At 40.3% G+C, this 72,089-nt stretch overlaps 2 protein-coding genes and 1 long non-coding RNA gene across 3 annotated transcripts; 2 read left to right on the top strand and 1 right to left on the bottom strand.

The window, feature by feature from the left end:
- LOC109847627 (cytochrome P450 94B1-like) lies at positions 21,288–22,846 on the top strand. The gene has a single exon (XM_020416858.1). It carries the CDS (start codon positions 21,288–21,290, stop codon positions 22,788–22,790), a length of 1,503 nt encoding a protein of 500 aa, XP_020272447.1. The 3' UTR covers positions 22,791–22,846.
- Positions 25,715–27,956, top strand: LOC109850200. Its single transcript, XR_002249383.1, has 4 exons — positions 25,715–25,961; positions 26,086–26,185; positions 27,250–27,313; positions 27,460–27,956. It is a non-coding gene; the product is annotated as an uncharacterized LOC109850200 (long non-coding RNA).
- On the bottom strand, positions 31,675–47,266 carry LOC109846555. Its single transcript, XM_020415802.1, has 6 exons — positions 46,896–47,266; positions 46,576–46,765; positions 46,235–46,485; positions 45,138–45,359; positions 33,568–33,831; positions 31,675–31,902 (listed from the first exon to the last, which is right to left on the bottom strand). The coding sequence occupies exons 1-5, from the start codon at positions 46,950–46,952 to the stop codon at positions 33,601–33,603; spliced, it is 951 nt and encodes a 316-aa protein (XP_020271391.1). The 5' UTR covers positions 46,953–47,266; the 3' UTR covers positions 31,675–31,902; positions 33,568–33,600.

The following is a 72,089-nucleotide window of genomic DNA, read 5'->3' as shown; positions in this document are numbered from 1 at the left end:
TTACCTTCAAACAATAGTCCTACATTACCTAGTGTAATGAATGGGTTGGTGTTTAAATTGGTTCTCTTTTCTTTACCCCTTGAGGGTCCCCAATAGGGGGGTGTTGTGGGTGTTTGCATCGAAAATTATTGTATTCATTGCGGTATTCATTACAACTTCGGTCGTTACAATAAAAACAAAAAGATGGTCTTTTTATAAGACTCTTACACAATGAAAACAAAAAGTTACAACTCTCGTCAAAACAAACGCAGAGATCGTTTATCGGTCTTCTGCTTGCGTGGGATCTTTGCCTGTGCCGGGGTTTATCCGTGGACGACCTTAGATCTGGATACGGTTGATGGAAAATTCGACAGAGCTTCGCCTTCACTGAGGAAGTATTTGATTTGAAGCGCTGAGATCGACCAAGCGAAATCAGGGCTCTTCTCGAGATTAAGACCAAGCCTAATCTCAAGGGACGGACGGGAACGGGCATCGGATCTCTCGAACTCTCCTTCTTTATGCCGAAAAACTCGCCAAGATCTGATTTGCCTTCGCTGAAATTCGTGCTCCTTTGACTCCACAATCCGGCAGCACCTCCTCGTCTTGATAATCAATCGTCCCGCTGAAAGGAGGCCCTAGGCTTGTATTTATAGGGCTTCAGAAGCGTTTATTTGGATGAGAATAAGTGATTTGGCTCTATCTTCAGTTGACAACAGCCTAACCACGTTTGGTGATGATATCTAGGTAGTTGGGAACCTCTGGAACTGAAAAGATCTTGAGAGAACCGTTAAAACCGTCGAAATACACATCAGGAGGTCAAAACAGCGCAGCAGACTGGTCTGACCCGTGCTTGCGCGGGTCGGATGGATCCGACCCGCGCGGGCGCGGGTCGGACTTGGCCGACCGCGCCGCCGCGGGTCGGACTTGGCCGACCCACGCGGGCGCGGGTCGACGCGGTCCGACCCGCGCGGACGCGGTGTTTCGAATTTTTCTGAGCTCTGGTGTTTTCTGGTCTTTCCGGGACTTGTATTTTCTACCGTTTTGCGTAATTGATCGTCTTGTTGACTTGTACGCTTCATTGCGGAATTGACCGTCGAACGCGTGTTGATTGACACACACGTGTTGATTGACGCACGCATGTTGATTGACGCGTGCGGTCCACTTGGCGTTTTCCATTGTGGTGGTTCGTTGTCGTGTCATCAACAGTTTGCCTATTCGCTTTATGCGCTTGTCGGCGTTGGATAATCCTCTTTGATTCGGATAACGACGTTCATCACCTTCTCTTTGTCTCGAGCTGTGTGCGGACACCTATAGGCATTTTTAGACGCCTACAGATACCCCCTCCAAAGTATTTCAGACTCTTTCTTTTATAGAGGAGTCTGGAATGCTTTGGATAAGATAGGCCATCTCCTCTATTTCGTAGAGCGACCTTTAACTACCTCAATTCTTAACTTCTTCAGCCTTCAATCTATTCATTGTTCCGTCAAATAGATGAAATTCTTCTGGCGCTGCGTTTATCGTCTGACCGTTGTTGAAATCTTGAACTGAGATTGGTGTGTAAGTTTCTGAACTTAGCTCGTGCCATTGAGTTGACTTTGAACTAATCCTCTCCGTCAGAAATTCATATCTGATTGTAACTGAAATCCTTGGAGTCATCTTTTGCCTTATTTTGGCGAAATTGCTGATGCATTGACCGACATCGATCTTTACTGTAACGCGTTGACCGGCGTTAACACAGTTTATACTCGTACGTTTGCTAGAGTCTACACAGTTTAAGCTTTTAAGGCATTGGAGCGTGAAGGTCCCGAATGTTGGGCTGCAGGACCAACTATTAAAGCTGATTCATCTGCACGTGTGGATCTTATCCTGAAGTTTGTTGGATGTTCAAGTCATGAGACCAACTAATGAAGCTAATACGTCAATGACTCGTATTTATAGAATTTTTGGCAAATTCTCAGCCATCAACGGGTTTGATAAGCCTTTACCGACTACCGTTTGAATCGGGCTAGCATGCAGATTGTTTAAGTCCGTTCCACATGTGACGTTAAGCTAAAAGAGTTAACCCTTTTAGTGCTACGATATTGAATACGTAGACTTCGTCTTTCTCCTGTGAAAAGACTAAACAGCGACGTGTATCAGACGTAGACTTTAAGGTTTTTGGCAAACCCTCAGCCTTCAACGGATTTGGCGTGCCTTTACCGATTACCGTTTGAATCGGGCTTGCATGCGGATTGTTTAAGTCCGTTCCGCACGTGACGTTGTGCTAAAGGAATGAACTCCCTTAGACTTGATGCTACGATATTGAATACGTAGACTTCGCCATTGTTATGACTTATCCCTACTTAGGCTTCGGGATAAAATACCCCAGACTGGATTCTGGTGTCTTTTTTAATTGGTAAAAGACTAAACTGGCAACGCGAGTTAGACGTTGACTTATCCCTACTTAGGGTTCGGGATAAAATTCTCCGCGCGTGTGAGGCGTGGATTTTGGCGTTATTAATAACGGCCTGCCATAATGTCGAATATGTGGGCTTTTGTCCTTTTCACGGCAAAAGACTAACCGGCAACGCGTGTTAGGCATTGACTTATCCCTGCTCAGGATTCGGGATAAAATTCCCCATGCATAAAAGGCTTGGATTTTTGTTGCTACGATGCTGAATACGTAGACTCGGTCATTTTTACGGGAACGAACCACCCAGCAACGCGGGTTAAGCGTTGACTTATCCCTACTTAGGCTTCGGGATAAAATGCCCCAGACTGGATTCTGGTGTCTTTTTCAATCGGTGAAAGAGTGTTAGGTGTTGACTTATCCCTACTCAGGATTCGGGATAAAATTCCCCATGCATAAAAGGCATGGATTTTTGTTGCTACGATGCTGAATACGTAGACTCGGTCGTTTTTACGGGAACGAACCACCCAGCAACATAGGTTAAGCATTGACTTATCCCTACTTAGGCTTCGGGATAAAATACCCCGTGCTTGTGAAGCACGGATTTTAGGAGTTTGAAAAATTGGTGTCTTCTCCTGGGGCAAAGACGAACCCGATGCGGGAGAGGAAGAATTTTATATCCTATCTCCTAAAGCTGAAGAGGAAGAATTTTATATTCTATCTCCAGTTGGAAAGGAAACTCGAGGTGGGATCTCCACCCCCAGAATCCGGAAAGGTGAAACTAGGAGTGGGATATCCATTCCGAGAATCGAAAAGATTGGGATAACCCTAACTGTCGGAAGGTTTGATTACCGAACTAAAGATGAGTTTGAGGTGATCCTAACTGTAAGAAGGTTTGATCACCCGATTTGAAAGTGGACCTCTCGTTCATTGGAGGAATCAAGAGGGGATTTTGGATTTGGCCCTAACTGTAAGAAGGTTTGACCAAGTGGTATGTTTGAGACGATCCTAACTGTAGGAAGGTTTGACCGCTCGATTTGTGGATCTCTCGTTCATTGGAGGAATCGAGAGGAGATTTTGATTGTGGTCCTAACTGTAAGAAGGTTTGACCAAATGGGAGTGAGAGTACAAATTATAGTGGGGGTGTTGACTTGTAGTGTTGACTTGTACCGATTACTCAACGGGGATTCTTGGTGTCAAGTGATAAATACTTAACACGGAGGGGTTTGACAATCGTCAATGTTACGTGCACAAACGCGTCAAAAGTTTGAATGGATTAAACAGGAAAGAATTTTGATGGTCCCACCGTCAATTAGTCTGATCAGTGGGGGACTCTGTGGTGGGAGACTATGAGTCGTCAAACACCAGTGAGAGTTTTGTGAGGGAAAATTGATCCACTGAAGTGATCGAATTTCATCTCAGCAAAAGAGTGTTCGGAAATCACAATGGAGGTTTAGTGTTTATCACTTTGTTTGTAATGATCGGGTTATCCCTAAGAAAATTACATATAGTATTCTTCCGGGAACTCCCCGTTACATGAATCATCCACCCCCAGCTTCTTCGCGAAACTAGGTTTATCATTACATTCGGTTACATGATCGGGTTATCCTTAAGAATATTACATATAAAAATTCTCCTGGAACTTCCCGTCAATGGTAGGAAACAGTTTAGACTCATATACCAATTGGAGTATCAGGGAGCAGTTTAACCTCTTATACTGGTCGGAGGATTAAGAAGCCGTATACTCTTCGGAGTGTTCATTCGACTTAATTGAGCGATATAACGCCGGCTTCAACCAAGGTTTGAATGCTATTCTTGAGAGCGAAGCAATCCTTGGTGGGATGGAGGATCCTCCTGTGGTACGCACAATACTTTGGATCCAAAATGTTATCAGCTTCCTCCTGATTTGTGATGGGTGGAAGCTTAATGTTGTTGTTTTCAAGGAGAGATTCGAAGATGGCTGGAACGTCCTCGTCCTTGAAGGAATACTCTTTTTGGAGTCTCGGGTCCGAAGTCTTTTGCTGCCTTCGGGATTGCTGTTGTGACGTTTGATTAGTACCAACAGCAACTGCAGGTGCCTTGCCCTTACCACGGGAGGCAAAGTTCGAGTTCGGAGGATTGACCGTCGGTTGGCTCCTCTCGGCTTTCTTCCTTCGGAGGAAGCGTTCGGCTCGCTCTCCGCGCATCTTCAACTCTTTCCAAGTGTTGGACGGTGCAACTCCCATCACTTCTAATATCTCAATAGATAGGTTGTTATGACAAGTCTGGAGGATGAAGTCCTCCTCGATCGGATCTCGGTAGTTCATTGCTTTATTCCAAAAGCGCTTGACGAAGTCATCGACTGTCTCGTCATCTTCTTGTTTCTCATCAAAAAGTGTCCTGATGGATACCTCGTCGTCGTCATCAAAGAAGTTACCAAGGAATGAGTTTTACATATCGTCCCAGTTGTTAATACTTCCGGGCTTGAGACGGCGGTACCAATCGAAGGCCGGCCCGCGAAGGGTGCCAACGAATGACCGAACCATCAAGGCTTTATTGCCGGAGATCATACCCAAGTGGGACTTGAAGTAGATCAGATGTTGAGTGGGTGAACCCTTCCCGTCAAATTGCGTGAAGTTAATCAGGTTGAACTTCGCCGGATACGGGATCGAATCCCATTCTCTTGGATAGGGACATGGAATGCCGGTCCTTTTCACCTCTCGAGTAGACATTAGAGCGTTGATTTTGCTCTCGAGATCTTTCATTTTCTCATCCTCACTCGTGTCGGGCCTCGGACGATTTGAAGGAGGAATAACACGGCCACCCCTAGCGTTGTTGGCTTTAGTGGGGCCACCCCCAGCGTTTTGGTCAACGAGAGGGTTATCAGCATTGAGGCGTTCATCCACATCTGAATCACTACCTACTTGGTTAGCAGCGTTGCGACAGCTGGATTTGCCCATTTGATTGGAAAGAGCCCGAATCTGTCGGTCGTGCTCTTCCTTCATCCGCTGCATAGCCATTTCTATTTCGCATTTAAATGCTTGCTTCTGCTTCGCTAGAGCATCCTCAACCATTTTAGTTGCTTCTTCGGTGTTAATCATAAACATTTCGTGGGATTGCCCTGGGCTAGATACCGTATTGTTAGAAGCGACTGCAGAGTTATCATCCGATGCTTCATCGTCCGAGGATAACCCTCTCTGCATTCTTTGGTAGTCCCTACGTCTAGTGGTCCCTGATCGCAACCGGGTTAGACGATGCGATACGAGAGGGTCAGAACTAGAAGGTCGAATCGACTTTCCCTTATCAGCCATATTTATTGTGACTTCCGGGAGTTCGTCACCTTGAACAACCGATCTCTTTTTACAGAGACGCTTTGGTTTGGACTTAGTCATTCCATTGGAGATCCTCTCGGATATGGAGACCCTCTGCGGAGCGGTCTTGGGGCAACTACATGCTGATAATACTGTCCTGATTATCTTAGCGCACGGGCAGTGAGACTCCAATTCCCGGGTACTTTCTTCTGAGACTCGTTCATACCCCCAGCCCGATAGTACAACTCATCGATCAGATGACCGGAGCAACCTATCGTGTGTTGACATAACTCCCCTGGTATAACGTTGTCATCGTCAGATGAATACGTTTCTTTCAGGGGAGTTGCCGCTTTATTAGCATTCTCAAGAGTCACGTGTGTAGAACTACGCTTTTGGGAGCGCAGGATCTCAACAGGCTCTTGGTTTTGGATAAACACCCCGAGGCGGGTAGAAATTGGAGTTTTCCCTTCATGAGAAGGCTTGAAATTATTATGAGGGCGTGTGCGACCCCCAGCTCGACGAATCGCTCGGGGTTCAGTCACTGGACCCAAGCATTCTTCGATCAGAACTTTGCCTCGATCCTCGTGCAAAGGACCCAGGCGATCGACTATCCTCACCTTGAAATGGGATAAGTCCGCACTGTCCCGGTGCTCCGTCGGAGGTGCGGAACTCATAGGGATCGACGAAACAGGTGTAGAACATCTTCTGCCTTGACTCTGGCGCGGGTCAGATTTAAGTGACCGACGGGTTGGAGGGTCGGATTCAAATGACCCGTAATTTGGAAGGTCGGATCCAAGTGACCCGCGAAGTGGAGGGTCGGATCCAAGTGACCCGCAAAGTGGAGGGTCGGATCCAAGTGACCTGCGATTTGAAAGGTCGGATCCAAGTGACCTGCAAAGTGGAAGGTCGGATCCAAGTGACCTGCGATTTGGAAGGTCGGTTCCAAGTGACCTGCGAATTGGCGGGTCGGATTGAAGTGACCCGCGCGCCGGCGGGTCGGATTCAAGTGACCCGCGATTCTCGATCTTTTCGGCTGCCGTTTTGGATTTTGGCCTCTAAGTTTGATGCAGTCTTGGTTGTTTCTTAGCTATGTCCTTCTTCTGCATCTTTTGTGCTTTTTGCACAAGAATTCGCGTGCGCGCAAGCGCGCAGCGCTTTTGAATTCTCTCCTCCAGAGTTGAACGGATCTTTTTGATTTGGATCCAATCATTTGCTATTGGTTTGGAGGGGAGGACATCTGTCCGCTATTGGGGTGCTTGGCGTTACCTAATTTTCAGATCCGCCTTGTAACGGATCCCGTCAATTAACTCCAAGGCTCTAGCGAGTTGACGCGCACAGCGTTGGCGCTGTCTTTGACGAGCTCTCTTCGATAAAATGGGCGCGCCTTTTGTACTCAACTCCTTGATTGAGGAGGGGTGGCGATCTGCAGATCCGGACTCATTAGAGGCCGGAAGGGCGTTGCAAGGTTCAGCTACCGCAACAACGGGGGCGTTGATCTTCCTTCGCTTGCGAGAGGCGGAGGATCTGGAGGAGGAAGACGACAGATATTCCTCGAACTTCAGTTGGTCGAACTCGTATTCGACCACTTCTTCAACCGGGATGCAGATCCGAGGTTGCGACACGACAGCTCCGGAAGCGAAGCTGTTGCCTCCCACTGTGGTCGCCAGTTTGTTTGCGTCGAAAATTATTGTATTCATTGCGGTATTCATTACAACTTCGGTCGTTACAATAAAAACAAAAAGATGGTCTTTTTATAAGACTCTTACACAATGAAAACAAAAAGTTACAACTCTCGTCAAAACAAACGCAGAGATCGTTTATCGGTCTTCTGCTTGCGTGGGATCTTTGCCTGTGCCGGGGTTTATCCGTGGACCGCCTTAGATCTGGATCCGGTTGATGAAAAATTCGGCAGAGCTTCGTCTTCACCGAGGAAGTATTTGATTTGAAGCGCTGAGATCGACCAAGCGAAATCAGGGCTCTTCTCGAGATTAAGACCAAGCCTAATCTCAAGGGACGGACGGGAACGGGCGTCGGATCTCTCGAACTCTCCTTCTTTATGCCGAAGAACTCGCCAAGATCTGTCAACCCTCGCTGAAATTCGTGCTCCTTTGACTCCACAATCCGGCAGCACCTCCTCGTCTTGATAATCAATCGCCCCCCAGAAATCGCGGGTCGGCTTTGTCCGACCCGCGCCGCCGCGGGTCGGACTTGGCCGACCCGCGCGGGCGTGGGTCGACGCGGTCCGACCCGCGCGGACGCGGTGTTTCGAATTTTTCTGAGCTCTGGTGTTTTCTGGTCTTTCCGGGACTTGTATTTTCTACCGTTTTGCGTAATTGATCGTCTTGTTGACTTGTACGCTTCGTTGCGGAATTGACCGTCGAACGCGTGTTGATTGACACACATGTGTTGATTGACGCACGCATGTTGATTGACGCGTGCGGTCCACTTGGCGTTTTCCATTGTGGTGGTTCGTTGTCGTGTCATCAACAGTTTGTCGATTCGCTTTATGCGCTTATCGGCGTTGGATAATCCTCTTTGATTCGGATAACGACGTTCATCACCTTCTCTTTGTCTTGATCTGTGTGCAGGCACCCATAGGTATTTTTAGACGCCTACAGTGGGCATTCAATTTGTTTGGGCTTTGGATAACACACACGCGTGCGCACCTCGCCACGCCACACCACGCCACGCGTTTTGTTTTGCCTTTTGACTCGTTAATCATGCAATGGCTACATGAGTTTTAGAGAACGTGTGGGAGGATTCAGGGAGGAATTTCAACGGCTCATGGTTTCTAAAACCCTATAAATACAGCCCTAACTCAGTTCGTAAATGTTTTCGTTGAAAGTCGCCTTCATCATTGATTTTATTAAAACTTTAATCATTTACAAATGAATTCAAATAACAAAAATAAAGATTACAACTCTCTTGAAAATAAACACAAGATTCGTTTATCATCTCTTGCTTGCGTAGGTTCTTTGTCGGTGCCGGGGTTTATCCGTGGATGACCGCGGATCGGATCCGGTTGTCGGAAAATTAACGAAGCTCCTACTTCACCAAGGAAGTATTTGATTGAAGCGCTAAAATCGACCAAGCGAAATCAGTAGCTCTTCTCGAGATTAAGACTAAGCTTAAATCTGGAGGAATAGGGGACGGGTCTTAGATCTCTCAAACTCTCCTTCTTTATGCTGAAGAACTCGCCAAGATCTCTTTCTCCTCTCTGAAATTCGTGCTCCTTCAGTCTCCAATCCTGCAGGGCTTCGCCAAGGCTCGAGAATTCCAGATCTTCACCCTAGCTCCTCTAAAATTCGTGGCTCCCTTCATATCTGATTTTATGAGGGTGCTAAGGGTGTATTTATAGGCTTTAGATGCCGTGTTTGTGGATAGGAATGTCGTGTTTGTGGATAGGATCAAAGAACAACCGTTATTATCTGTTTAGGTTGGTTTTTGGTTGTGTAATAACTTTCACATGTTTAAAGATATCACCACATGTTTATGGATGACCCCAAGAAGTTCTAGAAGCTAATCTTATCAGAAAACACGTCGAGAGTTGACATGGGCGCGAGTCACTTTGACTGTCTCGCACATGTCCGAGACAGCTTGGACTATCTCGGGTATTTTAGTCTTAACTCTTTCATATGACCTCCGATTGAGGTGATTCAAGATGATTTGGAAAGCTAACAAAGATAACTAAAACTTTTATGTTTTAAGATTCTTTATATTAGAACCACATTATAGCCAAAATATCTATTTTCTCCGAGACACAGATTGTGTCTCGCTGGTGTAAAACGGCCTGAATGGTCTTTGGTATTTTGGCTCTAACTCCCTCGTCCGATCTCAAAATAAGGTGATATAAGATATGTTAGAAAGCTGACAAAGAGGTCTACAACTTTTATGTTTTGAATTTTTTAAATTCAAATTATAGCATGGTATAAATGCCTCTTCTTTTTGCAGGCCACTTTGAGGTGTTCGACACTTTCTGACTTCTCCGAACTTATATTGTACATTTCGTCATTCTGTTGACTTGTACACTCTAATGACTCACTTTGTATATTTATTGGCTTTTAAGAGGCTAGATAATCCTTTCCTGACTTGGATGATGACGCTTATCTTCTGCATTTCGCCTCGAGTGCGTACGGGAACTCATAGGCAAATTTTGACGCCTACAGATACCCCCTTCAAAGTGTTTCAGACTCATTCTTTTATAGAAAACTCTAGAATACTTTGGATAAGACAAGCCCTGTCTTTTAATCTCTTTAGTATTTCATTGAAGAGATCACATAAAAATACCTATGAATTGTTTCAATTCTTGACTTCTTCAGCCTTCAGTCTATTCAGTATTTTGTCGAACAGATGAAGTTCTTCCGACATTGCATTTATCGTCTGACCGTTGTTGAAGTCTTGAACTAAAATTGGTATGTAAGTTTCTAAACTTTTAGCTCGTGTCATTGAGTTGACTTTGAATTGATCATCTTTATTGGGAATTTATATCTAAACTTTGGAGTTGTTCAGAGATCATGCATTGACCGACGTTGACTTCCATCGCAACGCGTTGATCAGCATTGACTTTCATCGCAACGCGTCTACCAGTGTCTATACAGTTTATGCTCTTAAGACGTTGGAGCGTGGTGGTCCCAAGTGTTGGGGCTGCAGTACCAACTGTTAAAGTTGATTCATCTGCATGTATGGATTTTATCCTAAAAATGTTGGATCCTCAAGTCACGAGACCGAATAATAGAGCAGATGCGTCAATGACTCTCACACTTATAGGATTTTTTGCAAACCCTCAACCATCAATGGGTTTAATGAGCCTTTACGGACTACCGTTTGAGTCGGGCTAGCATACAGATTATCTAAGTCCGTTCCGCATGTAACGTTATGCTAAGAGAGTTAACTCTCTTAGACTTAGTGCTATGATGTTGAATACATAAACTTCGCCATTGTTACGGGAATAGACTACCCGACAACGTGTATTGGGCATAGATTTGAACGAACCTTTGATCTCAGGTTATCTTTAAGACTATCGTGTGTAATATTCTCCAGAAACTTCTCGCTATAAATAAGGGAAATAGTTTAGACTCGTATACCCATTGGAGTATCACAGAGAAGCAGTTTAACCTCTTATACTCATCGGAGGATGGGAGCAGTTTAACCTCATAGACATATCGAATGATGGGAACAGTTTAACTTCATAAACCTATCGAAGGATGGGAGCAGCTTAACCACATATACCTATCGGAGGATGGGAGCAGTTTAACCTCATATACCTATTGGAGGAAGGCATTCTCATTCGGCTTCTTTCGGTGTTATGATGCCAACATCAACCAAGGCTTGAATGTTGTTTTTCAGCGTAATACAAGTCTTGGTGGGGTGATGGACCCTCCTGTGGTATGCACAGTACTTAGGATCTGAAATCTTGTTTGCTTCCTCCTGATTTGTAATTGGTGGTAGCTTGATCTTATTGTTAGTGAGGAGGTATTTGAAGATGGTTGGAACTTCATCATCTTCAAAAGAATACTCCTCCTGGAACTTCGGATTAAGAGTCCTTTGTTGTCTCCAAGGTGTCTGTTGATGAATATCGTCAACAGTTGCAGGTACTTTAGTCATCGGTTGGCCCCTCTTGAGCTCCTTTCTTTTGAGGAAACGTTCAACCTGATCTCCACGTAGTTTTAATTCCTTCTAGGTGATTGCGGGGACAACCCCCATGACTTCAAGGACATCGATGGAGAGATTATCATGGCACGTCTGTAAGATGAACTCCTCTGTGACAGGATCCCTACAATTCATTGACTTGTTGCAGAAGCGTTTGACAAAACTATCAACTGACTCATCATCTTTTTGCTTCTCATCTAGAAGAGCTTCGATCGACACGTGGGTGTCATCATCGAAAAAGTTGTTAGGGAACGAGCTTTCCATGTCGTCCTAGCAATTTATGCTCCCCGGTTTGAGATGTCGATACCAATCGAAGGCCGCCCCACGAAGGTTACCCACGAATGACCGAATCATTAGGGGTTCATTCCCGAAGATCACTCCCAAGTGAGACCTGAAGTAAATCAAATGTTGAGTGGGTGATCCTCTCCCGTCAAATGGCGTAAAGTTAATTAGATTGTACTTCGCCGGGTATGAGATTGAATCCCACTCTCTTGGATATGGGCATGGAATGCCTGTTCTCTTTACTTCTTGAATGGACATTAAGGCATTGGCCTTATTCTCCAGCTCTTTCATCATCTCATTATCATCTGTATCTTTCTTTGGGTCATTTTGAGGAGGAACGATGAAACCACCCCTAGCGTTATCATTAGTGATGGGGCTACCTCTAGTATTTTTATTTTTAATGAGTGCATTTGGACCACCTCTAATGTTATTTAGGGATGCGATTAGACCACCCCCAGTATTTTTGAGGGGTGCTTCGCCCACGTCTGGATTACTACCAACTACGACATTCTGAGTACGATGGCTGAATTTAGCCCGCTAACTGGACTCAGGTAGTGGTTGAAGTTATTGAGTCTATAACTCTCTCATCTGCTGTATGATCAACTCCATCTCAGTGTTCATTTCAGCCATGAATTCCTCTCGTTTTTTAGTTAGTGCTTCTTGAAGCATTTGGGCCACTAGGTCAGGAGTGATCATGAACGATTCCCTTACTTCCCCTATGCTGGACATTGTGTCGTTGGAGGCAATTACGGAGCAAGTATCTGACAGTTCATCTTCTAAAGATAGTTCTTCGTGCATCCTTGGGTAACGCCTATGTCTGATGGCTCCTAGCTAGAGCCGAGACATTCGTTAAGCTATCCCTGAATTGACTTTCCTTTCGGGAGAAAAATTAGGGTTAGAACCATTTGAAGTAATGATAGACTTTCCTTTGTCAACCTTATTAATAGTGACTTCAGGGAATTCATCATCCTGAACAGTGGATTTTTTTCTCGTGGAAACGTCTTGGCTTAGGATTCAATGCCTCAGTGGCAAGCTTCTCGAATATCGAGACCCTTGTGAAATAGTCCTGGGATAGCTACATTTCGATAATACCACCTTGATAAGCCTCTCATGTGGACAGTGAGAGTTAGTTTCTCAAATATCATCCTTTTGGGATTTATTCACACCTCCAGCCTGATAGTGCGGCTCATTGGAGTAATCCATCGTTTGTTGGTGTGATACCCCACGTATAACATTGTCTTTTGACGGACACGTCTTCTTTTGGGGAGGAAGAACCTTGTTGACATTCTCAGGATGATTTGTTGTCACCTTTGAATGATCCAAAGTCACATCAGGAGTCACATGTTTATAACCACCCCCTTGTGAGTGTGAGGTATTAACGGGCTCCTGGGTTTCAACACGAACCCTCGGGCGATCGATGCCAAGAGTCGTCTTGTACACGACGCATGAACATGTACAATGAGGTACACTGGTTTGATTAGAGGTGACGGGACACCTTTGAGTGGCCTTTGGTTTAACGAAAGTGTTTGCACGACCCCCAGTCTGAGAAACTTCTCGGGTTTTATTCACCAGAGCTTTGCCTCGATCTTTGTGTAAAGGACCCAGGCGATCCTTCAATGGAATCCTGAATTAGGATAGGTCCACACTATCATAGAGCTTCACCGGTGGTATAGGAGCAAAAGGAACGGAATCGGAGGCTGACGAAGGCTTAGGAACACCCCCGAGACACGAGTCATGTCTCGCCCTAAGCGGAAGCGTTTCGGCTGTTTTCTCCTTCAGCACCCAGACTCGTTTATATTTTGGTGATTCTTTGACCACCTCTTTCTTTTGCATGCCTTGAGCTTTTCGTATAAAGGCACACCCACATGCAGCACGTGCACGTCGTTTTTGGATGCGCTCCTTCAAGGTTGAACGAGTCCTTTTGATAAGAACTCATTCTCCCGTCGATGGTTTGGTGGATGTAGCTGTAACTTGTCGTTGGGGTGGCTAGATTACCCAATGCTTCCTAGACTCTAAGTCTATGTAGTAGCGAACTCCATCGACTTGTTCTAATGCCTTGGCAATTTGACGAGCTTGGCGTTGGCATCGCCTCTGACGAGCCCTTTTTGTTAGAGTTGGCGTACCTTGATTGAACAACTCCTTGGCTGGAGAGGATTTATGGCGAGCGGAGTCATTTGAAGCCTTCATCGGTGAATATGCCTCCTTCAAAGATGGGATCTTTCCGCACTTGCAGGGAGAGGAGGATTTTGATGAAGACGAGGAGAAATATTCCTTAAACTTAGCTTCGTCGAACTCGTACTCGACCTCTGAATCAACCGGGATCTTGATCTTCGGTTGCGGCAAGACAGCCTTGGTGACGAGACTGTTGGCTCCCACTGTGGTCGCCAGCGTGTTTGGGTTAAAAGTTGATTTCTTTATTGCCTTGAATCTATTACAATATCGATTACAAGTTCACAAAATAGAAAAGTTAATCTTTTTATAAGATCTCCTTACACAATAAAAAAATAAAAGATTACAACTTTATTAAACAACACACAGATCCTATTTATTAGTCTATGTTTGTGTGAGATCTTTGCCTGTGACGGGGTTTATCCATGGACCGCCTCGGATCAGTTCCGGTTGATAAAAATTGATTAAAGCTCTTATTTCACAAAGAAAGTAATCGCTGCAGCGATGATCCCGACCAATCGAGATCACGGCTCTTCTCGAAATTTAAGAGTAAGCTTAAATCCGGAGGAAAGGGGGAACGAGCCTCAGATCCTTCGAAACGCTCCTTCTTTATGTCGGAGTTTGCCAAAATCTGTTAGCCTCTCTCAAATTCGTCAGAACCTCACCCTAGCTCCTCTAAAATTCATGGATCCCTTTAGATTTGACTTTATGAGGGTGCTAGGGGTGTAATTATAGGCTTTAAATGCCATGTTTGTGGATAGGAATGTCGTGTTTGTGGATTAGGTCGAAGAACAACCGTTATTATTCGTTTAGGTAGGTTTTTAGTTATGTAACAGCTTCCACATGTTTAAGGATAAACTCAAATGTTTATGGATGATCCCAAGGAGTTGTAGAACTTAATCTTATCAGAAAACACGTTGGGAACTGACTTCGGCGTGAGTCACTTTGACTGTCTCGCGCATGTCCAAGACAGCTTGGACTATCTCGGGTATTTTAGTCTTAACTCTCTCGTCCGATATCAGAATGAGATGATTCAAGAAGTATTGGAAAGCTAACAAAGAGACCTACAATTCTTATCTTTTGAGATTCTTCAGATTCGAAGTAAATCATGGTCAAAATCTTTATTCTTCTCTGAGACACCAACACTGTCTCGGAATTCTGAGGCAGTTTGTACTATCTTTAGTATTTTGGCTTTATCTCTCTCATGCGATCTTGGAATGAGTTAATCCAAGATACGTTAGAAAACTAACAAAGACTTCTACAAATTTCATTTTTTGAGCTTCTTCGGATTCAAAGAGAAACAGTCTCTACCAAGGCTGAGATACTTGGAGTGTCTCCGCTAAGGCCCGGGGCATTGTTTCCTGCGTCCCGTCTGTTTCCATCGTATCTTCATCGTCCGAATTAAGAATTGTGCAATTTAAAGTGTGACAGAAAGCCAACAAGAAGATCTACAAGCTCCCATAGTTGAATCATATGTGTAATAGATGGAACACGATGGGCGATTCGTCTTTCATAAGCGAAACGTATCTCCCGATCAGTTATTCTGTAGTTCCGTTGCATCACACGGTTCGTCGACTTACTTCATACATTTATTGACATTAATTAAGCTTCTGTGACTCGAATAATAACGTTCATCATCTTCTCTCTATCTCAAGCTGCGTGTAGGAATTCGTGGGCAATTTTTAACGCTTACAGTAAAAAGCAACGAAAATGAAAAGTCTCTCTCTTTTCTCTTATCTTCTTAAAACCGAAAATTCTTTCTCTCTCAAAAAGGCTCAGTTATTATTTAATTTCTTTTGGGCAACCATCTTCATCTGAGAAAAAATCTCTAAACTCTCATCCGAGTACAGAGGTCGGCTACTTTCGAGGGAGATTTTACCGCTAGGGAGAAAGGATCGACTGTGTCAGGACGATAGGTGGGTCCTCAATCTTCTAGGATAGTGTTTTGTACAACTGCTACCTGTATCAGGCCAGATTTTCTATTCCATTTGTTTTTTTGGATTTACATGCATGCTAATAAGTTCAAATTTTAACAGTATGAAGGGTAGAAACTCTTAGTATAATTTCTCCTTCATCTTCTCCTAACTAGTAATCCACCTTCTCCCAATCAATAACCTTGGGTTTACATTGCCTCACCCGGATGCATCACTCCCGCTCCCATCATACAGAAGCATGGCCCTTGGTTTGATTATGACTATTTTAAGCTTCTTTTTAGATGGTACGTTTAATACTCAAAGACACATTCCATGGTGTGCAGCTAATCTTCTGGCTAGGAACCTCCTAGAAGCTCAACAATTTCCACCTTGATATGATCCCAAGATTGATCATAGCCCCTCCAAAAGCCACAATCTCTTGAATAATCCAACTGGATATTGGAATCAGCATCACGGTCTGAGTTGGTAGCCCGCCGCATATGCTGAGTGCTCCCTAGTTCTTCTAATCATCAATCTAACTCTTGAACTCTTAGTTCCATCTCTGCAAGTCATCTAGCAAGGTGTCTTTGTATCTCTTGTTCCTGATAGAAGTCACGTTCATCCTCTGAGATTGCCCCTCCCTAGCGTCCACCATGACCCCCAAGTCCTCTTCCGTGTGCTGTCATTTGGATGCTCAGAATGAGTGTTGCATAGAATCTGTAGCTTGTTGTGCGCGGCGGCCAAACCTATGGGGGTGCCGAGAACAAATACTAATGCCAAGAGAGAAAGACAAACAGTCCAAATAATGGCAACAACACAACAAATTTTATGTGGTTCGACAAGTTGCTTACGTCCGCGAGGCAAGAAGGGAATGGGTTTTTACTAATAGAGAAGAAGAGTACAAATAGATATTACAAATCCACAAAGTAATCTCTCACACAAAGCTCTCAATCTCTCAAACAAAACCCTAACCAATAGCTCTAGAAAAGACTCTTTTCTGTGCTCAAAACAACCCTAATTCACTCTCTTAGAAACCCTAAATCATGTTTGTATTTATAGCAAACACAAAACCAAATCAGAACAGAAAACCAAATTCTGGGCCTGACCCGACTAGCGGTCGACCGCCCAACGATAGAACCCAGAAAACAATTACTATGTTTGGCGATCGATCGTGACGGTCGACCGCACCAAGTCACCGCACCAAGTCCAGATACATATCCCTTGTCTATGCACTTATTCAGTCGACCGGCCTAGCCTCACGATCGACCGAACATCACCAAAAAATATTTCCCTGCTTCCAAAACCTATTCTTCTCCAATTTCTTTGCCAATTCTACAATTTTCCACCTCGATGAAGATTTCCCAAAAATGAGCCGACACCAATACGAACCAAACATCCCTCTTGTTGCGTCCAATACGAAGTGGAACAAAACCACGACAATGGACTCAATCTACAACAAGTCAAGAATCCAAACGAGAATGCGAATAAACTCCAAATGTCGGTATCAACTAACAAAATCGGCTGCCTCATAAAATGACTGCATACGTATCCTCTTGCCTAATGAATCAAGCATTCACGTAGTTCACCAAATAGCCTCCAAAGGCCTTCAATCAACTAGAAGAGTTATTAACCCTTCTCCAACATCACGATTATCACCAATAAATCTGCAACTGATATTACTCCCAGTGGCCCCAAAATGTAATGAACCAAATACCTCCATCTATGATGAACCAGCGGTCATAAACAAATCCAAACTGTGTTCACCAGCTGCACTCGAATCAACCAACTCATCATGTGCATCTACATCAACATGATCCCCAATCTGTGTCACCTCAGCTGAAATCCCAAACGAAATAGAATGATTTGGTGTACGTGGAGTAATCTCCACCTAACGTGGACTAGCATCAATCTCAACCCGCAGTGATATCCCAATTATCTTTCCAACACTCTCTACCTATCATGAGTCAAATGTGACATACCTACTCAGGACAATATCAGAGTCTAAAATCTAATAACCAAACATGACTCTGAATCCAACATGTACACTCGGATCAAATCTCACATCCTCGATGTGATAATATGTTGGGTAACCAAATATCCGAAGTAACCCAAAATCTGAAACAGCTCTACCAGATGCAAATACTCCAATTGCGATAGTCGGTAACCTATGAATAAGATGGCTCCAATATGTCAAAACCTCAACACCAAAATTCCTGTGCAAACCAATGCTCGACATCAAACACTGATCCTCCTCCAGAAAGGAACGGCTCATCAAATCTTCCACCTCATCTCATCTCCCTAATGCTTCTTCTCCAATGAAGTATCTCAAACTACTGTGAGCTCGGCACAAATGCCGAAAAGAAACCCTACCAAAATCAGAACGACGTATTACCTTACTGCCAATACACATCTTCCACATATTGTTGACTACTAGGACTTCACACCAACGGGACATGGTTGCAACACACAAATACCTAGAACAGTCACGAACACAGAAAACCAAATACCTATTACCCCCTAATGATTTCTCCTTGGAAGGCCCCCAAATGGCTGAATGAACACCACCTGGAAGACCCTTCGCTCAGTGAATAAAAGTGTCAAACTCCACCTCGGTCTTCTTGCTCATACTAATGTGTTCACAGGACCTTAATCTGTAGGTCAAAGCACTCCTTAATAATCCATACACGACATCAACAATCAAATATCCCAGCATCCATAAACACTACAGTCTAGCCAAATTCAAAGAAGTCGTCAACTCTTCACCAATTACCGTGCTCCCAGTCAAATAGTACAAATTCTTCTTTCTGATGCCCTTCATCATAATCATGGACCTAAATGTGACCTTCAAAGATACATCCTCTAAGGTCACCCGATAGCCTGCTGCCTCCAAAACTCTAAGTGAAATGATGTTCTTCTTCAAGTGCGGAACGAACCTCACTTCATCCAACTCTCAAATCACCCCATCATACACCCTAATACGAACGATACCAATACCATCAATAGGGCATTCATGATTATTATCCATGAGCATGACATTCCCTCTTTCCATCTCCTTAAAGTTAGAGAACCAATCCCTCCTAGGACAAATATGGTAAGAAGCACCCGAATCAAACATCTACTCTATAGAGTCGGCAACACAAACTGACGGTAGTGTAGGGCACGAATAGCCTGAAGAATCTGAATCTGAATTGTCGCCACTAGTCTTAGAAACATTCACCTCTGAAGCTTGAATAGCTTTCCCCTTATTCTTTCCGGCTCGATCTGTCAACTTTGGGCATTCGGTTTTCCAATACCCATCTTCTTTACAAAAGGCACATTGATTCTTACTAACTACAGGGTGTGCTCCTGTAGACTATTATCTCCCACTATGGTTTGGACTCTTCCATCTTGCGGCCAATGCCCCCGCTATTGTATCAATTGAAGTCTCTTTATCCTTCTTTCGAAGCTGATAATTCACAAGTGTAGCGGTAACCTTACTATACGAAAAGATGTCTTTCTATTAATAAGAGTAAAAAAGAAGGTCTCATATTCCTCGTTGGGCAAAGAACTCAACAATAACAACGTCTTGTCTAAATCTTTAACCATAACATCTACATTCGCCAAATCCACAAGAAGCTTCATGTAGTGGTTCATGTGATCACTAATGAAGATCCCCTTCTTTAATTAGAAACGGTAAAGCCTCCTCTTCAAATACAAGCGATTTTCCACACTCTTCGTCAAATACTTGCTCTCTAGGATCTCCCAAATCTTCTTAGCCGAAGTCTCATTGATGACATCATATTTCAAATCTTGTGTTAAACAAGACCTAATCACACCACATGCCATTCGATTCATCTTCTTCTAAACATTCTCCTCAATGTCGTTCGATTTCCCGTCCAAATCCAAAGTGTACTCCAAATTTTGCGTATTGAGCGCATCCAAGACTTCACATCTCTAAAGACCAAAATTATTAGTGTCGTTAAATTTCTCCATATCTATCTTCATAGAGTGAATATTCAAACTTTGGACGATCTTCATGTCAGAAGTACCCTCCACCACTCCTTCTTTCTCGGCCATCTTCCTTAAAGTACTACCAAACCAATGCGGAACAAATAAAGAATGGATCCAAACTAAAAAAGAGAGATTTTTATAACTCCAAATGAAGCCCTAATAAGAGCCTCCGAAAGATCTCAACCCCACACGACGAAAACGAGATCTACAATAGTAAAAATCCCACCTTTATCACCAACTGAAACCCTAGATGAGCTTCCAAAGCGATCTACTCCTACACCTAGCCCAAGCGTAGCCAAAGCTCTGATACCATTTGTTGTGCACGACGGCCAAATCGATGGGGGTGCCGAGAACAAATACCAATACCAAGAGAGAAAGTCAAACAATCCAAATAACGGCAATAACACAAACAATGAATTTTACGTGGTTTAGCAAGTTGCTTACGTCCACGGGGCAAGAAGGGGATGGGCTTTCACTAATAGAGAAGAAGAGTACCAATAGAGATTACAAATCCACAAACTAATCTCTCATACAAAGCTCTCAATCTCTCAAACAAAATCCTAACCAATAGCTCCAGAAAAGACTTGTTTCTGTGCTCAAAACAACCCCAATTCACTCTCTTAGAAACCCTAAATTGTGTTTGTATTTATAGCAAACACAAAACCAAATATGAATAGGAAACCAAATCCTACGCCTGACCCAACTGGCGGTCGACCGCCCAAAGCTCCCGGTCGACCGCGACTAACGACAGAACATAGAAAATAATTACAGGGTTTGGCAGTCGACTGTGACGGTCGAACGTACCAAGTCAAGATTCATATCCCTTGTCTGTGCACGTATTCGGTCGACCGGCCTAGCCTCACGGTCGACCGAACATCACCAAAAAATGTTTCCCTGCTTCCAAAACCTGTTCTTCTTCAATTTCTTCGCCAATTCTACATAGCTCTCGTACCAATTGATACAGTCTTGCTAGGACTGCAACCATATCAAGCTTGCAACATCCATTGTTTACGAAAAGCATGCTGATGCAGAGAACATGCAGGAAATCTTTTCCCCTCCTCATCACCTTCCTCAATTAGTATAATAGGTGTTGGTTGCAGGTGAATGCGCGGTAGCTTTTCGCCTTAGGATTTGATTGCTTCCTTCCCATTGTGTGAAAAACATTAATTGTAGTCTGTTGATGAGAGAGGATTTACGTTTCATGTAGGCTAATAGTTTTTATTTGTTACAATTGTAATTTTGTTCTATCTTCCTTTGTCCAGTGGATCAAATTAAAAACTAATCAGCAAAGCCCAAAGTCCACTCCCATTTAATGCTACACATGTCTCGTTATCGGGGGCACATGTCATTTTATTTTATTTTATTTTATTTTTCTCGAGGAGGTTCTATAATAAGAAAAACCCAAAGTCTACCCTCCTTTCACAAACTTCCATAGCTTAATAATTCAATAGAAGCAACCAAAGCGAAATGAACTCTCGTGGAAGTGTAATGACGATTGTAGCTAGTTATTTATAACAATAAATGATCCGATGACATCGTAGAGATTCATAGAAAACTCAAAGTCTTCTCTCCTGTGGAGAAGTTCATATATAGAAAAAAATATTGCGAGGGAAGAAACACAGACAAATGGAGTACTTGTCATCTCTTATCCTCCCCTCAGCACTATTCCTGCTCTCATCCCTCTGCTTCATCCTCCTCTTCAGCATTAATCGTCGACTACCAAACACCACAACCGCTGCCACTGTCATCAGGGGCTACCGGATCATCAGAAACCTCCTTCTTTTCCTCAAGAACAGCCATCGAATTATTGAATGGTCGGCGGAAGTCCTCTCCACAGCCTCTTCATCAACCATCACCATCGCCCCCATCATATTCACCTCAGACCCCAAAGTCATCGAGTACATCGCCAAGACTCGCTTCGACAACTACGCTAGGGTTGAGGAAATCAACGCCGCGCTTGAAGATTTATTAGGCAGTGGTATAGCCAACGTCAATGGAGAACAGTGGAAACTCCAGCGAAAGATGGCAAGCCCGGAGTTCAGCCCTAATTCTCTGCGCTCTTTCTTGCATGATGTAGTCCAGTATCGGATTGATGAGAGGCTGGTACCTTTGCTGAGAGACGCCAGTAACAGTGGTCGAGTTGTTGATCTCCAGGACCTGCTCGAACGCCATGCGTTTGACGTTATTTGCAATCTCGTCCTCGGCGTTCAGCCTGATTGCCTCTGCAACAAGAGGGGCGAAGGCGAGAGGTTCTACAAGGCATTCCGTGAAGCGACAGATATATCAATCAAGAGGGGATTGATGACTTCCGTATCAACTTGGAGGCTTAAGAGATCACTGAATATTGGATCAGAGAGACGCTTGAAGGAATCGGTGGCAACTGTTCATGAATTTGTCAATAATTCCGTTAAATTACGAACACTGCAGCGGAATACTGGCGGTGATGATAGTGGTGGAGATTTCCTGTCTAGATTCGTCCACAGTGACGAGAGTCTCTCGGATGAATTTATCCGAGATGTGCTGATCAACTTCTTAGTCGCAGGGGACACCACGCCATCTGCTCTCACTTGGTTCTTCTGGAACCTCTCCGCTAATCCAGATATTGTTACGAAGATACAAAAAGAGCTTAAATCGATTCAAAATCTTCATAACCCGGAGGCTTTCACCCTCAGTAAGCTTCGGGAGATGAACTACCTCCATGCAGCAATCTCAGAGTCTATGCGGCTGTACCCGCCAATACCATTAGTTCCGAAAAAGTGCTTAGAAGACGATGTGCTTCCGGATGGGACACCAGTGCAAAAAGGCTGGATGGTGTTCTACAATTCTTATGCGATGGCGAGGAAGGAGGCGATATGGGGAGAGGATTGCTTCGAGTTCAGGCCGGAGAGATGGCTTGATGACGAAGGCGTCTTCAAGCAGAGGAATGCATTTGAGTTTCCAGTGTTTCATGCTGGGCCAAGAGCTTGCCTGGGGAAGGAGCTGGCATATTTGCAGATGAAGGCGGTGGCAACGAGCGTGCTGGAGAGGTTTGACGTGGAGGTGGTGGAGGAGAGAGCGGAGTTTGAGCTGGGGTTGACGTTGAGGATGAGAGGAGGGTTGCCAGTGAGGATCAAGGAGAGACGAGTTTGAGCGGGTAAATATTGTGTCCACATTCTCCACCATCTTGGTTGTAAAGAATGTATACAACTAGTGGATTAATGGTATTAGTTTATGCTAGTATTTTTATATTACTTAGGTAATTAATATCATGGATTAATGGTATTAGTTTATGCTAGTATTTTTATATTACTTAGGTAATTAATATCATTTATGAGGTCCAGTGAGTGAAGTGTTTTGATTAATGAGTTATAGAGAATCTCTACAATCAAAGGTTGTAGACAGAATCTTAGCCTTTGTCAAAAGAGGATCGAAGGTGTTTACTCAACAAAGAGAATCTCTACCCTAAATATTTGGTATTTGAGTGAATTTACATGTATTGCAAATTTGAGAATCTCTACCTATTCAATTTCTTCACTAAAAATAAACAAAAATATCCTTAAGAAAATTCACATTTAAGACATGCGACTTGTTTGTTCATGTTTAAGTCTTGTTAGGATATAAGCTACATAGCTTTAACATGAAAAGGCTATCCTTTTTTTTAATGAAAATTTAATTACGAGGTTGTTTTTTTTTGTCAATGAAACAATTTTATTCACTAACCAAGTGTGAAAGTTATATGTACATCAGATACTCAGTAATCCTATACTGAGATTACAAAAGAAAATCAAAAAAGAATATCCAAAAGAATCAGATACTCAAAAAACAGATAAACTCAAGACAACATCACTACTAGCAATTGAAGGGGTGTTGAGGATGGATGTGAGGACAAAAAACAGATAAACTCAAGACAACATCACTACTAGCAATTGAAGGGGTGTTGAGGATGGATGTGAGGACATCAATCTTGATATCTCTAACCAAATTCACTACTAGCAATTGAAGGGGTGTTGAGGATGGATGTGAGGACATCAATCTTGATATCTCTAACCAAATCATCAATACTTCTAGTCTTTTGCTGGAACAGCCTCAAATTTCCCTCTCTCCAAATGAAGTATATAGTGGTAGTCAAAGCCATCTTCTTGAGCTATTGCTTTAAACCCCTACCCTTTAACCTGTACACATACGAGTTCATTATCTGGAGCCAATTGTAAGATCTCCATTTAAAATTCATCCAGCTCATGATACAATTCCAGATATTTGCCAAGAAAACACACTCAAAAAACAGATGGTTTCTTGTTTCATTTGCTGTACCAGAACAAAGAATGCATGTATTTGCATTTATAACTCCTCTCCTATGAAGTCTGTCCTGTGTGAGTAATCTATCTTGAAAAGAAAGCCAACTAACAAATGAATGTTTAGGAAAATTTAATCCCCCCCAGACTGTCTTGAACCATGCCACATCAGTTGCAGCAGATTGAATTGCATAATATAATGCAGACAGTTTAACTTTTTCCTCCTTGCAGCATGAACTGATCAGGCATTTCAAATTTTCCACTCCTCCATACAACACCAAAGCTTTATCCCTTATTTTTAACAATTGTTTCCACAATCATGAGTCACCAACTCTTGCTTTGACCTGCCAAATACCCTCATGTTTTAAATAGACACCATGTATCCATTTAATCCACAGAGATTCCTTTTTGATATTAATATCCCAGATACATTTCAGAGCGGAAGCTGTATTCCAAATAGGAGCTAAAAAAATCCCCAAACCTTCTTTCTTCCTCTCCATGCAGACTCTCTCCCATGCTACCAGAGGGATTCTGAGATTTTGACCTGTTTTCCTCTTTCTTCCTCTCCATGCAGACTCTCTCCCATGCTACCAGAGGGATTCTGAGATTTTGACCTGTTTTCCCCCACAAGAATCTCCTACATAACCCATCCATTTCCTGGAAAACACTAGCTGGAAGAATATAATTTGATGTCCAGAATATTTGAACACCAAGGAATACACTCTTAATAATTTGCAATCTACCTGCATAAGACAGAAACCCGTGATTCAACCATTTTTGAAATTGTTCCGAGATCTTTGAGAGGAGGGAATTGCAGTCCATGTAAGACAATTTCCTAGTTGTGAGAGGAACTCCCAGATACTTGAATGGCATAGCACCTTCAGAGAACCCTAAGTAGTTGTTAATGGAGGATTTAACAGAATCATCAATACCACCATAGAAAACAGAGCATTTCTCAGGATTAGCCTCAAGTCCAAATACAACATTGAACTCTTTTACACATTGGAATAACTTGTGCACTGAATATACATCACCCTTGGCAAAGAGGAGGAGATCATCTGCAAAAATTAGGTGATTTATTTTGAGCTGACTGCACTTGGGGTGAAACTTAAAGAGTCTGTCATTCTTGAGCATCCCCAACTTCCTAGAAAGATACTCCATTCCTAGAATAAACAGATAAGGAGAAAGATGGTCTCCTTGTCTTAAGCCACGTTTGCCTTTGAAATAGCCATAGAGAGAACCATTAAGAGATAAAGAATAACTTGGAGAGGTAATACAAGCTAAAATCCAACCAATCATGACCTGCGGGAATCCCAAACCATGAAGTAGATCAGACAGAAAAGACCAGCTGATGGTGTCAAAGGCTTTCCTTATATCAATATTAAGCATGGCTCTAGGAGAGAGATGCTTCCTGTTGTAGCTATTCACCAGTTCATGAGCCAATTTGAAATTACGAGGTTGTTGATTGCAATACAAAGCTAATTTAAAATTGTTTATGTAAAAATTAAATGTCAAAGATGGTTTCCGTATATTACTCTATTTTTATAGTGGTTCTAGAAAAAAAAACCTTTTGTTTTTGTTATCATCGAGATATGTTATAATTGTAAAATAATAATTTTAAGGGGTTTTTATCTTTAGGTCCATTTGTTTACTCCCATTTATCTTTAAACCCAAGTTCTATTATTTGTATTTTTAAGCCCAATTCACTTTTGGTATTTGTCTTTAAACCCAATTACTTGTATTTATACAGAATGAATGTAAAAACCCAAAATACCCCTTTGATTGGCCCAATAAAACCCAGTATCTCTCTCATCTTCCTCATTTCATCTCACAGCCCTAAATTGAAAAAACGAGATCCCCTTTTCGTCGTCGCCCGTCTCCAGCCGCCGACGCCCCGTTCTAGCCGTCGCCCGTCTCCGGCGTCGATGTCCCTGTCCCTCTCTCTCCAGCTCGTGCCTTCCCATTTCCGTCATCTCCATAAATGCGTCCCTCTTCAAAATTCTGATGATCATGTCCTCTTGCTCTTCTGGTAATTTTCCCCCCTCCTGGGTCTTCTTCAAGCCATCGATTCTGCTTTGAAAACCTTTCCTCCCCACCAATTATTTTATTGCTCTGAACAATTATTTAATTAATCGGTCGTGCGCGGTGAACAGATTTGAGAGGGAGCTATTGAGGGGGGCCGGGCTTGGTGAATGGCTCTGACGCGCGCCATTTGATGGTCTGGAGCTCTTGGTCGCTTGGAGCATTGTTCAGGTTATTATTATTATTATTTATTTATTTTCCTTTTTACGGGTGTTGTTCAATTTTGACGTTCAGTTGGTGGTGCTTGCTAATTTTGTCATGTCGCATCAATTTCCTCCATTTGTGAAATTATTAGCTGCTATGTTTCGAAATAAAAAGCGCTTTTGGGCACAGGTTCTTATCACGGAGGTGGATATTTGGGATAAGTTGCCTTTTGAAAAGGTGGTTTGCTAATTTTTTGCTGTCTAGATAAAGACCCGCCGCATGCTTAATTAATTTTTCGTTTGGGGTGGGGGGGGGAAGGATTCTTGATATTTGACCCCAAAACTATATATATTCTGGTGTTACTGCTATAAAAAGAGAAAAAAATCGATGAGCACAGCAGGATGTCGGCACCTAATACATATGCTTCGAGCCTTGGTGAATAAAAATGAGGAGAGCACATTTTTCATGCTAATGTAGTGTTCACTCAGATATAGATTATCAACAAGTGAGGAGTCGTTGATTTTAGTGTGGGCAAAATTTCAAACCAATATCTTGTAGTTTCTTAATATTTAGGTTGGTCGATCATATGTTTCTTATATCCATGAGTTAGTGAAGTTAACTGAAAACTTTAACTTTCTGTGATTAATTATCATCTTCGATAGCCACTTGAGGAGGCTGAACTCTCAAATATCACACAATTATACCAGAAACTATGACAACCAATAAATGTAAGCCATTCATTGTTCAGTAAAGAGCAAGGTGGGCATCACTAACTTGAGGGAAACATGTTTTGTGTTCAATTCTGTTTTGATAATAAATATAGATAAGTTTATCCAAACAGAATCCTACTAAATGTTAAAACATTGAACTTAAAATTATTATGTTTTGTTGATCAGAACTTAAAATTATTATGTTTTGTTGATCAGAACTTAAAATTATTATGTTTTGTTGATCAGAACTTAAAATTATTATGTTTTGTTGATCAGAACTTAAAATTATTATGTTTTGTTGATCAGAACTTAAAATTATTATGTTTTGTTGATCAGCGCATGATGACTAATTAAGTACATTTTCAACCATATAAATTACAGGAGGAGCTGATCAAGGAGCTCGATTTGATTCTCGAGAGCTGCAGTAGGTTCTTAGTGGATCATGGTAAATATTTCTTGTATAGGATGTTGCATTCAACTAAACAATATAAATTACATTTTGGATATTTGGATTGTAGTTTGTGGTTTTCTAAACTCTGACAAAAAAATTTCTATTGATGGCTGGTTGTTTAACATTCTAATTTTTTTCAGGGTTAAAAAGGGTCACCAATTGTTTCTTGCTTCACTTGATGGAGTTTGGCCCTTTGAAGCTTACTGATCCTTCGAAGATTGGTGGGCTGTTGAACGGGTTGAAAACTATGAGGATGAATAACCCCTTTTGGCAGTCTTTATGGTGAATCTATGTTTTTTAACATTCCTCAGCTTTTGGCTATGTTTGTGACTGTGAATGTATCTGAAATACGTGTGAGGATGTTTTGTACCATATATGTGAGGATGTTTTGTAACATATCTCAATTTGTGTTGCAAGTGTAACATATATGCGAGGATGTTTTGTAATATGCGAGGATGTTTTGTAACATATAGGCGAGGATGTTAAAATTGGTCATTGTTAAAATTTGTTTGATCTCTCAACTTGTGACTGAATTTAGTGGTGAGTTTGTAGCATATTTCAGCTTGTGATGGTGTTTGTGATTGAAAATGTACCGTGTTAAGTGTAGAGGATGTTTTGTAACATATCTATGTTTGTGATTGAAAGTGTAGCGGGTTATACTGTAAGTGTAGCGGGTTACACTGTAAGTGTAGCGGGTTACACTGTAAGTGTAGCGGGTTATCGTGTAAGTATAGCGGGTTATCCTGTAAGTATAGCGGGTTATCGTGTAAGTGTAGCGGGATACACTGTAAGTGTAGCGGGCTATCATGTAAATGTAGCGGGTTACATTGTAAGTGTAGCGGGCTATCCTGTAAGTGTAGCGGGTTACACTTATCCCGTAAGTATAGCGGGTTATCCTGTAAGTGTAGCGGGTTATCGTGTAAGTGTAGCGGGTTATCGTGTAAGTGTAGCGGGTTATCGTGTAAGTGTAGCGGGTTATCGTGTAAGTGTAGCGGGTTATCGTGTAAGTGTAGCGGGTTATCGTGTAAGTGTAGCGGGTTATCGTGTAAGTGTAGCGGGTTATCGTGTAAGTGTAGCGGGTTATCGTGTAAGTGTAGCGGGTTATCGTGTAAGTGTAGCGGGTTATCGTGTAAGTGTAGCGGGTTATCGTGTAAGTGTAGCGGGTTATCGTGTAAGTGTAGCGGGTTATCGTGTAAGTGTAGCGGGTTATCGTGTAAGTGTAGCGGGTTATCGTGTAAGTGTAGCGGGTTATCGTGTAAGTGTAGCGGGTTATCGTGTAAGTGTAGCGGGTTATCGTGTAAGTGTAGCGGGTTATCGTGTAAGTGTAGCGGGTTATCGTGTAAGTGTAGCGGGTTATCGTGTAAGTGTAGCGGGTTATCGTGTAAGTGTAGCGGGTTATCGTGTAAGTGTAGCGGGTTATCGTGTAAGTGTAGCGGGTTATCGTGTAAGTGTAGCGGGTTATCGTGTAAGTGTAGCGGGTTATCGTGTAAGTGTAGCGGGTTATCGTGTAAGTGTAGCGGGTTATCGTGTAAGTGTAGCGGGTTATCGTGTAAGTGTAGCGGGTTATCTTGAAAGTGTAGCGGGTTACACTGTAAGTGTAGCGGGTTATCCTGTAAGTGTAGCGGGTTACATCGTAAGTGCGACAGGTTATCCTGTAAGTGTAGCGGGTTATTCTGTAAGTGTAGCGGGTTATCCTGTAAGTGTATAACACTCATAAAATTTCACAAAATAGCACTCACAAAATTGCCAAAATTGCACAAAATTCCAGTCTTACAAACTCCAAAATTGCACAAAATTCTACAATAACGAAATTGCACTATCAACACTTTCATTATCTACTTTCAAAAACTTACAATCTAAAACAATATGTTACAAATCAAACTCCAAAATTACACAAATCTTCAAGGAAAACTCCAAAATTTCACAATCTTCAAGACAAGCTCCAGAACCGCCCCAAGCTCCTCCCTGTCCCGTTGACGCCCTCGACCACCGCCGCAATCACCTCGTTGACGCCCAAACCGCTGCCCTCCATCACCCGCCACCCAGGTCCGTCCAAGCCTCGACGCCAAGCTTCCCCAGATCCATGCTCCGCGCCCTAACACCTCTCCCCCACCACACCGAGCACCACCTCCGTTCACCACCTCCCTCAACGCTACCTCCGGCCTCCTCCGCCACCCGCAACGCCGCTCACCCTTGCCTTCTTCCCCGAACCCGACTCACCGCCCACTCCATCTCCTCTGTTCACCTTCCTCAGCCACGCCAAAACAACCCGCCAAGCCCAACGCACCGGCCAGCCCGCGTCTCCCTTGCCCACCACCTCCGCCTCCATCGCTGCCTCCTCAAGCCGCGCCTCCACCGCAAGATCCTCGCCGCCTGCCGCGCCTTCCAGAGGTGGGATCGGAGGAGGAAGACAAAGACTTGAGGAAGAAGGAAAATGAGGAGAGAGAAGGGGGGCTGGTTTAAGTAGGGTATTGAAAGGGGTATTTTGGGGATTTTATCATGTTGGTGTATAAATACAAGTGTTGTATATACTGTATTTTAGAAATTGGGTTTAAAGACAAAAACAAAAAGAAAATTGGGTTTAAGAATACAAAAAATAATGATTGGGTTTATAGGTAAAGATAAGTAAACAAATGGGCCTAGAAATAAAAAACCCTAATTTTAAACTACAGCAGTGTGCATCGAGCTTTACGTTAATGATTAAGTGTTTTATGTCCACAAACTTTAGGTCAACGGTTAGTTTGAATAAATTTTCTTAAAAATCTGCACTATGGCGTTTAAATATAACATCCAATAATTGAATTGCATGTGACTCTCATGTGCCACCAGGTGGCAATTAATCCTTCTCACCTCTAGGTTAGCTGCTTAAAAAATATTATATAATAACATGACAATTAAATTAGGCTCCGTGCGGTTTCAAGGAATGATTTTAAAGTTTAGAATTCTAAGTTTGAATTAAATAGAAAATTTAATGTTTTAATACTCTAAGATCCTAGGAGTAATTTGTACTCTTTCTACAAGATTGGTTGTAAGATTTTTCAGGTGGTTGTTTAAAAAGTTGAGATTTTATAGTTGGCTATTTGAAGGGGTCAAAATTTTAACGGCGTTTTTCATATTTTTTAAAAAAAGGCTATTTGTAATTTTAGAAATTTAAGAGGTTATTCATAATTTTAGAGGTTGTTGGTAAATTTCAAATTATAAGAGTGTTTTTCATAATTTTATATTTTAAGTGTACTTTTTGTAATTTGTATATTTTTAGGAAATTTTTGTAAATTTTAAAACTTCAAGGTGCTGCCAATAATTTCAGACGTCGCAGAGAGCTCTTCATGACTTTCTTATTTTCAGTCTTCTTCCTTCTTGTTCTTATTTTAAATTTTTTTGAGTATTGTTCGCAATTTTTTGTGGCTATTATTATAATTTTTAAAATTTGAAAGTGTTCTTTGTAATGCCAACTTCTTGAGGGGGATATTTATAATATTTTTTTATTATCGAGGAGTCTTTTTATAGTTTTGTATTTTTGGGATGCTGTTTGTAATATTTAGATTTTTAGATGGTTATTTGTATATAATTTTAGAATTTTTAGGATATTGTTTATGCTTTTAAAAAATTTCAGGATGTTTTTTTTATATTTATTATATTTTAGAGGTCTTTTCTCATCACTACAACAAAATACAACATTGCCGACGAAACAAAACGTCGGCAAAAGTTTAAAAAACGTTGGGAAAATCTTTCTCGACGCAAAATGCAGCATCACTAACGCGTCACCAAAAGTGCGTCAAAGAAAATATTTGGCGACGTAAACACACTGCGTCGGTAAAAGTCAACACTTTTGGCGACGCTTCATGCGTCTGGAAAAGTATATCTTTTAGCGACGCATAGTATTTTGTGTCAGCAAAAGTATGTAGAATTTTTTCATATGCAAAAGTGCGTCAACAAAACTTGTACTTTTGGCAACACATGCAGCGTCGGCAAAAGTCAATGCGTCGACAAAAATATAGCTTTTAGCGATGCAAAACTGTTCGTCGCTAAAAATAATACTTTGTCGACGCAAGTTAGCGTTGGCAAAAGTGTAGACTTTAGCGACACAGAATGAAGCGTCGCTAAAAATTATATCTTTGGCGACGCAAGATAGCGTCGCTAAAAGATATTACTTTAGGCGACGCAAGATAGCGTCGCTAAAAGATATTACTTTTAGCGACGCAATATAGCGTCGGCAAAAGGGTTACTTTTAGTGACGCTTTTTAGCTTACACTGAACATGAACATCCATAAAAAATTTGCTTCCATTCACATCAACAAAGAAACCAGACATCAAATTATACTCCGAACAAGTTGCATATTATGATAAACAAAGAATTTGCTCCCATTGCAAAATAGTTACATTCATTTCCATTTCTAAGTCAACACTCAAAGACCTGTTTACATATTCCAGTTTGCTTGTAATCCATGAAGGAAAAAAAACACAATGGAAAGAGAGGAAAATGTGAAAAAAAAGAAAGAAGGGAACAACTGTTTAAATATTCCAGTTTGCTTGTAACCTCATGACAAGTTGCTCTCTGCTTCCAAGATAATCAAATCCAAGTTCTTGCATAACAAGAATGAAACAGCATAAAAAATAGATGTGAATGCGAGTGTAAAAATTTCACAAATCTCTGATTCAAATACTTGTAAATCCTACAGACACGATTTCAAATACACTATTTCAGAATTTCTAATTATATGATTGCCAGTTGGTTATAAAAATTAGTTTCTGATCTAAGTATACAATGATGTAGGTACATTGGCCAATCATTGGTCTATTGTTTTGGTTCAATTGTAGTTTGAATACCTAAATACATATACCTTAGTTTCTCTACAATTTTGTTATCCAGTATTCTCACACCTCTTGCAATCCACGTATTTTCCTTTAGTTGATTTGTAGCTAAATACTCCAGTTCTCATCTAAGTCACACGTGATAGGTTTTTTTGGACACCAATATTTGTCAAAGGTATAACAATAACAACAGTGATAAAGATAATTTGGCTTCTTTTGGACCATATCCATCATCATGGTCATTTAAAAGAAAATTATTTTAGGTATTAAACTGCATACACAATCATACCAAAGTATATAAATGCTAATAGTCAGGAAATTTTTGGGTACTTAGTGTAGTTAACTTGAGACTACTGAGGATTATCGACATGCTCCCTCATGAATGATCCTTTAGACAGGGACTAAGATTTGAAGGCTAATATTGGATTCTTTTCAGTTGGAAAAAGAAAACAAAACGAAAGGAACAGACAGTAAAAAAAAGAAGAAGAAGAACAGAACACTTTCATAAAAAAGAGAAGAACAATCAAATTCCTAGGGTTAATTGCGAATACACCCCCTGTATTATCTCTCAATTGTGCATAGCCCCCTTGTATTTTGGAAGCCACATAGATTGTCATCAGTTTTTATATGAAAACAGAGATTCACCATTTACGTTGTTACAAACATATCACCTCTTCTTGTAGACCCATACTGGTCCCTTAATCCTTCTGAGTACTAACCTATTTATTAGTGAGACTAGAACATCTTTACCTAGTTATGATTAATCCTTCTGAGTACTAACCTATTTATTAGTGAGACTAGAACATCTTTACCTAGTTATGATCCAGTTAATTCATATCCAATAATTTCATGTCTTTATTAGTGAGACTAGAACATCTTTACCTAGTTATGATCCAGTTAATTCATATCCAATAATTTCATGTCTGGTTCTTGTCACTCCAATTTTGAGACTAGAACATCTTTACCTAATTATGATCCAGTCCATTCTTAAGATTCACACACACTTGACACATTTATGTATGTGTATATAATAAATGTTGTTTAAAAATATATAGCTGAGATGATGAAGCATGGAGCAAATGCTGCTTCTAGGAAACTGATTGAAGAAACTGTGGAGTTTTTTTTTAGTTCTATTTACTAACTAATGTCAGTTTCTATCTATGAGCATGTTTGGTAACTTTGGATTATAACTTTAGTAAATGATTATCCTTAAAGATTACTTTTAAGTTAATTCTTAATGAAAAGTCCTTCTAAGATAATCAGGTGTCCAAATGTTTTCACGAGTCACTAGCTATTAATCCAAACAATCCCAGGACCATGATATAGGAAAGTGTAAGGCTAATGTTGTATTATGATTATCCTAGCATTACATTTAATAGTGTATGTCGAGAAACCATAAATAAGTCTAATAAGGAAAAATTAAATGCAAGTCTAACCTCATCTCGATGAGAAATCTCTACTCCGCTCGCTCAAGGCTGGCTACGTGCAAATAGCTGATGCACTAAATCCTCAAGATCAGTAGTCTTTTGAGCTTGTGCGTTCATATGCTCGGCTTGTGCGTTCATCTGCTTGGCTTGTGAGGCAATATGCTCGGTTTGTACAGCTAATGTCTCCTTTAAAGCCACGACCTCAGCATCTAGCTCAGCTGACTTTGCAATAGACCTGGTAGATGAACTCCTTCGAAGGTAGATCCCATAAACCTTCAGATAATGTAAGGACCATGAATTTTCAATACTAGTTAAAATAATTTTCTGGTATTTTAAAATATTTAATTGTCATTTTTAAAAGAGTATTTGTATTTTTTTTGATTTTCTAGAAATTTTCTATGATTTAAAATCCAAGTTTTATATTTATTTAAATAATATTAATATTTATAAATTAACTTTATGCAGTGAAAATTTTTGGAATTAATATATTGTTATTATTGATATTATTAATGTATTATTTTTTTAATAATATATCATATTATTATTACGCGTCATTAATTCGTTGTAATAATACATTTATTATTAATTAGGTATTATTTTTAATAATTTATTATATTATTTTTTCTGTTGTAATATTATCAGTTGTATTAGTAGCAACAGGGTACGCTTTTCGCGTAGATAATTTTCTGTATATTTAGTTAATTTTGTTTAGTACCTGTAATTAATTATATTATTAGTTAAATACCGTAAAACCCTAACGCCTAAAATTAGCAGATTCGCTATATATCATATAGTATATATATATATATATATTTATATATATATATATATATATTATATATATATATTTATTTATTTATTTATTTATTTATCACGCCCCTCTGCTCATCGTATTCATTTTCAGCGCTGGCGCACCCGCGCATGCACCTTTCTCTCTCCTTCCTGCTCTCTCAGGTTGCGCCGAGACGCAACCGCCAGCGATCACCCAACGCCCCCGCTCGGCCGCACCACCTCTGCCGCCTGACCGCCGCCTCCGACCCTCCACCTCATCGACCACCCAAACCCGCAACCCAACTCCGCCCCAACACCGCCCGATGCCTCCCCTTCGTCTACGCTCCTGTTTGTTGGAAATTTGCAGTAGACAGACAATGAAAGAAAATTTTGACTTGTATTCCTCTCAAAATCAATTACAATTTGGATTCCGATTACAAAAGAGAGGAGAATGAATTTGATTCTCCCTTTGTTTAAAACTGGGTTCTTCTTGGTCGCGGTGGAGTGCCTCCTTCGATTGATCGCGTCGAACTTGCTCTCCGTTGACGATCCGACTGTCCTATCTCACGAAACCGATTGAATTGCTTGATGAATTCGGTTTAGAACTCTTGACGAGTATAAAGAACTCAGAACGAGTTGAAAACTCTGACAAGAGTTGTTGAAAACTGAATGTCTGGTTTGATGTGATTAAGTTGGGTTGCAAGCTTAATCACGAACTCCTAAATGAGTTTCAGAAATAAACTCAGAGCGAGTTAAAACTCTGTGAAAGAGTTGTTGGAACCGAAAATTCAGTTAATTGCCAAGTGTATTATGACGTTGACGAAAGGATCCTTTGGGATTTGATTAACTGATCATTGATTAGTTCCTTGATCTTCAAAAGATCTTCTTCTTCGTACTGTTGAACTGCTGAGATTTGTTGACCTTAGGCGGTTTTGATGCCAGCTCACCTCAACCCTATGCGGTTTTTCTGCTAGAAACCGATCAACCCCTTACTAAGTTGAGTAAGTCGGTTATTTATAGGGGGATTAGGGTTGTAACCAACCCCTAAATCTGCTCCTGAGTGGGCGAAGATCCCTCAGAACGTGGGATAACGGTTCTAAGGCCGTTCGGTTTGCGTTTGAACAAGTCAAAATGCCTTAGTTGGCGTTCTGGGTTTTAACTCTGCGTCCAAGGCTTGAGACGCAGAGTTAAATCTCTGTTAGAGATTTGAGACGCACAGGCCGCATGCGTTCTGGAGTTGGAGACGCACTGATCGCTGGTGCGTTGAAGTTCAACTCTGCGTCCAGAGTTTGGGACACACAGTTGAGCCTGTTGAAGAACGCACGTTATGTGTGCGTTTAGTGCTTTAACTCTGCGTTGCAGAGTTAGATATTTGCTGGAGAACGCACAAGTTGTGTGCGTTTCGCAGAAGTGACCTTCTGCGTTTGATAGAGGTTGTTGACTTGTAACCTCGTCTATTATGACATTGCAAAGGCCATTGCTTATCGATCTTTGCCTGTTATAGGATATGAGAGTCGTCAGATTGTAACTCTCGCTATCGATTGTGAAGGCTACTGAATAGGGTTTTCATCAGCTGTCGAAAGCGTCGTCGAATTGTAACTCTTCTCGATCTGTGTGAAAAATCTCCTATTTGCCCCTTTCGACTGTCGACCCGAAAGCTATTTGATTGTAGCTTTCGTTGTGAGAGCTTGACGGGAATCAACATCCATAGTGTTTTGAAGATGAATATTTGCCCACAGCTCTCTACTAAGCAACTCACCAACTAAGTCCAACCTTTTATTTCTGAAATCATTACACTGCTCATCAGCATCTCTAATAGTTGCTAATATAATATTAGTCATGCTGTTGTCGCAGCCATCAAGATCAATCATCTCAGGGATGAGGCTGTGTTTATAGCGGTTGCAGAGTTGCGGATGCAGTGATTAGAAAGTCGTCTGATTGTAACTTCCATTATCAGGACTTGATGGGGATCGGCTATCTATTGTGATTTTTAGACAGCCTACAGAACCCCCTCCAAAGTTTTCAAAAGTTCACGATTGACTGGGACGAATTTTCGGAATACTTTGGACCCTGTTTCTTCTTGGCTTTAGCCGCCTTGATGGCTGACATTAGCCTCCCTCTATTTATTTGGAACCATGTCTTGGCTATTAACATAGAGGAATTCGTCTGATTGAATTAGAACGCACAGATAGATTTCTTGCGTTATCGAACCGAAACGCAGGGTTAAATTCTGCGTTTAAGAATTCCATCAATGCAGACGCACAAGCGGATTATAACGCAGAGCTGAACTCTGCGTTTAGAAGCTCAAGCATCACAGGCGCACAGGCCACATTTGGCGGGCATTTGGGACTATGATCCCGACCCGATTTGACAGCTCATAGCTGTCTTTAAATAGACCGCTAAGGGTCAAATCAAAAGTCACCCGACTTTTTGTCTCCTCTCTTTCGGAAGATTTTTAACGAAGCCTCTTCGTTTTCAACTCCGGTGACCCTGCTCGTCTTCTCTGACCCTCTTCCATGGGTTCCAAGAAAAAAGCTGCTCCTCGCCCAAGATCTCCTGCTGCAGCAGCGCCACCGTTTCAGGTTCCACCCGTCGGAGGTAAATGTCGCCCTTCTTGGCCGTCAAACTTGCTTCGGCAAGTTCTTTAAAACCCTGGATGTATTGCCGTCAAACTTGCTTCGGCGAGTTCTCTGAAAAACCCTAGATGGGTTCTTGCAAACGAGAAAGATGACTCGTTTTGTTATTGTAACGCAGAGTTAAGACTCTGCGTTTTGAATTCGAAACGTCAGGGGCCTGACTCTTGCGTTTATGAAATTTTAACGCCAGATTTGAACTGTGCGTTCGAAAACTTAATGCAGAGTTTGACCTCTGCGTTGATGAAAATTAACGCCAGGTCTGGACCGTGCGTTCGAAAACTTAACGCAGAGTTTGACCTCCGCGTTGATGAAAATTAACGCCAGGTCTGAACTGTGCGTTCGAAAACTTAACGCAGAGTTTGACCTCTGCGTTGATGAAAATTAACGCCAGGTCTGAACTGTGCGTTCGAAAACTTAACGCAGAGTTTGACCTCTGCGTTGATGAAAATTAACGCCAGGTCTGAACTGTGCGTTTGAAAGTTTAACGCAGAGTTTGACCTCTGCGTTGATGAAAATTAAACGCTAGATCTGAACTGTGCGTTTGATAATTCTCTTTCTTATGGGCTCAAATAAAATTCCCTTCATTTGACTGATTGAATATTTCTTTCTTTTGCAGTGCCTTACGCCCGCGAACCTCTCAATCTTCGTCACCACTTCGGACGTGGGGGCGGCGTGGACTTTAACATGCAATTCAATCTGTGTCAAGAACTTCCAATATTCCAAGACACCGACACAGATCGTGTCACCCTGATCTCAGATCCAAATACAGATGTACTCAGGGTTTTAGTTACGGACGCTAAGTTTGAGACTGGTTCTCACAAGAAACTCGCCAAGCCAGCTTTCTTATTTGGGGATCGCGTCACTATCTCAAAGGAGATCGATCGTGCACGGCGGTCACTACAAATGGCTTAGGCAGATCGGTGATCGTCGCTTCTTCCTCCCTGACATGCACAGGATGTTTCCCATCTCCTACTACCAATGTGCTTCTGTTCCCCGTCACATGAATTGGGACTTGGTGAGAGAGCAAGATGGGGTAGCTGTTGGGGTTTTGACTCACAAGGGTGTGCATACCGCTGGTTATAATCGACAAGTGTCGGCCTTGGAACCTTGCTTATTCTCACGGGGATATCCTTTAGGAGAAACAGCTAGCCCAGCTAACACTTTCATGCGACGATTTTTGGCCGCCAAAGGAGAATTCCCAACTGCAGTATTCCGAGCTCCTGGATGGGTACATTCCACCAAAGCAGGATGGTGGGTACGAATGATAGAATTCGTGTTGTCGGAATTGAAGGGACCATTAGCTCAATCTGGGCTTGCTTGCCCTATTATGGCTACTAAATATGGAATCGCTCTCAGTCCATATAACTTCTTCGCCATTCTGGAGCGGTACAATCCAGAGACTTGTACGTTTTTCACACCAGAAGGAGAATTAGGGTTCGCCCTGCATGAGATGTTTGATGTCTCAGGTCTTCCTTTTAGAGACCTGCCATACGAGGAGTTTATTCCCGGATCAACGGAGCTGAAGATCTTGAAGGAGACGATCCCCGAGGTATATGACACTCTATGGGAGGTGATGTGTCATTTCCAAATCTGCGGCCAACTGACAGAGGCACGCGGACGTGGTATCAAACAGCTATCCTGGGCCGAGTATCTTTTCCAGAATTTGTCTAACAAGGCTGCCACCGTATCTCGTCGGGAGGCGAGCACTCCTGAGACCATTCAGGCTTTGATCAATGACGCCACCATTCACTATGTCAGCGAGGGAATAGAAGATGACTTCCCAGCACAGACTGAATTCGAGAGCTTCCATCACCAGGCAGCCACTCCCATCTCTGATATGGCATTATTAGCGGGTTTTCTCATGCTGTGGCTGAAGCGGTGTGTGGTCCCTACCAGACCCATAGATGCTGTGATGATTGAAGTAGCTTATCCCGCTGTCCTCTTAGCACATGGGAGACCCATAAATTTACTTTCCGCCATGACGTGTTGTTTACAACACGGTTTGAGGGAACTGTGCCTGGAGTTTATCCAAGTGAAGGAGATAGACTCTGAAGGAACGAAAAGCTTGGTGACCCCAAATCCTCGAGTAACGCCTCACATTGTGTACATTTGATGAGTGCTCCCTCTGCTACGGATGGAGGCTTCATCCCTTTCGTGCAGAGATTAGAAAAAGCTACTTGGATAGGCAATTACGTAGTGAAGGTCCGTCAGATTCTGTCGAGAGACCTCAGCTACGACATCTTCCGCTGCTTCCCGGATTTTGAGGGTGGAGGATATGGACAAGTCTTCCAAGATACCGCTGGTCCTAATGGTTTTACCCGTTTGGACGGGGGAGTTTTCCACTGGCTGTTAAATATTAGACCTGGTTATCTCCTCTTCAGGCAAAATGACAAATGTATAATTGAGCCCTATCAACCGTATCGATTTGCTCGCCAATGGATACGACCAATTGTACATTGGGAATCCGAGGAGCCAGCTTTCAGTTATGGGCAACATATACGAAGGAGCTCGAGCCTGGTATTATTCCACCACAGGTTGTACTGGGGCTACCTTCAGATTACCCCACAAAACGCCTAATTCTCTTCTTTCCGTGGCTTTTTGTAACTGGTATCATACAGCTTCTACGATGCCAGATTACAAATTGTACACTTCAGGCCTTCGTGCGATTAGGAAGATGTATTCTTCTCGGAAAGGAGGTGGTCGTGTATCTCGTCTGAAGGGGATCGGCGAGTTTTTACATTTTGAGGATGCAGCTGAAGAAGGAGAAGAAGAAATGGGACTAGAGAGTGCCCTGGTAGTGAGCCCTAAGGCTGCTAAAGCTTCGAGAGTCAAAGCAACTGGAAAGAGGGCTCTCTCTGAAGCAGAAGAAGCTCACTACGAGAAACGTACTCGTAGAAAGCTGCTGGTAGATCCTCCTGCTCAGAGGCTAATGGCTGATGCTTTCAAATCTGTCAGTGGAGGAGAAGAGCAGGAATCAACTGTTGCAAGTTGTCCTGATCGCGCCGATCCTCACTCTGGAGGATCTACGTTTTCTGAAGAATTTTTCCCTCACCATCCCTTAGATCAAGCAGAGGGTGGAGATGAATTCCCAATTGGGGATATGGGGGTTTCTTCTGCAATGGATCCCGATATCTCACCATTTCCAGATCAGACTCCTGGTGCTGCTGCTTCGCCTGCAAGGGTACCGCCTGCAACGTCTCAATCTGAAGGGGATAAACTGCCTACAAATGAATTGGCGACAGTTGAGCTTGCTAATCTTAATGAGAGTCAGTCTCCCGCTTCCTCTGTACTATTGCCACCTTTGGGGACTATTATTCCTAGTCCCACGACTGGCCGGTTGGCCCAGGTGGATCCTCACGCGAGCTCTCCTGAACTTTCAGCTGCTGACGATGACGAACCATTAGACTATGGGAGCTCGTCTCACCATGAGGATGCTGATGAGGATGAAAGCGATGATGATGATTTTTACAATTGGGCGGATCAACCACCACCACCTTCACGTTTTAATTTGTGTATTGCTATACTTATTGTGATTTAGTATTTATTATGTTTTTGCTATAATTTTTGTTAGTAGTCACGTTATGGTGTAGTTGTTTTATTTTTTGTTGTATTTGTTTTATTAATCCTACGTAATGTACATATTACTTATACATGTTTGTTGTGTGTGTTATCACATAATTTTGGTCATATTTTACCTTTCATGTACGCATTTTGTTATCATTATAGTTTGGTTATTATCAAGTTATATGTTTTTCTTGTATGTCTTTTTATGTTGTCTTTAATTTTATTGATTTATTAGTTTATTTGTGTTATTTGAGTTATATTGTTTATTAGTTAACATAGTTATTTCTTTTACTTTTCATCTGTAGTTTCATAGTTTATTTTAGGATGTGAAATGAGTGTTATAAGTTTATACAGCTTAGATGCAGGTTTTGCATATTGTAGATATTTTTTTGTGTTTATTAGTTGTTTTTCTTTTATTAAGTTGTGTATATTTTGCTTTGATAATGTATTTTATTGTCTATTCATTAATTGTTTCAATTGTTGTATTTATCAATTCTTCATATACACAAGTCTCTGTATTACTGTTTTAGTTAACTGTTATGTCCATATTTGATTATTATTTGGAAATTATTACATGGCAGTTCATATGTTGTATTATGTTTATTCTTTGTTTATATTAGGTTTATAGTTTTTGTATTATATTTGGTTATTCTAACAGGTATAATGATATAATGGTTATTGGTATATTTTGATATTGTGTTCGTTGTGTAAATATTATGAATACATAATTACATCATTATTACATATATTTTTTATGTCTTTTATCTACGTCCATTATTGGTATTTTTTACTTTTTATTATCAGCTATTATATGTATTATTTTTGCTTTACAAATTACTATATGATATCGTGCATATCTTATTTTAATTCCAAGGGCGGAATTTATTTTAAGGGGGGTAGAATGTAAGGACCATGAATTTTTAATACTAGTTAAAATAATTTTCTGGTATTTTAAAATATTTAATTGTGATTTTTAAAAGTGTATTTGTATTTTTCTCGATTTCCTAGAAAATTTCTATGATTTATAATCCAAGTTTTATATTTATTTAAATGATATTAATATTTATAAATTAATTTTATATGGTAAAATTTTTTGGAATTAATCTATTGTATTATTGATATTATTACGTATTATTTTTAAATAATGTATTGTATTATTTTGTATAATACGTTATATTATTAATTACATATTATTTGTATAATTTATTGTATTATTTCTTCTGTTGCATGTTATCAATTGTATTAGTACAACAGTTACGTTTTATCGCATAGATAAGTATTCTGTAATTAGTTAATTTTTTAAGCACCTGTAATTAATTATTTTAATTAAATACCTAAAACCCTAACCCTAATTACAATCCTCTATATATATATATTTATTTATTTATACCCCCTCTCTCTCGTATTCCATTTCAAGCCATCACCACCCATCACCTTCTCTCTCCTTCCTCTCTCTCGTTCACTAAGACCCAACCCAGGCATCACCTAACGCCCGCCCGCTCGCCGCACCACCTCACACTGACTGACCGCCACCTCCGACCCTCCACCTCGTCGACCCCCAACCTACAACACAACTGCTGCCCAACACCGCTCGACACCTCCCCTTTGTCCACACTCCCCACTGAAGCCGCGACGAGCCGTTGCACGCGACAAATCCCAGCTACTCACTACAGGATCCACCCGCCAACACCTACATCCGCCTCCTGAACACCGCCACGGCCTCCGTACCACTCCAGCCACGCACCTCAGCCGCCTAAGATCCTCGTCGCCCCTTCTTGCTGCCGTCGAGACAGTCGCCACGACCCGCAGGCAAGCCCCTGCGACCGCCCAGCTCCCGAACTCGCGATGCACAGCTAGCCACATGCCACCGTAGCAGCCGTGCTCACACGGCCGGTCCAGGCTTGTCGCTGTTGTAAGGCCAGTAGGCGCCGTCTCTCGCCTACCTGCCTCTGCCTGCGCGAGCCGCCGCCAAAGCCATGCGCCAGTCAGCCCCGAGCCGCCGAACCCCGCTTCTCATGTCGGATCCGATCTGCGTCGCAAGCAAGATCTCGTGTTTACCTTCATTTTTAATTAATGGTTAATTATTTCAATTAAGTTGTATTAATGTGGCTAAATTATTTTGTGGTTAATATTGTGTTATTATGATGATTATATGTAGATAAATTATTTTATGGTTAATATTGTTGTTAGTATGATTATTACATGTAGTTAAATTATTATTGTGGTTAATTATTATTACGATTATTATCGTTATTGCGGTTAATGTGTACAACCGAATATTTGCGTGGGATGAAGATGACCAATTAGTTATGTACGTGTAGAGTTTAATTGTTAATTTTTGTTAAAATATATTTAATGTATATGGACATGAATGATAAATTAGGATTATGTTAGAATTTGCGAACTATTACAGAAAAAAATTATGAAAAAAATAAAAATAAAAATATATGTATATATATATTAACAATTTTTAAATGATTATTTGTAGTAGTTTTGACAAGGGATAGTTTTTGAAATTTATTAATAGAAAGAATATTTCATTTATTAAGAACATAGAACTGATCGTCGTAGAGAGCGACATTTCATGTGCGTAACGATATCAGTTCCCCATTTTCTTTTTACTACAATTTTATGTTGTAGAATAATTAAGTATGTGTAAATTGCATGAGGAGTTTGGTTATTCCAGTAGTGATGAAGTCCCTTATGTATGTATTCATACTGTAGTATTTTGTTTATGCATTTCATGTTCATTATAGTTCTCATTTCTGCTTCATAAACCTGCGTAATTATGTTTAACATGCCCTACTATATTCATAATCTGTTGATATGTTGAGAACATTAGTAGTTCATGATTTAGTAGCCTTGTACGTCATGAACAGACTTAGTGACATGTGTGAGTGTGTTGACTGAGTTTAGGTGGTGAACCCGAGTTTAATAGGGATTATAATTGTTGACTTAGAAAAGCGAGAAGAGTTGGGATGGGAAAGTCCTTGTTCATGTGGTCGGATGTGACCGTTGATGTATCTTCCATGCTCGTGTCAGTGAATTCATGTAATCACTGGGGTTGGTTTGTTGGGCTAAAGTGAATTCGTGTAGTCACTTTAGTCAGTAAATTCGTGCAGTCACCCGAGTTCTGCTTGAGTTCGGACTAGGCTGAAATTGGATTGCGTGTAGTCCTCTGACCGATTCGTGTAGCAGTATTGGATGCACATAGGGGGTTTGTGAACAGTCAGCTATCCGATGATATGAGCAATGACTCTGTGTGAGATGTTGACAAGTGAGTTTTAGGATGACTAGTACTTTACCCGATTATTGTATGCGTATAGCTGTATGTTATCATGCTTAGTATAAGATTACATTTTGACTTAGTAGAGTTCCAGTTGCATGTATCATTGTCATTCGTATTAGCATTATTACTGTCATAGCATGGGTCGTTAGACCGTTTTATTTGTTCACGTGAGATCTTGCCGTGTGCCATGCACGTTGACATACACCTGTTTTCTTTGGTGTGCGTCAGACTTAGGAGACGAACAGGTCCAGTTCAATGATACAGTAAAGCCGGTGTATGCCCAACCGGAGTGTCCATCTGATGGAGTGGAAGAATAAACTGAAGCCTAGACGTGTTTTCTTTTCTATAGTAGCTGATGAACACTAGAACTCTTTTATATAATTTTTCTTAGTTTGATGATGGGTTCAGTTATTTTATCAGTATTTTCTTTTATGTCTATGTATTTTTATTCCTAGTTGGACCGTTTTTATTGTAATAAGGGTATGTTTGACCCATATTTTATGTCTGGGATAATTTACCATGGATGATATGTTTATTTCTTATTCTGAGTTGTCTTTATATTCTTGCTATTGTGATCGGTGGTCTGTGATTGAAATTTATGTATTTGACGCTTAGCGTATTAAGTTGAGAAGAAAAGAAAAGAAAAAATAATGATAGTGTATATTTCTTCTCAATCTAATACGTCGCGGGCTTGTTCACGTTCTGATTCCTGGGTATTTTGGGAAACGGGGCGTGACAGGTAACTTGGCCACCTTCCAAGTACATCAATGGAGATCTTAAACTCGTTCATCAGGGATGTAACTTCGGGCTGAGATTGTTCGACAGTCTTGTTGACTAATCGCTCCTATCGTTTTTAAAGATGTAAGATCCATATCATTAATGAATAGATAAAAGTTTTTTTTATAGATTGATTTAACAAAAGTAAATTGGACATACGTACATAGGTGTCTTGTGCTTTCTCGTTTACCCATGCTTTCCTTTTTTTTGGTAGTGAGTTTCCTTGTAAAATTTCAGAAAAGAGGGAGCTTGCCCATTATTTTTTGATTTTTGTAATTTAATAAATTCATCATTATGGTTGTTAATAACTATTTATAGTCTATTTATTTAAAAAGTAAAAACTTATAAAGCAAAACTTATAATTACTGATATTATTGCTGCAAATGATCGAGAACCAGATATATGTTTGTAGGGCAACTTTGATCGACTCTCCTTCACTTTATAAGATTTTGTCTAATAACCAAAATAAAATATATTATTAAAATATATCATAACAAATAAAATTAACATGACAATTTAATAAAGTGATTTGAGATCTATACCTTCCATTCTTCAGTTTCCCACACATCGATCATCGATACCCAATCATTGGGCTCCACACGCTTCGGTGGATGGTTCTTAGGATCAGGTACTCCCTTCTCTATTAAACCATGATAGTAGGCGTGCAACTCATGCTTCCAATTTCTATATATGCTCTGACACTTTTTCTTTATAGAATCTTGGATGACTAGGTAGTTCTCATAGTCCCCGACATTAAATCTTTGCTACAAGTACAGTTAAACATGAATATACATATAAGCATGAATATCCTTCTGTAATATGCAGTACGTTATTTGCATAAATATACATATAAGCATGAATATCCTTCTGTAAGCATGAATATACATATAAGCATAAATAGTGGTATAGCATGAATATCCTTCTGTAAGCATGAATATACATATAAACATAAATATTGGTCCAAATTCATTCAAAACATTCAAATCCTTACACTACTATCAGTAATGTGCAGTACATTATTAGAGGAAAAGTGAGGAGTCTGTAATATAAAAGGCAGATTCACGTCTGGTGTGTTTCTACTTATCGATAGGCCTTCTCACTTCTCCTGACATCAGTTCCTGTTAAGTTTTAGTTGCATAAAGACTTGTTAAGATTTCCACCACTTCGATGTTTCTAATTATGATTTTTTTCTTGGTAAAGTCAGGTTATTGTTTTTAGGCAAAATATAATAATTTAACATCTTTGTCGAAGTAAATATATTTCCATTTGCTTATTAATTAGAATCTTGAGGCAAGAAAGAAATAAAATTGTAGTATAAAAATGTCTCTCTCCCTGAACATGAAAATTCCAGTTAATTATCCATTAATCTTGCTATTGTGGAACTCAAAGAAAACGTAAGAAAAATTATATATTTTTATAGCTGAAACTTTAGTCACCTTAACAAAAAAATGTAGCAGCAAAAACATGACAGGTTGAAGCTTTTTTATATCACGACAGCCCAAAATGCGGAGTTGTTGCTTGCTAGTTAAGGAGCTAGTTCTTCTTATCTACATTATGAATGACCCTTTATGATTGAATAAATCAGGACAAATATATCATAGCAATGAAAATATATCATTAAAGAATGATTAAAAAATACTCGAACTCTCAGAATGATCGCCTCTCGAATCTCAGCATCAATATTGTCCCAACCACAACTGTGAACCGATGTAGATGACTGGATCTCTTTACCAATCTCATTCGTAAGGGATGTCGAATGCTCCCCCTCTGGTGCTCCACTCGAGGAAGGGATCGGAACTAAAATCGCATGACCCAATTGTCTCACCAATCTCTCTGTCCCCTTCTCTCGTGTTGCACCGCGTACATTTCTACGGGTCGATGGTACCGATACTACAAAAAATACAAAGTTAATTGAATTAAATTTTATATCTAATATAAAGGAAAGGTGAATTTGATATGTAAATAATGATATACTATTACCTATGCTGCTTCCGATCGTTTGAGGGCTTTCTAGTTGGTCGGGCTGGGCAATAGATGATGGCTTAGGGTGGGGCAGCTCGCTACGGGTACACTGGGGTGGTTGGTTCGAGGCAACCAAGATCCTCCTCTCGGGCATAGAAGTCAATTGTATGATATTTTTGGACTTGCATCCTGGAGCCATACGTGTTACCTGTTATAATGGAGTACAATGAATTAGTAGTACACATAATGAAAAGAAATTAATAACAAATAATAATAAGTAATGACAAGGATAAATAATTACAAGTAACAATTAATGACAATACACATATAGATATTACCTCTACTAAATCATCATTGTCATCTTCACTCGATGAGCTAAGCAAATTATCATCCATAGGCGGTAGGTACTCATCATCATCCTTACAAACCTTTTTTTACTGCCTTTACTTTTCCTCTAATGCATTGGCAACATCCTGAAAAATGTTTGTGAAAGTGGTGGTATTCCCAAAGCTCTTATTCTCGCTATATTCTCATATATAGTTTTCCTCCTTCTTGCCTCATATATCTGTCATTTTTTGTGTGGACTCTGGTTTGACCCATAATGTTTTACCACTGTGCATATTTGATAACTATGAAAAAAATTACATGTTAGAAAATATAAATTACGCCAGGTTGTAACATTAAACTATTATACAAAATGATAGAATGTAATTATGTAGATTTCAAAGAATATTATTTCTTGATATTTGTTCATTTACGAAACAAAAACATATACTACACATCATAATCCATATCAGGGTCTATATCTAGGTCAGACTGATTATGCAGATTATCTTCTTCATCGTCGCCATACTCTTCCATTGGCTGATCATTGTCAACTCCATACTCCGTATTTAGGTCAGCACTGGGAATGATATCGGGACCAATATCATCCCTATAATAAGGATAATTTGTAGTAGGCTTGACGATAATTGGAACAGTGACCGTGGTTTCATCTTGTAGAAATGCATCGTTAAGCATATCATCATGGACTTGTTCCGATACATCCCACACACTCCTATGCTGGACCTGTTCTATGAATTTCCAATGAGCACCCAATTTGGTATCATTAATGTAAAATACTTGCTTCACATGCTCTGGTAGCACAAAAGGATCGTTTTGATACCAACGACCCCTAACATCGATACTTATGATATGTGTATCTTTATGTATTCTATTTTTACCGTCAGTGTTGAACCACTCACATTGGAACAAAACAATCTTACCCCCATGCAAATATTTCAGCTCCTAGACTTTGCATAAGTAACTGTAAAAGTTAATTCTTTTTTCCATCGTGATCCCCTTCCACAACCAAACCACTATTTTGACTCTTATGATGGTTGTCGCGATCTTTAGTGTGGAACCGAATGCCATTACAATGCACCCCTCATAGAGATGAACTTATATGTCTGGACTATTTTCTAATGACCACAATTCATCAGTTGCCCTTGGTGACCCGATAGTTCGCAAATGATTTATCTACATAAACATGTTACAAGTACATTAGGTATTCAATAATGTTAATTTAAATTTAATTAATAAAATGACTTGTGCGTATTTCATGTAACTTACATGTTGTTTGAACCATTTTGAAAATTCTTTTCGTTGTATCTGAGTAATGTCATGTCCTTTTAAATTTTGGATTGTAGCCTTGTGTTCCCTATAGATGAGGTGTCAATCAATTGGCTAGTAAAACTATACAATTGATTAAAACTTAAAAAACTTAATACATACTCTAGAAACGGCTCCAATTCAGGGTTATTATACAACACAAACCACTGAGCCATATCCAAATCTTTCTGAGACACATCTGGAGCTCTTGTGATTGGTCCGAAGGGGCGAGTACTTTGTGTGAAAACCGACAATCCAGGACCAAGTATACCACAATCAACATTTTGTTCTTCTCGAACAACTTCTTTCAGATACATTGAACAAAAAGTAAGACACTCTTTAGCAATGTAAGCCTCTACAATTGAACCTTCTGGCCTGGCTCGATTGGTAATGTACCCCTTTAGTGTTACAAGAAACCTTCAAAGGAACCATAAAATAGAATAAGATTTATATGTAATACAGTTGCATAAATACGAAACTAATTAATTATGTGGTCCTATAACATCTACATTTCGATCGGATACATCCATCGATATTGCACTGGACCAGCAAAGCATGGCTTCATGTGGCAAGTGAACAGCCAAATGGACCATCACATCGAAAAAACTGGTGGAAAAATCCTCTCCAGTTTACAAAGTATATGGACAATGCGTTCATCTAACTTTTCCAAATCATTGTGCCTTAATGTTTTAGAACAAAGGTCCAAAAAGAAGCTTCCCAACTAAAAAAGTGTTGTACCAATTTCCTTGTTAACATATCCGTTCATCCCAATTGGCAGAAGACGTTGTAGAAGGACATGATAATCATGGCTCTTCAGACCCATCAATTTGCCGCCTCTAGTGCTCATGCACCTCGACAAATTTGCTGCATACCTATCAGGATACTTAATCGATGCCAAGAATGCACAAAAACCCTCTCTAACTTCTGGGGATAGTGTGTAGGCTGCCATAGGCTTGTGAATGGATCCATTTGGTTGTTTCTCTAAATGTAATTTTGACCTTATATTCATATCTTCCAAATCGAGGTGAGCTTTATTCGTGTCCTTGTTCTTCCCGTCTATACCCAACATTGTCCTAATGATTGCCTCACATATATTCTTTTCGATGTGCATGTGATCCAAATTGTGTCGCACCTTCAGTTCTTTCCAGTACGGTAGCTCGAAAAAGATACTTTTCTTTTTCCAATTTAGGGCTTCAGATTCATAGGGTCTTTTCCTCTTTAAAGGATGCTTTCCGAAATTAACATTTGGTAATTGATCCAACTGTTCAAGTACCTTTTCCATGGGTAACTCCAAATATTTCATATGATGTTCAGTCCTACCGTTAAAGTCCTTACTCCTCCTCATAGTGTGATTCCTAGGCAAGTAAAGTTGATGACCGAAGTATCCTATCTTACTCCTCAATCGGTGCGATAATGAATCATTATTGCAAGGTGGACAAGCCATATAGCCTTTTGTACTCCACCCAGAAAAGTTATCCACCCAGAAAAGTTATCATATGCAGGAAAGTCATTAATGGTCCACAATATAGCCGCATGCATCCAAAAGATCTGTTTTTTGGAGGCATCATAAGTTACTATCCTATTATCCCACAACTCCTTCAACTCGTCGACCAAAGGCCTAAAGAAAACATCGATGTTGTTCCCTGGTGCATGTGGTCCAGGAATAAGTAAGGACATCATGAAAAAAGATTCTTTCATACACAACTAGGGTGGCAAGTTGTAAGGCATAAGTATGACTGGCCACATACTATATGCATTGCTCATATTCCCAAAAGGGTTGAACCCATCACTGGCCAGTCCCAGCCTTACATTGCGGATCTCTTGTGCAAACTTTGGACGATGAAGTTCAAATTCCTTCCACTCCTCAGTGTCAGCCGGATGTCTCACAATCCCATCATCTACATATTTATCCCTATACCATCTCATCTCTGAGGCCGTTTTCCTGGACATGTACACCCTCCGCAACCTCAGAGTTAATAGAAAGTAACGCAACACCTTACGAGGGATCTTCATACTCTGTCTACCAATGAACTTGTACCTAGACTCCCCACATACAGGACACTTTATCTGGTGCGCGTTCTCCTTCCAAAGTAGTGCATAATCATGTTGGCATGCATCGATATGCTCATATCCTATGCCTAGATACACATTAACTTCTTCGTTTCATAAATTGACCCCGGAACCAAATGACCCTCTGGCAATAAGTCCCTAAATATCTATAAAACCATGTCGAATGACTTATTACTCCACCTATTCTTAACTTTCACATGAAGAATCTTGACAGCAAATGCCAACAAAGCAAAGTTTTTGCAACCAGGATACATTTCACGCTGGGAAGCTTCCAGTAATTTTTTGAAGTTTCGAACATCATGATCCATTTCTACATCATCATTATCCTTATAAGTTCCTCTGCAATGGTCTTCCAATAATTCTGGATACTCATCTCTGTTATCGTCCTCGCTCTCATCCCTATCATCACCGGAATCACCATGTTGATTATCAGGCCATTCTCCATGTTGCAACCAAATTTATAGGATACCATAATCCCATATCGAACCAAATGATCTTGTACAATACCAAATTCACGCCAATAAAGATTTGTTACACGGACACCGAATCGTGCTACTGCCGCCTGCATTTACTTTTGCAAATTCAATAAAAGCATCAACTCCTGCCCGATACCGCAGACTTAATCTATCCCTAATCAGTGTCATCCAAATCTTATCCATACCTGATTACAGTTGGTGTGAATATAATATCACATTAATTTATTATCATAAAATAAAAAGTAGCATCTCAAATGAATATGCAATAGTAAATAAAAAATTAACATGACAAAGTTACTTGCTGACTTGTGTGAAAGTAATAAATAATTAAACTAAGTTTGATAATCACAATTACTTGCTAACTTGTCTAAAAGTAACATGACAGTGATTTGAGAACCTACATATTGTATATGTTATTTGACTAATAAAGGTGTAAACGAGAGAGTCATACTTGAACCTTCTAACTTCAGAATGTGATTGTTTTGGAATGGTGTTAGTTCCCTTGGCTCAATCAGTCCTATTCTCTCAACAAATTTACTATCAAAGTTGATATATTAGATAAAAAGAAAAACTTTTTAGTAACTTCAATTTCAGTAACCTTTTAGTAACTTCAAAGTTGATATATTAGATAACAATATATCAAGGTGATGGGGTGAATGATAAATCGAAGCACATGCACGCACGTAATTAAATCCCAAATAAAACGGTAATAGTGCCCATTAACCACGTTATTTCAACCAAAAATTAAAGCACTCTCGCGTGATCACCTCGTCCTAAAAGATAATTCAAATACGATAATCAAACAATCTAAGTACGAAAAACAATTCCTTGCTTTTTGCTTTTCGTTATAATTCTAAGCATTCAGAGCTTGATTATCCACAATAATTCCTTGCTTTCTAGCTACATTCCCACCAACAACTCCAATAGGAGCACTAATATTGCTAGTCGGAGCACTAATAATAGTTGATTTGGGCACCCATACAACTTTCTTCTTGAAACATTGATGAACTTCATGACCTAATTTCTTACAAACTAAGCAACATTTTGGTTTATGTTCATAATTAATAGACTTGTTAATAACAATTCTATTTGGATCCTTGAAACTCTACAGAATCCACAAAGAAGAAGACATTGTAACCTCAACTAAGATTCTAGCATAAGCTATTCTTTCTTTTATAGCAGTTATTAATTTGTTTGTGCAAATAGGTCTCACCACTACACAGGCAACTTGCGACAATCCCTTCATGGTCCAAAGATTTAATTGAAGCTTTGATAGCTAAATCTAGTGAGCGAAAATATTAGACTCAACTTGATCAATGTCAAAAATCAATGAATCGACAGGTAAGAAGCAAAGGCCCGCCACCCAAGACCCTCTCTCTAGAGCCATTCCCATAGAGGCTCAGAATCAAACATAAACGAGAACATGTCAGGTTTAAAAAAAAGATTTTAATCAGTCTCATATCATTAGTCCAATGTAATTTAACAAAATTCTCCCTTGGCTTAAACCTAAACGCAAGATCAAGCACATAAACCCACAAGAGTAACTCCAACCGTTAGAACTTTCAAGTCATTCATCTTCCTCAATAGAGACTATATCGTTTCCAGCAGATTAAAAAAATTCAAGAGAAGTCCGAGACTAATAAGTCTAGTGTTTGACCTTGGAAAAATCAATTGCGCGTTTACAAGAGATTTGGCACATAGCCTTTAGTGGCGAGTTATGCTAGAACCACTAAAAGACGGTAAAAGACTTGCATAATATCCATCAAGCACCAAGATTATTCAAACAGTACTACTCGAAATGAGAAATTTTTTTTTCAAAAGTACTAGATAAATCACAACACTATATCTCAAATCGCAAACTAATAGCGTATAAGATTTTCTCTCAAACCTTCGATTGCTTCTCTCGGGACCTTAAATCCAAGCCCAATGCTCTTCCAAAATTGGTTCCCACACTTTCCAGGCCTCTTCCCCTTCCCAGATTTCTTCGAACTAAAAATCGAAAAACATTATAAAAATAAAAAAATCAAAACTAACACAAGTAAAGGAGATCTTTAACGAAAGAAAAAAATTTGATGAGTGATTACCAAAGGAACACCTTTGGCTGCTTCAAGAACTCCTTCTCGGTCTACAAATTGAAAACAATGGATTGAATCGCGACAATTAGAGAATCCTAAATGAAATAACGATATTAGGGTTTAGAGATTCTGAGATCAATTCATCTGTTCCGCAGAAAAGGAGGTGATGCTGGCATAGCAATATTCGCTGAGATTGAGTATGGTAATGGCAAACTCCGATGAGATGGCGGTAGTGATCTTCGACGGCAGCGGCTAACTCCGATGGTAGCTGCGAACTCCGATAAGGCACATGTGAGGATCGAAATTCCCTGTTGAACCTTCCAGCTTCATTTCTGGCCATGGCTGTGGCTATGGTGATACCTGAGAGAAAATAGAGAAGGAAAATTGAGGAGAAGATGTAGGCAGGAAGTGAGAGAGAGAGTTGAGAGACAGAGAGTAAGAGAGAATTGAGAAACAAGGAATGAGAATTGAGAGAAAACAGCTTATTTCATTCATAGCTAATGATCTTTACAATTTGCTATTTATACAACTCAGTTCTCAACTCAAGAAACGTGCACAAACAATAGCTAATGATCTTTACAATTTGCTATTTATACAACTCAGTTCTCAACTCAAGAAACGTGCACAAACAGTAACGTGCACAAGATTTACAGAAATAACAGAAAACAGAAAGTAGTTAACAGTTTGTAACTGAGCTGGAACATTTACTATAGGACCCATTGTCTTTCAAAGTTCTTGCAAGTCACACCCCTCAGCTTTGCGTATCAGTTCTCCAAGCTTCCAAATCTTCAGCTGAACTAGAAATGATAGTGGATAGAGCTAACATGATAGTGGACAGAACTAATACACTGGAGGATTGATCTAACACTTCGAGCTCCAGCGCAATTGACAGGTTCAACTTCTCAGGCTTGTTCTCCAGATTGATCCCCCGTCCCTGACAATTCCCTCCCCTTAATTTGGACCTTGTCTCAAGGTCAAATGTTCCTCTAAAAACTTGTTCCTCTAAAAACTGGGTCATCCTCAATGCTATACCATTCGGATACTGTACACGAAGGTGCAGCGTCTTCATACCTCGATAGATCATGTATGCAGCATTAGGATCAAGAACACCACCCATAGTGTGATGATAGTGGCAGACTTTTGAAACAAATTCCTCAGGACCACTGATGCAACTATCTATGCAAACCAGAGCTCCTTTCCTGTGGCAAAGCTCGGAAACCAACTTGACATCGATGCATCGATGTAAAGTTTCACAGCTTTCCTTCGACAAAACTGCAACAACTTGTAAGGAATGAATTCAGGCCTGGTAAAACACTTCATATGCAACCCAGTTTCCCATGCCTGGAATACAACCCTGATCGAGTAGTAGAGCCTTAATTGCAATTTTCTTTGTGCTCAAAGAATTTACAAATTCCTCCACCTTCATAGGCTCTAACAATGCATCTGGACTGGTTTCACAAATACTCACATCACAAATATTCTGCATTTGAACTTTTGAAAGCTGTGAGATATAAGTTGGTGACTCAATTGAATTCTCAGGAATGTGAGGACCTAACATAAATTTTCGAGTCATTGCCAGTTGCAAACTCAAATCACTGTCAGGAATGTGATGTCTAGTAGATCTACCTTCTGCATTATTTCCAACATCATCAGCTTGTGCCCAAACGAACTGTCCTGGTGCCCAAACGAACTGTCGAATATCAAGTGTTGAATCGTGTTCCATCGGCCTGAGCATAGAAGATTCAAGAATACCTTCTGGCAGCATCATGTTTTTAGTTCTTGCATCGATCGGTGCAGAGTATTGGCTTGTCTGCATCATGTGATTCCAAGAAGGAAATGTTCCAACAACAATATAACCAGAACCTAGTGGCTGACTTCCCTGCTTCCCATTATCGCCTAAAAAATTATGTGAACTGGTCAAATTGGTTTCAGGTGTTCCTGAATGTCCAAGTGACTGTGTGCTCCTATAGCCATCTTGTTTCCCAGATTCAATTTGGTTTTGCTCCCAGAATCCTGTTCCATGAAAGAGATTTTGATCTGCTTGGGACGAACCAATTCTAAAAATCTGACCACCAACTTTTTCCTCAAGCTCGGCCCTCGAGATCTCCTCAAGAGGTACCGCTGAAAAAACCTGAGCCTCCGGCGATCCGTTCAAAGCACACAACTTCATCTTCATAGTCTTCTTCTTCTTGCTTGAGATTGGTGTAGGCAATAAAAATTGCCTTTAATCCTTATCAGAGAAGTTCAGAACAAAACTGCTAAAAACTCGCCCGAAATAGCAGAAAAAGGGGAAAACGCAGATATCTCCCAAACCGTAAGGAATTTGGCAAAACGGAGGAAGCGAACCAAAGCCTTCGGCTCGGTTCGGATGGCTCCATCTCATCGAGATAGGCGATTTTCATATATAATTCGTCCAATTCTGACTTACGGTTTGAAAGTTACGGCCTATTCTTCGATCCATGCTATAGAGCTCGCCTAACGGCTTAAGGATCGCCTGCAGACCCAGGTTCGTTTGCAGTCCCCAAGTCTGCCTGTAGTTGCAAATCCGCCTGCAGACCCAAGTCTGCCTGCAGTCGCAAATCCGCCTGCAGACCCAAGTCTGCCTGCAGTCTCAAATCCGCCTGCAGACCCCAAGTCTGCCTGCAATCCCCAGCTCTGCCTGCAGTCTCAAATCCGCCTGCAGACCCTAAGTCTGCCTGCAATCCCCAGCTCTGCCTGCAGTCCCAAGCTCGCGAGGACAAACCTCCCTTATTTTCCGTGATGTGAGGGTAGGGGGCACAATACTCCAGGCCCGTCAGAGGGCCGTCCACAGTACGAATGAGCGGACAGGCGCCGAAACAGCCTACACTCTCATAAATGCAGCTTACCTCACTTGTCCAAGTAGAAGGGAGAGCCGCCGGCGCTCAGCGAGTTGGCCATGTCCACTCGAGTACCTGATAGCCGTTGTCACGCATAGGAGGAGGGGCTTTCCCATTCCTAAGTGACGTGATGTAAAACATGGCTCCTCGAATGACCGCTCCTGTTGCAGGTGAACATCAGGATATCTCTGAACGACGTGTGGTCACATCCCATAATTCAAGGAGCAGTCAAGCTGTCTCCCTCACGTGGTCAAATCCCATGAATCAAGGGATGGCCCATGTTATCCCTTGCCTATTAAAACCCATCTTCAGCCAGCATGAAAGGGGATTGGCTGTTGCATATTCTGCTGGCTAATCTCTCAAAGGTTAAACCTGGACCTTTGCCAAAGGCTCCCTCATTAGAGAGCAGAAGCTCCGGCAGCAACTTCGATCGGATCGTCCAAGGGAAGCAGACTCGGCACGAGCACCGAGCGAGGCGTCCTATCGCCACCGAGGAACCCACGTTAAACAAGGAGGGCCTTCCCTCTGCTTCTGTTATAAACATTTGATTTATTAGTTTGTAATAAGCCTTCTTATCAATACAAACAAAGTTCCCTGTTTTCGGGAGATCAAAATTTACACCCTACAATTGGCCATGGTGGTTTCTTGAGTTTTGGCTTTCTCTTGCTTGAGGGATTTCTCTTGCTTGATATTGGCCATGGCGGGTTCTTGAGCTTTGGCTTTCTCTTGCTTGAGATTGGCCAAGACGGGTTCTTGAGTTTTGGCTTTCTCTTGCTTGGTTCTTTAGCTCCTGCCCTTGGTATTTCCCTGTCCTCTCTTGATTTCTTTGAAGTACCAGAAGTATCATTGAAGGATAATTTTCCAAGATTGAAAGCTCTGTTTTGCAGTCCACCTCTAGGTCTTGAAACATCTTTGCTGCTTGAATCCTTGCCACTTTTAGATTGTGCTTGAGATTTGGATTGTTTTGATGTTGTACTCGAACTGCCTTCCACCTTCTTGCTCTGAGAAATTTCTACCTCACTTGTCACATTTGCAGGTCCGTCACCATCATCAGCATCTTCGGGTTGCTTCTCAGTAACATTCTCTTTGATCGCTTGATCATGGGTCTCACTGCTTCCTGAATGATCTTTCTGTGCAGATGCAGAAACAGGTGGCTGAGCTATTGCATCAACATCAGTACTCTCCGCACTTGCCTTTGACCCAGGTGGCCGTCTTCCTTTGTTTCTTGCAAAGTTTGAAGGATTCTCAACAGAGGCTGGGGAAGCAACATAAATGTTCTTAGAATAGATCCGACGATCATCCCTCGGCCCCGATCCCAAGATTTCTTGGCCAAGATCCTTGGAAATTTGTATGGCTAATCGACAACAACCATCATAAATGTTGCGCCCTTGTAGAGAATTCATTGCGTCCACCGCATTTTGCCGTGATTGGAATTGGATAAGAGCTTGAAAGCCAGCTAACTTCTGAAGGATGATGATTTTCTCTACAAACCCATATGGAGAAAACACTTGATGCAATACTTCCTCAGTTATAGGATAGAGCATTGTGTGAATGGTGACGAAGAGGATTCGATTAGGTGGAGAATCCTGATCTGGATCCTTCTGAAGAACTTTGGATTGGTCTGACATCTTGTCGAGTGATGGGCTTGGATTCTTGGAGCTCCTGGAGTTCTTGATTTCTTGAACAAAAATCTGAAATTGAGAAGAAAACTCATCCATGGCTGCCCTCATCGATTTTTGGATCCATCAAGCTCGGATAAGGATCGATCATGCTCTGATACCAATTGTGAGGATCGAAATTCCCTGTTGAACCTTCCAGCTTCATTTCTGGCCATGGCTGTGGCTATGGTGATACCTAAGAGAAAATAGAGAAGGAAAATTGAGGAGAAGATGTAGACAGGAAGTGAGAGAGAGAGTTGAGAGACAGAGAGTAAGAGAGAATTGAGAAACAAGGAATGAGAATTGAGAGAAAACAGCTTATTTCATTCATAGCTAATGATCTTTACAATTTGCTATTTATACAACTCAGTTCTCAACTCAAGAAACGTGCACAAACAATAGCTAATGATCTTTACAATTTGCTATTTATACAACTCAGTTCTCAACTCAAGAAACGTGCACAAACAATAACGTACACAAGATTTACAGAAATAACAGAAAACAGAAAGTAGTTAACAGTTTGTAACTGAGCTGGAACATTTACTATAGGACCCATTTTCTTTCAAAGTTCTTGCAAGTCACACCCCTCAGCTTTGCGTATCAGTTCTCCAAGCTTCTATATCTTCAGCTGAACTAGAAATGATAGTGGATAGAGCTAACATGATAGTGGACAGAACTAACACACTGGAGGATTGATCTAACACTTCGAGCTCCAGCGCAATTGACAGGTTCAACTTCTCAGGCTTGTTCTCCAGATTGATCCCCCGTCCCTGACAACACACGAGGGATTTAGGGTGTTTTGGGGGATTTGGGGCAATTTTCTGATGAGAGAGAGCGCGCGGGGGATTTGGGGTGATTTTCTGATGAAAGAGAGAGAGCGAGGGATTTGGGGGGTTTGGGGGATTTGGACCTGTTTTCTGATGAGAGATAGAGAGAGAGAGAGAGAGCGAGGGGTTTAGGGTTTTTTCCTCTTTTTTGTTTAAATAATGGGGGAAATTTTGTTCCAAATGTTTTGGCGACGCAGATCAATAAAAGCGTCGTTAAAAATAGACTTTTAGCGATGCTAACCTATCTCGTCACGATATATGCACACTATTAGCGACGCAGCCCTAAAACGTCGCTAAAAATATATGTTTTTACCGATGAAAATGAAAAACGTTGTGAAATCCTTACACTTTTACCGACGCTAAGTTAAAACGTCACTAAAAATATACATTTTTACCGATGCTAAGTTAAAACGTCACTAATAATATACACTTTTAGCAACGCTAATTATAAACGTGGGGAAAAATATATGTTTTGCCGATGCTAACTAAAATCGTCAGGAAAAACATAATTTTTGGCGACGTATTTAACCATGCGTCGGGAATAAGCGTTGAGAAAAGTGCAATTTGTTGTAGTGCCTATTCAGAATTTTAAAAGATGTTTGTAATTTTAAATTTCTTATGGGAATGTTTTCAATATTATTATTTTAAGGGGTTGTTTGTAGTGTAATTTTTAGTGCATCTTCTACATTTCCCCCCATAACACCTATGACTATGCTCTTTCCAATCGATTCTTTATTCTTTAATTTTATTATTTTTTGTTTTTATTTTTATATGAGAATCGAACATAAAACTTTGGGAGTCATATTGAAACATCTTAACAATCCGGGTCACCCACGGTTCCCTATTTATTCTTTCATTGAAATATCATTTTTAGAACTAGATTTAAATTAGAGGGTTATGCTTCTAGTTATATTAACTTGTGTTATTGCATATAGAGGAGCATTTTGCGATCTCTTCATTCTACAACCATTCACTGCTTATTTCAAGTGTAGATGTCCTCTACATTCTTAGATGTAGAGAAACTCTATAATTCACTAACCAAATTTTCTTATTCATTGGACATCATGAATGATACTAATTATTTAATTTATTTAAACATATTTAATTATGGGGCCAATTGAGATTCACAAATAATACTAATCTGCATAACTAAATGTAAGCTTTATCTACAACTAAGATTGTAGAGAATCCGGATCTTTATTTCAGAGCATAACCATGAACCACGTACCCATACTCTAGCAATCTCTACAAATTTGAATTATCAGACGACAACGTGCTCCGCTGCAAGTGGATCTCCTCCTCTTTTCACGATGGATGGATGGATGGAAGTGGTTTGAGACCAATACGAGGTTATGACTTCAAATTTTCCATGTATTATTCCCCAAGTCCATAAGTCGTGACATTTGTTTTCGCCTATATCTTTGGAGTTCTGCTTTAGTGCACTGATAATCATATTTTTTTGAATTATAATATTAATAAAAAATCAAATAGGAGTTAAAATAAAAGAAGGGGAATTTTATCTCTCCAAATTACTCCTCTAATAATTTGTTTCTCTCTCCCAGAACCGCCGGTTCACTTGTACCTCCGAATAATTTTTGGAAGACTAGAAACTATAAAAAATTCCGTACACAAAGTACAAATAGTAGAGCAGTTTAAAGGAGGAAAGAAAAGAAAAAGGGTAGATTAAGTCGTTCAATTTCTAGAGGACATAAAAAATAAAAAGATCTATAGCTTAAGTAACTAAAGTTAGGACGAATTAAAATCGAAGCAAAATTTTTTTTAATCTCTGACATGAGATAAAGAACAGGACGTGGTGGCAATTTGGAAAGTTTTAACCGAACATGAATTTTGTTACGTTTCATATTTGATTTTTCCTAAATTAGCCTTTTAATCTAATAGAATCCTAGTAAAATTACGACTTAAGGTGTAGAAGATCTTTCAACAACCTTATCATCAATTAGGGGAACGTGAGGGAGATTTTTACGGAGATAGTTCACTCAAAATGTGATCAAGATTCAGTCAGTGCATAAAAGCTGTTGTCTTATCTTTATCAGCTTGGTAATCTATTTTGGACCGATGCTTTTCATCTATCTAAACGTTGGGCAACATTCTCATTTTTGTTATACTCATTTTTTACACATGTTATTTTTTAATTGCCCAACGCTCTTACCCATAAAGCATTGTTGGTCTTATAACCGTTCTATAGAATTTTTCTTTTAGTTTCATTAGTATTCTATGATCACATGTGACTTTAATTTGAAGCACTCCTCCATTTTAACCATCTCGATTTGAATCGATAGGCAACATCATCCTTAATCTCACCATCATGCAAAATATTTGATTCTAAATACCAAAAGTAATTATTTTTAGATTTTTTTCCATTAATATATAGTATAGGCTCTTTTTTTCTTAGTTTTACTAAAAATGCAATCCATATATTCTATTTTTATTCTATTAATTCTAAAACTTTTAGATTCAAGAGCTTATCTTGACCTTTCTACTTTAGAAATTATACCTCTTCTAACTCTGTGAACTAGTACTATATATATCATCTCTAAATAATATACACCATGGGATTTCATTCTGAATGTGCCTAGTATGTTAATCAATAACTAATGTAAAAAGATAAGGACTTAAGTCTAACCCTTAGTGTAAACATATGGTAATAGAAAATGGTTTAATTTCTCCTTCATTAGCTTTTACTCTAATTGTTACTCTATCTCTTTAATCACATCAATAAATAAGACTAGACACATGTTTGTTTTCCAAAACCCCACCACATTACCTCTTTAGGCACTCTATCATAATTTTTTCTAGGTCTATAAAAATCATATGCCATAATGTCGCCAAATTTTCTTTATTTAATTTACGCTTAGTACCACGTGATTCCACATGTGAAGTTTCATTATAAGAAGCAATTGTATCAAGCAAATATAGGTTATCATAAGTACTAAAGTAACTAGTTCCCAAAACATTTGAATTAAAAGATAAACTGAATTGATTATTTCCAAATGAACAAGAATAACCTGATTTGTCCAATATAGAAATAGAAATCAAATTCCGTCTGAAAGACGGTACTACAAAAGTATCTTTTTAGTCCAAATAAGAACTAGTTCCTAATAGCAACCTAAAATGCCCAATTGCATCCACATCTACCGATTGACCGTCGACCACAAAGATGTGTCTTTCAACATCACTTGGCTTTCGGTAGCTCAGGCAACCATGCATAGAAACACTTATGTGAGTAGTAGCACTAGAGTCTAACCACCAAGTGTTCTTAGGTACTGAAGCTAAATTAATCACAAAACAGACCAAAGTAAAGAACGTACCCTTATTAGCACGCCAGGCGTGATATTTGGTACAATCCTTCTTTACGTGTCCAGGCTTTTTATAGAAGAAACAAACCTGATTATCCTTATGTTGTTTCTTCTGAACTGGACCCTTAGCAGCTTTATTATGATTATTATTTTTACCCTTATCCTTAGAGGCATAGACCAAATGAGCACTTCCAGTCTGATCTTGCTTCAACCTATCTTCTTCTTACACACAGTATGAAATGAGCTCATTTAGAGTCCATTTCTCCTTTTGGCAGTTATAACTGACCTTAAACTGATTGAATTGTGCAGGAAGAGACAATAGAACCAGATGCACCAGTTATAACTGACCTTAAACTGATTGAATTGTGCAGGAAGAGACAATAGAACCAGATGCACCAATAACTAAAGTTTACAAAACTCCCCAACCTCATGTACCAGTGCCGTATACATACTTGGGGGCTTGGTTCATGTTGCATTGCCCTTCATTGATGATAGGGATTGCGAATGATAGTAAGACTTCTGTTCCATTTGTGCAGAGGCTCGAGTCAGCCACGTGGATCAACATTTACATAGTCCGGGCTCGACAACTCTTGTCCTAAAGGGACAACTATAAAAATTTTTGTTGCTCTCCCGACTTTGATGGGGTTGAAGAGGAGGGTACAAGCTTTACAGATGTGGGTTTTGAGAGATTCTCATCTCTGGAGGAGGGAATCTTCAGGTGGCTCCTCTCAATTAGAGTGGATTACTTAGTCTTCCGCGTGAGGGAGAAGTACATCATCGAACCTTACATGCCTTCTCGGTTCGCTAGGTAGTTCGGATATGACCAACTTTATGTTGGTAACCCTAACCCAAAGTTAGCTCAAGTCAGGAATTTGTACGAGAGTGCACGTGCACGATATTTCTTCTCTACTGGAGGGACCAATGCTTAATTCACCTTGCCCAACTCGCCACCCAGATACTCTGCTGTTTCAGATTTTCACGACTGGTTTTATGAGGCTTCTCAGATTTTCATGATTGGTTTTATGAAATCCGAGAACTTTATGAGTCCAGAAAAGGTTTTACAAGGACTCGCCTGCCGGTGATAAAAGAATATTTATCCTGCAAACAGGAGGCAGCCATAGCTGAAAAGGTCCAAGAAGAGCTACCAACTGCCGAGCCTTGCGAAGAGAAGGCGACTGAAGAAATCCTTGAGGAAGTACCCACCCTTGAACCTCTCTCATTAAGATCGTCGAAGAAGTAGGCCCTTACTGCTGGGGAGGAGGGCGAATATGAGAGAAGGGTTCATAAAAGAAGGCCCGTTGTAGCTAAAAACTCCAAGAAGGCAAAGCTGATGAGGGACGCGATGAAGTCTACACCTATCACGCACCCAGATGATAAAGGAGATAAAGTTCTTCAATAGACTCCTTCTGTTCCTGAGGATGTGGAAGCTAAAGAGAAGTTGAGTGTCGGTGATTCAGAATATGTCCCCTTGAAGGGACCTTTTGATGGGATGACCATAAGACAGGATCCGCAAGAAAAATTTCCTTCTGAAGCTGTTTCTGGATCTTCTCCCACTGAATTTGTAGGTTTAGTCTACCCGGTTTCCCCTCCTCTGAGTTCAAAAATCCTAAGGAAACTCATCAAAAAGCTAGAGAGTTCAATGAAATTAACAATCGATGTCGTTAGCCTTAGACAAATTGCTTTTGAGGATTTCGAGCCTTTCCTGACTAGCTGCCTAGACAGCATCAAGAGCTTGGGCGATGTGCAATGGACTAAACGTTGCAGAGAGAGCATTATCCTCTTGGAAGCGGAATTGAGGGCCTTTGTAGATTTACAGCGCACCGATTTAGAATCTGAAGTGCAGCAAGCCCTTTCTATGGCTCGCATCTCAAAAGTGCATCATAGAGAATCCCTTTGCAGGAGCTTATCTAAAATAGAGACCCAAATCATGATTTTACATAAGCAGCGTGATCAACTCCAGGCTGAACTAACCACTTCTACCACTGGTCCTACTAATAAAGAACTCAGGAACAAAGTGGCTGAATGAGTTCGAACAGCCCATAAGACGAGGATGTCTGCACTTAAGTCCAAGCTCAGATCCCTCAAATTGATGAGCCCTGGCGCTTGAATCTTATATTGCTTTTAGCTAGGGATAGGAATTTTTTTTGTTTTGTATCATTTTCATGCTAAGTATTATCACTCTGTATCAGATTAACTATGTTGAATGAAAGTGATATCATAATGCATTTCATTGCCTTTTCCTTGTTATGCTTTGATTTGAGACAATGAAAATATTGAAAATGTTATAGGTGTAATGTTAACTTAGCATAAATTAGAAGTTCTCTTTATTATTACTTAGAATAACTCTAGAAAATTTCAACCGTCAGAGGAGTAATATTAACTTGACGATATACAAAGTGAACATTTTATTACTCTCCTTTTAAAATGAATCCTGAGTAACCAACCCCCAGTCTAAATAAAATTGATGTTTCATCTTAGACTTGCTGGGGAAAATTAACATGATTTGTTACTCTCTATTCAATGAATCCTAAATAACCAACCCTTAGTCTTGGGCAAGTTGATTCATCATCTCAGACTTGGCCGGTGATTAGGAAAAGGGAGCTTCATGGGCTACGGGTAATATTTCTTGAGAAATTTACCATTAATAGGCAACATGAGTCTGTTGGCTTTCTGGTTGATGAGACGGTATACTCCATTCGAATAAACTGATTCTATTACAAAGGATCCTTCTTACTTGGGATTAAATTTCCCCTTGGTCTTGTGCATCATCACCATGGGTCGTCTAACAGCTAGGACCAAATCACCTTTCTTGAAGATGCACTCTTTGACTTTATTGTTGTAGGCTTTGGAGATTCGAGCTTAATACAACTCGATCTGTTGCTGAGCCTGAAGTCACCTGTCATCCAATACTTCATGTTCTTGAAGATGTAATTGATGTTGTTCTTCATCTGTCATCCTGGTCGCGAGGGTGACCCTCAGAGATGGGATCTGAATTTTTAATGGTAATACAGCTTTGTAGCCATATACCAAAGAGAATAGGGTAGCTTTAGTAGGGGGTCTTCACTGTTGTATGGTAGGCCCACAAACATTCATCAAGTTTTTCACCCCAATCGTGACAGCTCTTAGAGACAAACTTCTTGAGAAGCTTCACAATAGTCTTGTTGAACGCTTTTGTAAGGCCATTGGCTGGCGAATAGTATGCCGTCGATGCAACACTTTGGATCTTGAACTTGTCGCAGAATCTTTGAAAACAATGTTTGACGAACTGAGTTCCATTGTCATGGACTATTCGTCTCGATACACAAAAATGGTAGATGACGTGATGTTTGATGAAATTGATCATGTTTGAAGCTTTGACTTCTTTTAACGGAATTGCCTTCGTCCACTTGAAAAAGTAATCGGTCACTGCCGAGATGAACTAATATCCTTTGGCCTTTGGCAGAGTGATGGGTTCAACAATATCCATTCCCCACATCTCAAATAGCCAAGATGCTGATGTTGGGTGCAGGCTCCCTAGTGCCTGATGAATGAAGTCACCGTGGATTTGGTATGCATGACAACGTTTAGTGTAGTCAACGGCATCTAAAAACATGTTTGGCCAATAATAGCTAATTCGTCGAAGACGGCCTCCTAATTTAGCTCCGGGTTGATGAGCTCCACACATCCCATCATGAGCTTCCTTGAGAGCCTCATATGCTTCTCTTCTGGAAAGGCAATGAAGTAAGACTACATCATATGATTTGCAGTAAAAGGTTTGAGAGACCATGTCGTAATAGAATCAGGGAGCCTTCTGTTTGATGGCGGCCACCTCTTTAGCATCATCAGGTAATATCCCATACAAGACATAGTCAATATACAGGAATCGCCAATCTCTTGGTTCCAACTCAATTAAAGTTGCACGAACAATTGTTGCTGTTCTCATTTGAGCAGTGTTCTAAGGGAAATTTTGGGTGGTACAAGTCACGGCTCATAATGAATATCATCGTCTCAGCTCTTGACGGTAATGCCAATGAAGTTGTCAACAAAGCTAAAGCATTTGCATATGTATTTTGGGCTCACGAGATGTATTCAATGAAGAAGTCCTTAAACTTCTGAGCTAGCTCTAGCACGGCGAAGTGGTGTGGGACTAAGTCCTCATTACGTACTCCATATTCTCCTCGGCTAAGAATCACCATAAGCCTCAAGGTGTCAAATGTTGAGCTCTTCGGCTAACTACATCCCTAGTAGCAAAGCGTTATACTCCGCTACATTGTTGGTGCATGGCTCGATTGGAGAGAACCCTCTTGGAATTACATGACCGCCTAGGGATATAAGTAACACCCCCACGCTAGCGGTGATTCCTCCATTAGGGTTTGCCCTGGATGCGCCGTCAAAGAACAACTTCCATGAAGGAAATTCATGCTAATTACATGCAAATTACGCAGCTGAATACTGTATGTATAATTATTCTAAGCATGTAGAGAGCATGAAATACATAATAGGACCATCCTAATTAAATCTAACATAATCCCTATATTAAAGAGAGCATACAAGGGTTATAAAGTCATACTTTTGAAGCGTGATTCGATGGAAGATCGAACAACCCCTAACTCTTGCTCCTTGTAGTAGTAAATCTCCTCGTAGTGGATCTTCAAGTCTTCAAGTGAGCTTGATAAAATCGGAGTCTTCTTGAGACACAAGGCAAGATATCCACCCCGGGGTACTTTAAAAATCCTACTACTTCCTCTTACTCAAAGATTGCTAGAGTTTAGTAAGAGGTAGATCTCTCTTCTTTTTCTTTTATGGAAAGCAACTATGAATAAACCCTTTATTTCATTTTTCCATTAACCATGAAAGAAGAAAGAGAGCTCATATTTATAGAGGAAGAATATGTCATGACATGAATGACTCATCCTATGAGTCACACCATGAGTCATCAAAATAATGATTCTTTCATGATTCATGCAATGACTCATCTCATGAGTCATGCAATGAATCATGAAGAATCAAAACTATGTGCTAAAACCATGTTCCCAAACCATACCACCTTAATGACTCATCTCATGACTCATTAATCAAGGTATAATGAAGTTCGTATTTCATAAATGAAAATACCACATCAATACGGTATTTCATAATTTTCCAATCATTAATTAATAAGTCATCATATGACCAAAAAATCAATGAGTTGACCAAAAATCAACTGTTGACCTAAAGGTCAACAAGTTGACTAAAAGTTAACTTTATGGGAAAAATACTGGAATTCATTTCTTAAGCACATAGCATTCTGATTTTACCGATACATATAACCGTTTATGTGTATTCGGTGAAAATCATGTATTTGTATCAATCATACACATTACTCTATAAATTTATATTTCATAGGATTCAAGTACGCGCTTGGTGTGACTCTAGGGCCCAACTTTAAGACTCGGCAGTGGATCATATCCACAAGTACAACAGAGGTGCTAGTTACACATGAAAACTACCCGGGTATAAGTTGTGATAAATGTCTGCAAGATGCTTACACAATTTTATTAGGACTACTCAGTGATAATGCCGTACAGTCCGGTCTCTTCGTCAAACCATGTCAAACTATTAAGCCTAGGGTATGAAAAACTGTCAAACCCTAATTGCTCAATTAGTGTTTGTTGATATTAAACTCATAACGAAAAACTGTCAAACCCTAATTGCTCAATTAGTGTTTGTTGATATTAAACTCATAACCTATAAGATCAAAGTGAGAATCAGTTTATCTTATTTACCTCGGCCAAGGATTTCCAGGTTATAGTTATATCAAACAATCTTATGACATCAACCCCCTATACTGGGAGAGACGAATCCCATCTTGGCATCTCAATAACTACTTATGCCTCGGGATGTACCCAACAAGAACCGTTATGCACAACTCGATGAGAACTGTGGTTAGGTAAAAGTCTAAGTACACCTATACTGACATGTAAGATATTGCACTCATGCCTCAGGTCATGAGACTACTGTGTACTATATCACTTGAGAACTTCTATTTGACAGTTAAGTATAATTACCAACTAGATATTCTCGATGAGTCGTTCAGTCAACTCATTCAGTAATGAGTTACCTGTATACTGTATCTTGATGTCTTACATCAATGATCTAAGAGATGGATCATCGTCCTTCCAAAGGAGAAATAGAGTATACACTAGTCTTATCAAAGTGATGATGTCCCATTTTAATACTTCATCGACTAGGAACATTTTAGAATATACGTTAGCGATAAATCAGATCTCTTCATTACGATTATATCCGAAATGTCTAATATTCTAGTATAATTCTAAGCACTTTATCTGTATTAAAATACCAGATAAATCTAACCAAAATAGCATACTATTATTTTGATCAAGGATGTTATATTCATATAGGTCCTGTTATAATATACAATTATTGCCTGCAGGGCACCTATATCTAACATTCCATACCTATATAACTTCTTGAGTTATACAAGCTTCGGCAACTTCATCTGGTAAATCTTCATATAATTTAGATGATTCAGAAATCGGATGATCGGCTAAGAAATCTGCCAGAGCTTAACCTTTGACAGCCTTCTAGGGCATAAATTGCATGTCATATTATGACAGTGATACGAGTTGGCGTGCGAGCACCCTTTGGTCGCGGAATTACCAAAAGGTGGGTTGAGAAGAGGATGACCAAAACACAAGAACAATTCAGTATGGCGAAGAAAAATACCTTCTCTAGATTATGAGTATGAAAAGATTACAATCCCTCTCTCACAATCTCACTAGAATTGAGAACAATCTCCCAACTCTCCCTCTAAACCCTAATACAATTATTAGAATTTCTCTTTCCCCTTAGGTCTGATTGTTTAGAACCCTAAAACAATCCTATTTATAGATGTGCAAACGTGGATGGCAATCTTGTAAATAAACAAGCCCAAAAGAATCAGGAATCCCTGTCAAAACAGAATCCAAAATGAAACAGGCACTAGTAAAAAATTACACATCCTAGACGGAAAATTCCGTCTAGGAAAATCAAAATTCCGTCTAGAATGAGTATTCTAGACGGAATTTCGTCTAGAATACCCGTCTAGGAAGTTTCCGTCTAGGATATTGTATTCTAGACGGAAATTCCGTCTAGAATACATCCTAGACGGAGTATTCTAGACGGAATTCAAAACCGTCTAGATTACATCCTAGACGGAGTATCCTAGACGGAAATTTCCGTCTAGAATACTTCATTCTAGACGGAAAAAAATTCCATCTAGAATAGGTATCCTAGACGGAAATTTCCGTCTAGGATACCCATACTAGACGGAATTTCCGTTTTTTATTTTTTTAAATTTTTTGTATTTAAAAAAACATTCTAGACGGAATTTTAGCATCCTAGACGGAATTTCCGTCTAGGATACTATGCTACAGTGTTTTTTTTTTTTTTGTGCTTTCTTGGTATCCAGGCTAATCCTTCATCCATTTTAAGAAACATGTACAATACACCAAGATCATCTTTGTAAGGTAAACAATGTGCCCAAAATCCATAAACAAATTACCATATGTCAACATGAATAACAAAGCAATTTATGCAACCAAATACATGGTAGAATTGAATATATGTAAGTGATCATATAATTCATATAATTAACTACAAGAATGGAATCTTTGCATGAGTACAAATTACTACAAAAACCTCAATAAAAATAAAAAAACACAAAAAACAACAAAAATTTAAGAACTAAACTGCAACTGAGTTGCTAATCAAGCTGCATCCTCGCTGCCTAGCATCAGATCTGACGACCAGAACACTACTCCATCCTACACCCAAAAAACAAAACATCACAATTTCAACTCTTCAAATATTTAGCATAGAACTTAAGTTCTGGTATATGCTAAAATTAAATATTTATAAGTTATAACTTCTATTTCATGCAACTCAGGCATATAACTTATAAATATTTATAAATTATAACTCCACTTAATTTTAGCATAGAACTTATAAAAGATTCATACCTGCCCTTTTACAGGCTCTTGGTAGTTCCAAAACACGTAAGTCTCGATCACGTCCAATCCCATAGAATATTCTGTCTAGGAAAAAAAAGTATAATATGTTAGTATCCCAGCTTAGAATGTAAGATATAAAATTGAATCACAGGAAGCACAGATCATACTTGACATTCGTGCAAAAGATCATGCCATCAGTTAAATTAAGCCAGAGGTTCTCAGGCAGTTCCACAGATGAAAATGGAAGAGAAATATAGTCAGGTAAAATCACAATACTGTGAGTTTCTTCATAATCAGGTTCTTCACTGTCAAATCCTCCTTCCATACCTGTCAACCACAGCAACTTGGTGATGCTAATACTTCCAAGACAAGATAAGGAGCCAGATTTCTTGTGGATCAAATTATTTTTAGAAAGCACGTATTGAGTGTATAGTATTCATCATACAGTAAAATAGCAAGTTGGATAATTTCTATTTCAATTTTTAGAAAGCACATATACACCTATTCTCTTCCTCTCCTGCTCTATCAGTCAGCACACAGTAGAACACTAATATGAGTTCAAGTACCAAAGTCCTTGAAACTTGAGTAACAATAAAAATTTAATCGCCCTAAAGTGAAATTGCAGCAATAGAACCAGTATAGTAATGAATCATGCTAACCGCTACTTAATTCCAAATCCCATTACATCTAACCTAACAGTTGCATCGCAAGATCAGATCTTTAAGACTTCGAACCAAGCATACTAAATTAGTAATATGACTGGTCATCGTAAATCCTAATGCGCACATCGGGTAGAAAATTCTACACAAATCGGCATCAAATCCCATAGAACAACTTTGGACTGTCATAATAGTGTTCAGCTGCAAAATCGAATGTGAAACTCAAATCAATAACCAAATTCCAAATACCTTGAGGCGATGATTGACGGCGGGAAGATTAACAAACACTAAAGCAGCCTAGATTGAATTGTAGCACCTACCAAATCTGAATTAAAAAATTAAAGCAGCTTGGATGTTTTGGGTGTGAATGATTTTAGCAGTGTGCGGGTTTTAAAACAATTCAGGGCAAAATATGGATTTAGAAAAAAATCCAAAAAAATAAAGAATTATTCTTACCCCAACACTCTCCAATACATTGACGATATCATAGATCCGCCGCCTCTCCACCCCCAACCTCCTCGCGGCGTCATCCAAACACACCGATTCCACCTCCTTGCTTTCGTAGAGACCCACAAAACTGCACAATTTTTTTCAAAAACTACATAAAAATCACAAATTTACAGGTCAAAATGAAACTGGACAAGAGGAAGATTTCCCTCACTTAAAAACCCACAAAACTCGGAGCCACTCGCCGCACTTGTAACCGCCGCTGCTCGATCGAGGCGGGATCTTGAAGAATGAGACCTCTCGGACCACCAGCAGAGTGTGCTCGAAGGATTCATCGTCTTGGTCGAATGAAGACAATGACGACATGGTTCGTGGGTGTCGAAGGAGATGCAGCACTCGTGCTTGTAGATTCGGTTCGTGGGTTCGGGGATTCAAACCCTAGAGAGATGAGACCGAAGGAGCTCCATTTATGAGAGAGAGAGAGAACGGAGGAGTTAGAATTACGGGGAGGGCTTCTTATTTCGATTTTGGGCGAAAATTTGGGGGCGGGGGAATTTCGATTTTGGGGGGAAAATTGATGTTTTTATTTTTTTTATACGGGCCCTAATATCCTAGAAGAAAATTTCCGTCTAGGATGTATCCTAGACGGAAATTTCCGTCTAGGATACCTGGCTATTTTTAAAAAAATTAAAAAAAAAGAAAAACCGTCTAGAATACTATCCTAGACGGAAATTTCCGTCTAGGATGTTTATCCTAGACGGAATATTCTAGACGGAAAATTTCCGTCTAGTTTAATAACAAACTAGACGGAAAATTTTCCGTCTAGCATATTCCGTCTAGGATACTCGATTTTCTACTAGTGAGGAAACCCAGAAATCGCGATCCGGTCGACCGCCAGGCTTGGTCCGGTCGACCGGCCAGAGAATTTTCTCAAACCCTGCATCGTGTAGGTTTTCCGGTCGACCGGCATGTGTGCTGCGGTCGACCGGCCAGAGATCTGCCAGTTACCCTGTTCTTTTGCACGTTTCACTTCTGCTGACTTCTTCCACCGTCTTCTTTGGCTCCATCCATGCTCAGATTCCCAAGATATGAGAATCTCCTATCCTCAAGCTCCCATGAGGATCGCTAAGCTCCTGAAGAGAAGATACACCCGTATCATGGGTCCCCCCCTTTAGGAACTTGAAGTCCCGTTCAAGTTAGAACTGAAACTGAGGGAACTCGCGAGCCCCTCCTCCTCTTCTGAACCACCTGGCCTTGCTAGGAATCTGATCTCGACGTCCGATTGGAAATAACTCATTCATCCCGCGTCTCGTTGTAGTCACCTCTCGCTCCAAGTTGCAATCCTTAATCTATGGCTTTTCTGGAAGTCTAATGCACAACGAGGCAAACTTCTTACTTGCATTCACTAACCTCTTCGCTCGCGTCACCGTTCCCAAGCTTATCTCCCTCGGAAGAGATGCCGAACGAAATATGAACCTTTCACCACCTTTGGTGAATATATACTTCTGAGCCCGCCTCTCGTAGA

This window comes from Asparagus officinalis, chromosome 7 (genome assembly GCF_001876935.1).
Source record: "Asparagus officinalis chromosome 7, Aspof.V1, whole genome shotgun sequence".
NCBI lineage: Eukaryota > Viridiplantae > Streptophyta > Magnoliopsida > Asparagales > Asparagaceae > Asparagus > Asparagus officinalis.
Note: the sequence above shows the minus strand (reverse complement) of the source record. Positions and strands in the feature narration are given on the sequence as shown.

Coding starts and splice junctions, on each gene's coding strand:
- LOC109847627 (XM_020416858.1), top strand. CDS start 21,288: ATGGAGTACTTGTCATCTCTTATCCTCCCCTCAGCACTATTCCTGCTC.
- LOC109846555 (XM_020415802.1), bottom strand. CDS start 46,952: ATGGATGATAATTTGCTTAGCTCATCGAGTGAAGATGACAATGATGAT. Junction 45,360..46,234: donor CGATCATTCTGAGAGTTCGA/GTATTTTTTAAT, acceptor CTGTACTTGTAG/CAAAGATTTAATGTCGGGGA. Junction 33,832..45,137: donor GGGAAACTGAAGAATGGAAG/GTATAGATCTCA, acceptor CATTATCTGAAG/GTTTATGGGATCTACCTTCG.